Consider the following 70,788-nt stretch of genomic DNA (forward strand, 5'->3'; position numbering starts at 1 on the left):
CATTCAACAAAATACAACACCCTTCAGGCTCAAAACACTAGAAAAAATAGGGATAGTAGGAACATACCTCAACATTGTAAAGGCTATTTATGTTAAGCCCATGGCCAACAACATTCTTAATGTAGAAAAACTGAAACCATTTCCTTTAAAAGTGGGAACAAGACAGGGATGTCCTCTTTCATCACTTCTATTCAACATTGACTTGAAACTCTAGCCAGAGCAATTAGGCAGACTAAAGAAATAATAGGGATATGAATAGGAAGAGGAACTAAAGTTGTCACTATTTGCTGATGACATGTTTCCATATTTAGAGGATACAAAAAACTGCTCCAGAAAACTTCTAGACCACATGAATGAATTCAGCAAAATAACAGTCTATAAAATCAACACACATAAATCTAAAGCATTTTTATACACAAGCAATGAAACATCTGAAGGGGAAGTGAGGAAACCAACTCCGTTTGAAATAGCCTCAAAGAAAATAAAGTAATTGGGAATCAATCTAACCAAAGAGGTAAAAGATCTCTACAATGAAAACTACAAAACATTGAAGAAAGAAATTGAGAAAGACCTTAGAAGATAGAAAGATCTCCCATGTTCTTGGATAGGCAGAATTAATATTGTCAAATTGGCCATACTACCAAAAGTGCTATAGAGATTCAATGCATTTCCAATTAAAACCCCAATGATGTTCCTTACAGAAATAGAGCAAGCAATCATGAAATTCATCTGGAAGAATAAGAAACCCAGAATAGCTAAAGCAATCCTTAGCAGGAAGAATGAAACAGGAGGAATCGCAATACCAGAACTACAACTATACTACAAAGCAATAGTAACAAAAATGGCATGGTATTGGCACCAAAATAGACAGGTAGATCAATGGTACAGAATAGAGGACAAAGACACAGAATATACAAAGAACTCAAATAAATAGAAATCCAAATAAATATAATTTTCTCATACTAGACAAAGGTGCCAAAAATATGCAATGGAAAAAAGTTAGCCTCTTCAACAAAGGTGCTGGGAAAACTGGAAATACAGGAGCAACAGAATGAAACTAAACCCCTATCTCTCACCCTGCACAAAAATCAACTCACAATGGATCAAGGACCTTGAAATCAGACCAGAGAAATCTTCAACTTGTTGGCTTAGGATCAGATGTCCTTAACAGGACTCCCATAGCACAAGAAATAAAAGCAAGAATCAACAACTGGGATAGATTCACACTAAATAGCTTTCTATCAGCAAAGGAAACTATCAGCAATTTGAAGAGAGAGCCTACAGAGTGGGAGAAAATATTTGCCACTTATATTTCAGTTAGAGTACTAATTTCCAGAATATACAAAGAACTCAAAAAACTCTACATGAAGAATACAAATTACCCAATCAACAAATGGGATAAGGTTATGAACAGATGCTTCACAGAAGATCTACAAGAAATCAATAAATATATTAAAAAATGTTCAACATCTTTAGTAATAAGAGAAATGCAAATCAAAACTACACTAAGATTCCATCTCACCCCAATTAGAATGCCAATTATCAAGAATATAAGCAACAATAGGTGTTGGTGAGGATGTGGGGAAAAAGGTACACTCGTACATTGCTGGTGGGGCTGCAAATTAGCCACTCTGGAAAGCAGTGTGGAGATTCCTTAGAAAACTTGGAATGGAAGCACCATTTGACCCAGCTATCCCACTCCTCAACCTATACCCAAAGGACTTAAAATCAGCATACTACAGTGATGCAGCCACATCAATGTTCATAGCTTCTCATTTCACAATAGCCAGATTGTGGAACCAACATAGATGTCCTTCAATTGATGAATGGATAAAGAAACTGTGGTATATATATAATGGAATATTACTAAGCCATAAATAATAATAAAATTATGGCATTTACAGGCAAGTGGATGAAACTGTCAAATATCGTGCTAAGTAAGATAAGCCCATCTCCAAAAACCAAAGGATGAATGATCTCACTGATAAGTGGATGATGACACATAATGGAGAGTGGGAGGGTTCAAGAATGGGAGGAGGGAGGGAGGGAGGGGTGAGGGTGAAGGAAAAAATAGCAGAATGTATCAAACATCATTACCCTATGTAAATGTATGACTATGCAAATGGTATGCTGTTACTCCATGTACAAACAGAAACAACATGTATTCCATTTGTTTACAATTAAAAAAAATTCACCTAAAAATGTGAGTTTATTCTTTTATATAAAAAATAGTAAAAGTAGGGAGTCCAGTTAATGGGTGGCTCTAAAAAATTCTATCCTACCCTCTTCTGCTCCATTCCACTTGGTCCACATGCTCACTGCTGTTTGATTTAGAAGGGCCGCAACATCTAGAAGCATCTAACCTATAAACAACTGAATACAACCCAACAGGAAAAGGGAGGTGGGATACACAGGCTCTATAATCCTCACAGGTGGGAGAGAAATCAGGAAACTGAAGGACACATGGGTTAAAATTTTCTTAGTTGAGGCATTGTCACGCATGTTCCGCAAAGAACGAGATAGCAAACAGCAAGGGTTTGCAGGCTCCATGGTCTCTTTCACAACTGCTCATCTCTGCCCATACAACTGGAAAGCAAAGATGAGTGTTTCCAACAAAGGTAGGGACAATGGTGGAATTATTTTGTTGGTGTTAGTTCAAGCAACTCTTAGCAAAATGTTATTTTGTATGTTTTATTACCCTCATGCCATCTGAGGGTGTAAAATTTATTTCTTTAATCCATTTGTGAACAAGTGCTCAAATTCTTTTTCTAAAATTTTTTTTAGTTGTTGAAGGACCTTTATTTTATTCACTTATATGTGGTGCTGAGAATGGAACCCAGTGCCTCACATATGCTAGGCAAGTGCTCTGCCACTGAGACAAAACCCCCACTCCCCAAGTGTCCAAATTCTTAATAACATTATGTAGAAACAAACTGATGAAGTAGTACTGGAATGAATGCTGTGAGATGAGTTGTAAGTTATGCAAGTTTTAAAGGTATTAGCTGACCAGGCATGGTGGCACATAACTGTAACCTCAGTGGCTCGGGAAGCTGAGGCAGGAGGATCAAAAATTTATAGAAAATTTTGGGTATGTTTCTTAGTATGGGACTGGGAGCGAGAAGCATGTCTTCTTGCTTTTTTTTTTTTTCCTTGTCTTACATATTAATTTTGTGTATTTGTCCTAGGTAGGGATTTTTCCTAGGTAGCTGCAGTATTGCCACAAATTACTGGAGTTAATCCATCTTTCATGTTTTATGCCCTGGTGCCTCCTTTGCATCACTATCCATATGCTTTGAGGTCATTAAAAAACAGGCTTATCTGAACACAAATATGTGATACTGCAATAATCTGATACCATGGAGGTAGCATATACTGAAGACATCAGACAAAGGCATGATTTATGTCCTCAGAGGGATGGAAGGTTTCATCCTGAGAGGCTGAGTAGTGTGCCCAAGGCCACATGTTGTGATGTGTCAGAGCCAGGATTTGAATACAGTCTGTCTAATCTCCAAGTTCACATTCTTAGCTAACATTTTGCAATGCCACTTTCCAATGTTCACTTATTATATATTCCAAAATAGGTTAAGAAAAATAGTAAGATAATAAATTTGTGCTAAATCAGGGACATTTTCCATGAACAATTCAGAAATAGGATTTTAAAAATTTAATCACTAGTTGCTTTTAAAAAATTCTGTGACTGTCATAAATTTTTATTTCTTCACAAGACCAAAGAAATGATTAAATTGTATCCAGGGCATTTACAATTTATTCAAATTCATAGTGTGTAACAGGTGAAGTCCAAGTATTAAATAACCAGGCAGTCTACACACAATCAAGGATCAGAGATAAACCAAAGTCAGGTTGCCAATGCCTCCTTTCTCTTCAAGTTTAATTAACATGAATACTGTTTCACATTCATTTATACAGATAAAATTCTTAAATTTAACTGAAATTTAACTCAGTAAGTTTAATCCATATACAGCAGCTTAAAACCAAATTATGATTTCTCTTTATTTGTCGATTTTAAAATTAAGAAAATTTTAATAAATATATTGAAAATGATTTGGTTGTTCAAAGGGCTTGGCATGATAGATTTTCAGACAGAATACTACATTCTACAAAGTACAGGTAAATTATAATTTAAGTCACTAAATTAAGCAATAATGTTTTCTCAACGATTTTGTAGAATAAAAGATAGGTCTTAAAAAGACCACCTTCAAAAAGGTGATTTTCTAAATACCAAAATAATTCAGCACAGGCCATTCTCAAAATTGGCTCATGCATTAAGCTATATAAAAATATACACCTTGTATATATCACCAGAGGACATAGTTTATCTCTCATATATAATAATTTACCTCTTTTAATAATGAATGTGCAAATCTAGTCTGAAGACTAAAAGATACAAGCTCTCAAAAGCTAAGAAAGTTCTAAGGATGCCTCCTAATTTATAACCTTCCAAGGTAAAACAGTGCAATATCATCAGCAAGTACTAAAACCAAGCATTAAAACATGAAGAAAAATTATCCTGGGTGAAGCATGAACTATGCTATGATTGTCTGGCCCTAAACTTTCTAATCTGTTCACAGAATGATTTTTCCCAGGGGGCTTCCCAATTTATAACTTTGATGAGGGTGAAGCTGAACTTTTTCCCAACAAGGCTGTGGAGCTGAGTCTTTTATGTCCGGGTTTCACCCAAAGGTGATGTATGCTATAAAAACAGGCTCGCCAGTCCCCTGCTCTCTGCTTCTCATTTTTTGTTCCTTATGACTCCTGTTTTTGCCTCTGCTTTGTGGATCTCTTTTTTATTCCTTTTTTACTAAATTCACTTCCTGTTGACTCAAGGCTCATTATTATGACCGGAATCAACTGAAAATTATGCTCTCTGATTGCTGGATGACACCAGGCTCCCCTGATGCCTCCTCACCAACTGCACTCTTGTGGCATTTTATTTCTGTCCTTTTCTAAATGTGGCAGATTCTTGAAGCTTGTATCTTTTCTCTCTAGAATTCCAACTGGAGGAACTTGTCCAATACCATGGTTTCAAGTAATCCCTTCACACTGAAGAATCCCACTTCTTCATATCCAGTCCCAGCTTTCCCATGAGTTCCAGACCTGTGTGTATGCAAATGTCCAGTCAACCTTTCTGTCTAGGGTTTTCACAGATGTCTCAAAGCCATTTTAATCCAGCTTTCATAAAGTTAGAAACATGCATACCAAAGAGCTCGATTTAGGCCCTGACTCCACTTTACACTCAACCCATCCTTAAGACCTGTCCACTCTCCTTTTGACATAGATTTTTTATGTGTCCACTCTGCTTCATTTCTTCTATCCTATCTTAACCAAGGCTGCCAGTAACAATGGACAGGACATATGCAGAATCTTCCCAAGTATTCTGTTCCAATTTGACCCTTTCTTTCCATTATTTAAAGAGAAGCCAGATTTTGTTAACCGCCACATAATAGCACTGTCCTGATTTAAAACCTTCCACTTAACCTGGAAAAACACAAACCTGTTTCCCATAACAAACTCCCAGGTGACCACACCCTGGCTTATCTCACCTGGGCCACCTTCCTAATAGCACTGCAGCCACTCTGGCTATTTTTCAGGCCTTGGAACTCACCAGGCTCCTGCTTACCTTAGCTCCAAACACTGTGACCAGTGTCTAGTCCCATCTCTTTGAGTCACTGGGTCGTCTTTCAAATTTTGGTGCAAATATTCTATCCTTGGGCAGGGCTTCTCTGATTATTTGAGTATGTTTATGTGTGTGTGTTGCTCATGTTTCTCATTGTGCCTTTATTAGACTGTGAATTTAGTGAGAACAGAAACCAGTGGAAAGTGACAAAAAGAAAGCATCTGACAAATACCATTGAAGAAAGGAGTGCCTTTATTTTTTTTACTCCAAAGAAGTCAGACTAGAAAAGTTACCAAAGAAATGACTCAGTGAAGTACATAATTATGGTCAGCAAAAGCAAGAGGAAAGAAAAAGAGAGCTGACTTAAGGCCAGAATGTCATCAAAAGGCCATGCACTATATATTTTATTAATTTATTTTTATTGTAAACAAATGGGATACACGTTGTTTCTGTTTGTACATGGAGTAACAGCATACCATTTGCATAATCATACATTTATATAGGGTAAAGATATTTGATTCATTCTGTTATTTTTTCCTTCACCCTCAACCCTCCCACCCCTCTTTTCACTCTATACAGTCCCTCCTTCCTCCATTCTTGCCCCTCACACGCCCCATTATGTATCATCATCTGCTTATCAGTGAGATCATTCATCCTTTGGTTTCTTGAGATTGGCTTATCTCACTTAGCATGATATTCTCCAATTTCATCCACTTGCCTACAAATGCCATAATTTTATTATTCTTTATAACTGAGTAATATTCCATTGTGTGTGTGTGTGTGTGTGTGTGTGTGTGTGTGTGTGTGTGTGTATCACAGTTCTCTATCCATTCATCAATTGAAGGACATCTAGGTTGGTTCCACAGTCTGGCTATTGTGAATTGAGCAGCTATTAACATTGATGTGGCTGTATCTCTGTAGTATGCTGATTTTAAGTTCTTTAGGTATAAGCTGAGGAGTGGGATAGCTGGGTCAAATGATGGGTCCATTCCAAGTTTTATAAGGAATCTCCACACTGCTTTCCAGAGTGGCTGCACTAATTTGGAACCTCACCAGCAATGTATGAGTGTACCTTTCTCCCCACATCCTCTCCAACACCTATTGTTGCTTGTATTCTTGATAATCGCCATTCTAATTGGGGTGAGATGGAATCTTAGTGTAGTTTTGATTTGCATTTCTCTTATTACTAAAGATGGTGAACATTTTTTCATATGTTTGTTGATTGCTTGTAGATCTTCTTCTGTGAAGTGTCTGTTCATATCCTTATCCCATTTGTTGATTGGGTTATTTGTATTCTTCATGTAGAGTTTTTTGAGATCTTTACATATTCTGGAAATTAATGCTCTATCTTAAGTATGGGTGGCAAAGATATTCTCCCACTCTGTAGGCTCTCTCTTCGCATTGCTAATAGTTTCCTTTGCTGAGAGAAAGCTATTTAGTTTGAATCTATCCCAGTTATTGATTCTTGCTTTTATTTCTTGTGCTATGGGAGTCCTGTTAAGGAAGTCTGATCCTAAGCCAACAAGTTGAAGTTTTGGGCCTAGATTTTCTTCTATAAGATGCAGGGTCTCTGGTCTGATTTCAAGGTCCTTGATCCATTGTGAGTTGATTTTTGTGCAGGGAGAGAAATAGGAGTTTAGTTTCATTCTGTTGCCTATGGATTTCCAGTTTTCCCAGCACTATTTGTTGAAGAGGCTATCTTTTCTCCAGTGTGTATTTTTGGCTCCTTTTTCTAGTATGAGAAAATTGTATTTATTTGGGTTTGTGTTCATATCTTCTATTCTGTACCCTTGATCTACCTGTCTATTTTGGTCAGGCACTGTATATTACTTCTGCAGTAAAAGTTCAGAATGGACACATCATTGAGACAAAGCTTCATGGTTTCTGGAGCTAGAGAAGAGTTTTAAATGGGAATGACTACAAATGCATACAGGGATTTCTTTCAGAGTAAAGCAATATTTCTGATAGACACTGGTGTAGGTACACAACACTGTGGATGTGCTAATGCCCTGGAAATGGAACTGGACACCTCACAAATATATGTCGTGGTGGGTAGATTATACCTCAATAAAGCTTTTACTTTTTAAAAAAGGGTACATGAGACGAACTGCTGTGAGGCAGCTATAACCCACTCACTAGACCACAAGCTCTAAACTGTAATGCTTTTTTATTGATTTTTTTTTAATCTATAGATCCTAATATACAGGTGATACTTACCGACTGAATGATGACTGGATACTGAGGACCATCATTTGAAACAAATGCTCTAATCATTAGACCTAGCTAGGTTTTGCTCAGCTCTGCTTACAGCAAAGAGTGAGCCCTCATGAGAAATGATTTCACATTGAACAGATATAAAATTTTGTAATTCACAAGACTCCCATATCTGTCCCAGTTATTTGAAAATTATACACACATATGAATGTTTTATGAAGTGGGCAGGCCAGCTCACTCTCCCTGAACATCACAAAAGGAGAAAATAAACTTGTTAGAATTTAGCAGTATGCCCTAGAACATGGCTGCATATGGCATCACAATATTAGAGGTCAGACACAAAGTGCCTTCTGCCACATTGTCACCTTTGTGGTCAAGCAGAGATGAACCATGTCATAAACATTCACAAAAATGACCAGAAAGTTCTCACTCAATGGCCAAGGTTCATCCTGTGGTCCACCTCTAACATATGCTTTGACTTTAAATGACCTAGTCACTTTCTTTCCCTATCCAGTTGTCCTCAGAATATGTATGATAAGATTTTGTCTGCTTTCCTTCATAGTATGCCACGAAGAATAAAAACAGTCCTGCAGACAGGTAAGAAAAGTGTTGTCTCCACATCATTTGCATGGGCTGCATTTTTCCCACACCTGCTTCTGGTTTCCATCCTCCTAAGGAACTTCCAGCTTCCTCCACTCCTCTCCAGAGCTCCATCCAACAAAAGGGCAAGATGTGTTCATGTCAGAGTCACAAGACTGCTGTGCACTCACTTCACATGTAGAAAAATGGAATCCCCAAAACATTAAATTAGGATTTTCTAAAATCAAAAAATGACTGAGTAGGACCACTGAATCTCAAGGACATTCTTTCCACTCTAATTCAGTATACCTTCCATACTCATCCAGCTCCTACATACTTCCCCTCACTCTGAGACAGTGATGTGCTTCAATCACTTTTAAGGACTCTATCTCAGTGGGCACTCACCCTGTGCATAAGTTGTCAACTACAGCATACGTTCCATTCAATTTCAAGTGAGCTACCATTAATTCCTTGACACACTTGATCTCCCCATGCCCAACTTATTTCTTCTTTCCAGTCTATAAGCATCTAACACAACCAAACATGAAGAATTCCAATGCCCTAGCATGGAACACACATCACCTTGAGCTCCAAGTATAGATCTTCTTGTCTCAGGTTGTTTTCCAGGGATGAGAGAACACCCTCTCCCCATCTCCTTTATGTATGAGAATGTGACTTTGGTGGTCAAAATTTCTGCCTGAAGACCTGGGATAAGACTAGATAGAACCAGATCACCATGATGAACAGTCTTCTAAGTGCCAGTACAGACTACATTTGTAATTCTTATCTCTTCTTTAGATGGACGGGTGACAGGCATCTTGAAGCATTATCAGAAGTTGTGCTTAAGGGCCATCCTAGGTCTGGATCCAACTAAATAGCCTTGCAAAGTCTTCCCAAATTCCCATTACAACAATGTCCCTGGCTAGCGTCAAAATACATTTGACTTTTAGGGAATTTGGAGCTTTAAGAGCTAAGTTTCATAGATGACATGAGCATAATTGGCACTTCTTAAATGAATGAGTGAACAAATGATGAAATGACCTGCATCTGACACTGATAATCCAACAAAGAAATTGATAAACGTCACTCATATTTGACTGGGTAATTAACTGTACATGAGTTACACAGTTGTGATGCCTCCCTAATTAGGCCAGTCAATATTACAATGGCTTGAGTTTCCCAAGGAGAGGGTGGATGGGGAACAGTTCCTAACAGTCTGCAGAGTTAGGCAGAACTAAGCAAAGATTGAATATCCATTTCCAAAAAAAAAAAAAAAAAAACTAAAGTTCCAAATGAGATGAGGAGTAGGTGACTTTGAATACTACCTACTGCCATGTTCATGTATCTAATTAGAGTGTAATCAGCAGAAGTGGGCACAGAAATAACAGTGACACCTCATGATGTTTACAGGTGAAATCATGTTTTCCCTTCTACAATTTTATTCAAAAAATAAATACTTTCTGTCATAACTCCAAAAGCTCAGCAGTGTACTACCTCCATTTTATAATCCTATTATCTCAGCTTTGTTGAGGATACTTATCTGACATGCCCAAGGTCACAAAGCCACTATTTCAGGGCTGAGACTGAAGCCTTTGGTCCAGTGTACCTTATCCAACACCACCTTTCCAGAAGCCATGTGCTATATTATTTATTTATTAATTCAAGAAATACTTATCTACTCATTTGATAAATATTCACTGCTTAGCATGAACAATCACTGTGGTTAAGTTTTTGTGCCTTTTTCTTTGCCTCCAGTGATAACAGTAAAATTAAATCAGGAATGAAATGGTATAGACAGATAAGGCAGCTTAAAGGAGTATTATTCCATACTAAATAATATATCTACTTAAAAATGCCTCTTGTTTATAATTGTTGCCATTTCAAAACATTATATGGACACAAATTTAAGAGTTTAAAAAGAGAAATTTGTGATTCATCTAACACATTCTAAGAATTGGCAACTTCAGAATTTATTGCTCATTAGAACTGTATTTTAATTATCCTAGTTTTAATTAAAGCATTTAGTAAAGTTGATGAAATGCAATTATGAGCAACTGATTTAAGATGTGCAATAGGCTAATATTTGTTTTAAAATGTATCATTGTCACTAAAGTTTCTTATATAAAATGAAGTGGCATTTTTTATTTCAAGTGAAAAATTGGTACACAGAATATTAAACTCATCATTGAAGTTAAACACAAAATTGCCAAATCAAATGGAACCAAGACATTCTAAGAACCCACCCTTCTAGGGCTGTTCAGATTGCACAGAAAGAGTTCCTGAACTGACGCACACCTTCAATAGCAGCACACCTTCTTCTACCAGCACACACCAAGATACTAAAGACCTCAATCACTCCAACTGTATCAGTGAATGAGGCAGACCTCAAACTTCCCATCCACCTCCTGCCAGGTATTGGCTATGACCCGGTCTAATACTGCCTGTGAGGTAGCCTTTCTCATACTTCCTTAATATGTCTAAGAAAATATAATGAACTTAAAATAATTCTGATCACTGAGGCTTTCACTATGCATAGTGGGATTCTGTGTAAAGCATAGGACAGGCAACTAAGTCAGCAGGATGAACACTATTTTTTGTACCAACTATGAACACATTAGAAGAAATGCCAGAGAAGGGGTTAAGAAAGTTCAGTTCTCACAATTATTAACCAGTTTTCTTATATACTACTCATTCTTGAACCAGGTACAATGTAAAATTTAGAAAAATAACAAAGGTAGGGCTTAGAACCATGAGAAAAATTTACCAGCAGGTTCATTTGTTCTTTTGGATCTGGAACTTGGTTTTGTTTTTGGTGCAGTACTAAGAAAGTTCTGGAAGATGCTGTCATTTTTACTTTAAAATGAGAATCTGGTGTTTCTGTATTTTATCGTTTTCAATACGTTTTGGGAAAAAAAAAAAAAAAGAAGAAGAATGGTCGCCAACCAAAAGTGCCAAGTCCAGTAGGGGCTTTGAGGGCCCAAACTGTCAAGTGGATGCCAGAAAGTTTGGCCAATCAGCACAGACTAAGACCCTATGTGTTCACTTCATGCAAGCCTCACAAGACTACAACTTGTTCTGAGAAAGTAAAGCTCCTATCCATCCCACAAGTTGAGCAAAGCTGTGGAGTATAACAGGAGGAACAGGGAGTAGCACTGGACATTTTTTCTACAAAAGTGAGAAACTTTAGGGTAACAAACTTTTCCAACAATTGGAAATGCCCAACATGCTTCAGGGAGATTTACTGGCCATTTGTAAATCTGTATATATAATATGAAAAAGGTACTCTCAACTTGCTCCCAACCTTTTAAAAATTTTGCTATCTGTGGACATTCGACATTTTATAGAGGTTGCGGGCACATGTTACAGTTATAGCATAATGTCTTATGAATACCAATTTGTTTTAAAAAGTCAGAAATGTCTTCTGGAAATGAATTTGAAATGGAGTTGTTAGGCCGCCTCTAGGAGTGACATAGGTTACATTTATTCATTGGGATATAGGAAATGGATTAGAATTTGACCATGAGAAGAAAGTGTTATGTGCCAGATTGGTTATATGTAAAATATATTTTTAATGTTTTAAACATTGTTGGTGTGTGTATTTTACTCCTCATTACTGTAGATATATTTGACAATGCTAAGGGTTTTTTGAAAATATCATCTTTTTATAAATTCAAAATTGCTTGATTCATGTTAAAAGTAGAAGTGGTAAACTGTAACACATTTTATAAATTTCTTTTTAAAAAATTCCTATTAAATGTTTTGTGGAGTGCAATAGTCAAAATATCTGTTGAGTAATAAACATTGTGCGCTGCTTCTTTGGAGCACCATGCCAGAGTGCTTACACGGAGACAAAAGTAACAATTCTTCCTATGCCTAAGGTTTTTGTTTTACTTTGCTCTGTACGTAGTGTATATAAAGGACATGTGAGTCCTACTCTACATCTAGTTTTTCTGGATGTTAAAGAGGTTGTCAATGTATGAAAAAAGTAGAATTATTAAACAAATTTTGTTTGGTGTTGAAATTCCTAGGAAAATTTGTCTTCTGAAAATTGGAGCATTGTCACACTGGATGGATGAAGGACCAGAATGCTCATATTTTAAAAACATTCTCAAATTAGAACTATTGTTACATGTGTGCAATTTCTGTCAGTCTTTCATGTACATAGTGGACAAATTGAGTCCTTAATTGAAACATTTATTCTGTCTAGATATTTAGAAGTCCTTGGTGAATGTTAAATGTAGAGGTGGTAAAATATCACTTCATGAGATTGAATGTTCCATCTGATATGTGGAGGCTAACATACAATAAGGTGGGAGAGGGAATAATAAATTTCCATTGGAATAGACAAAGGGGAATTAAGGGAAGAATGTAAAGATAAGTATAAGAAAATCAATAGAATAAATCACATATAACTTTCCTATCTATATGTGAATACACAAGCAGTGTAATTCCACATTTTATATAACAAAAGAATAGGAAGTTAAACTCTCTCTCTCTATATATATATAAATAATATATATAATATATATCATATATATATGTGACAAAATACATACTTCAGTCATGTATATCTAAACAAAACATTTAAAAAAAATAAAAAATCTAAAAGAAGTACAACTACATGCAATCTACAGGGAACTCTGAATCTAAGGAATCAAGTAGAATAAAAGTAAAGGAATAGAAGTGTTACATAAAAAAGTGGCCAAAAGACAACCAGGGTGGCAAATTATAATATGGAAAACAGTTTAAAGAAAGAAGCTATATGAGATAAAATATATTTTAGATTTAAAAATCTTTAAAAAGAGTCAAGTATAATATTATATAAAGAGAAAAAGGATCTTTCCCTAGAATACTGCAGAAAGAATAGATATAGTTTCAACTCACAACATGCTTCCGAGCTATAAAAAAGTAAGATTGAGAGAAGTAAATACAGGAATAGAGATCAACACTTTAATGCTAGGAGACAGCAATCCAAACTTGCTGTAAAGGAAAGGTCAACAAAATGGTAGTCAAAAAACAGAAGGCTTTGAAAAATAATTTAAACAAATTTTGACTTATATGCTAAATGTTCTCAATAGCAAATTAAATATAAAACTAGATCAACCAACATGAAAGGAAAAAGTGAAAGATCAATAGGCATGAAAATATTAAAATTATTTTGTAATTATCATAGAATAAATTTAGAAATCAAAAGTGGAAATCATGTTCAAAAATACACACATGTGACAATTCCATTACCACCATCACCATCACCACCATTACCACCATCACCACCATCACCATCATCATCACCATCATCAACATCATCACCATCGCCATCACTATTATCACCATCGTCGCCATTACCACCACTGGGCTAAATAAATGTCACTTGGTTCTGTAGCTGCGGAGATGGGTCAGCAGTCAGACACTTCTGGGAGGAGTTTCAGAGGACCACCTTCCTCTTGGAGAGAGCCCAGAATATTATGTACCAGCTGCAGCATCACCTCTGTCCCTAGTTGTATCCGAGCCTGACCTCACCAGGCAATTACAGCTGTTTTCATTGTGGGAGTCAGCTTCCAGCCTCCAGCCCAAACCCATGTTCAACAGAGGGTGGATTCCCATGAACTCTGCTCTTCATGACCACCTGGTTCCGATTAGAGATGAACCAATAAAGCATGGAGCACTACAGTCACCCCCTGTCCCCTCATGTAGCACTTTTTCATTTGTTTTGAATTACTGGTCAACCTGTAACACCCAGCCGTTCAACAAGGTGGACTCTGTAACTCACGGACTTGTTTATCTTGGTAAATGCAGGCTTTTAGAGATTCAAATAGGGCCCACATAGGCTTGATAAGGGTGTGTATGTGTGTGAGAGTTTGTCTTAGTATGTGCTGTGAGAAAATGAGTGTGTGAATATGTGTAAATGTATGGGTGTGATGGCAAGGTTTGAGAACATGTGTGAGCATGTGTGAGCTTGCAGAGTGTGGAAACGTGTGTGCGTGAACATATGTGAGCTTGCAGGGTGTGAGGATGTATGTGCCGACATGTGTGAGATTGCAGCATGTGGGGACATGTGTGGACGGGTGAGCGGTGTGTGCGAGCGGGTGTGTGCCAGTGGGTGTGTGCAGGTGAGTGGTGCCCTGGGCAGGGGCTGGCTCTCTTGCACAGGCTGCTCAAGTGTCCACACAATGCTCCTGTGGGCGTGATGGCCTGTGCATGAAGGAATAGCACCCAGGGTGCCTCCTGAGCAGCTGCTCTCCTGCTCTCCAGTGTCCCTTGATGGTGGCTGTCACTCAGCAGCCCCCAGGGCCCTGTGCTGGATAGAATTGTTGATCATCAAAGCGGGAGAATTTAAGGTGAAGTCACATGGTGGTCTGGGAGAAGTCCAGCAGAATTCCAGATGGCACCAAGTGGCCTGGGGCAAGTCCACTAGGATAGGACGCTCTGGGAAGCCCTGAAAGACAGTCCATCAGAGCAGACAGGTGGTCAGCAGGCCTTGCTCCCAGCCTGGCTGAGCTGTGTGGCTTGGGTTCAGCTGGTGGTCTGGAGCTCAACACCGCACAGCAGGGCTAGGGGGCCGAGGGAGAGTCCTGGGGCCTCTGGGGAGATGGGTTTTGCCTGGTATCCTGGACACTTTTCAGAAGAAAAGCAAAGGTGGTCTGAGCATGGGCTTGCAGCTGAGTGCCAGGATCTCAGCAGCAGAGGAAAGTGATGCCCTGGAGCCTCGTGCATGCCAGGCAGGTTCATGGTCAGAAACGCAGCCCCCATGACAGCAGCGCCTGTCTTGGAGTTTGCCTCCCGGGGGGGAGACAGCTAGCAAGTGGCTAAGCAAAGCTGACCAGTGGGAGGTCGCAGCACTTGATGACACAGAGCCCTGTGTGAGATGACCAGGGAGGCTCTCTTGAGGGCCATGATGTGGGGAAACTGAGAAGCAGGGCAGCAACCCTCCCCACCTGACCCAGGGAGCAGAGAGGAAGAGGGTCCCGAGGAGCAGCCTCAGGTGCAGGGCCGGGCAGGCATGGCTGGTCCCGCTGCGGCAGGAGGTGTCTGCAGGCTGGAGCCCCAATCTGAGGCCACGGTGGTGCCTCAGCCTGTGCTGTGCCCTGAAAACCCAGAAGCCCAGGCTTCGCCCTAGAGAGCAGGAGCTGTGGCCGCTGGGCCAGGGCTGTCCAGAGGGCACCCAGAGCAGCAGTACAGCACTGGGCCAGCAGCCGTGTGTCTGGGCACAGGTGAGTCCCAAGGGGGCTGGATCTGCATGGCGCCCATGGAGACAGGCATGGGGCTGAGGCCTGGGAAGGCGCTCAAGTGTGAAGTTCAAACAGGGGGTGGGGTCCCTGGGGAAGGCTGGGGAGGGCATTTATGGAGGCCTGCAGGGGAGGGAGGGGTGACCCTAGGAAGAGGGTCCCAGCTGTGTGAAGGGCCCAGAGGCACAGATAGCACTGGACCTTGGGACCCTGAGACGAAGCAGGCGTGGCTGGGGGAGAGACCCCATGAAGCCTGACACAGGCAGTGTGGACCATGGGGAACGGCTGAGTTTTCCTAGGGTAGGATGGTCACCAAAGCCAATGCAAGCACAGGGAAAGAGTTTATTTATTTTCTCCAGGAAGTTGGATAGGAGTAGGGAAGTGGCCAGGAAGAGGAAGAAGCCATTTGCTCAGGTGGGCCTCTGCTGGGCACCTGGTGGCTCCTGCCAGGGGTTTCTGGGGATAGTGGGGAAGTTAGCCTGTGGGATGCACCTGAGGGTGAGGAAGTGTGGTTCCAGGCACAGCCAGCCAAGAATGAGGAGCACCAAAGGACTGGAAGCACTTGGTCTGGAATCCATGTCCCCACCATGTTCCCAGGCCCGAGCTGTGTGCTGGTGGCCACTGGGAGGAGTGGGGCTGGGAGGTCAGAGGACACTGAGCTTTGCTGGACAGAAGACCTTGAAGATTTGGTAACTTGCGCCTTTCTCTTCCTCTCTTAACTTTGCACATTTTTGCTGGCATACAGGAAGGAAGAAGAAGCGGGAACAAATATTCCCTACTTGTCACTTTTCAAGGAAGACAATGAGCAGAGGAAACATCTAGTCGCTTCCTTTTCCAGAGGGCCATCTCAGCAGCGTGAGCCCCTAGATCTTTTCTGATGGCACTGAGGCCAATTTTCAGTAGGTGAATGGAGATAAGCTGGGCCTTCCCATTAAGCCAACCAACTAAAAAGGAATTTAAGGTGGGTTGAAAAAAATCCTTCGAAAAACAAGCACTTATTATTATTATTTAGAAATAACTGCACTGGCTCTAAAAAACCCCTTCCTGTCTGCATCTCAGGACTGCAGCCTCTTTATCACGTCTAGAGTCCCCTTCAGTGGGGGCTGTGAACTGCTCCTGTCTACAGTGGGAAACTAAGTCTGCCCCTGCCTACAGTCACTGCGGGTTTCCAGTTTCCATTTGCTGGTTGCTAGTCTGGCTACTGGTTGCATCAGGTTCTCAGGTCCTCGCACGTGATGATGGTGTTGACAGTGATGTCATCCTAGTGATGGTGAAGGTGACAATGCTCAGGCTAATGATAGTGGTGATGATGTTGATGACAGGGGGTGTTGATGGTGGTTATGGTTGTGTTGATGGTGACGCTGGTGGTGATGGTCATAACGGTCATGGTGGTGATGTGGATGGTGATGGTTATGGTGATGGTTTTGATGGTGATGATGGCTAATGAATGAAATTCACCATGTGCCATGAGAGCCTTGGTTCATGTCCTTTGCATGTATTAATTAATTTAACTCTCATAATTATCCTATAAGAATCATCATTATCTCCATGTTATAGATGAGGAAACTGAGGCCCAAAGAGTGAAACTCCTCTGTTCAATCTCAAGATCATCCATTTGGTTATCGTTCTGGAGCTGTAGCTCAGAAGAGTTGGAGATAAAAGGTTTCGTTTCCTCGGCGGCAGCAACCATAACTATAAAAACTTTTTTGTCACTCATTTGAATCTAAAGGTCAGAAAGGTCTCTGTGCTTGTCTGTCCTTTCTTTCTTCCTTCACTATGTATTTATTTTTAAACATTCAGACCTCCATTTCACTTATGGTCTGTGAAAAATATTTGTCCCCTTTGAGGCTCTTGCTCACCCTGGAAACCTGGTGGCCATCCAGAGCCCGTGCGCTGGGCTGTCCATGTGAACCAGGATCCACAACCTCAAAGCGGCCGTTGGGTGTCGCCCACTCGAAACCCTTAAGCCCGCACTGCTTCTTGGTTGCTTTTTCCTTCTTTGTGGCAGAGACACAAAGTGAAAAGCAGAGCAGCCAGGTGGAGAGTGTCCTGGACTTTCTGCAGGTGCTCAGCGATATCTGATGGATGCAGTGACTCGGCTCCCAGCTCAGAAGCACCCTGCGCCGTGGAGTTGGGTGGAGTGGGCAGGTGCCGTCCTGGGCCCCAGCCGGGACCCACAGGCCTAGGCTTTCCCCAGGCCTCAGGTCCTTCAAGGAGGGCACTGTGACAGGTGCCAAGGGTCAGGGGGAGGGAACTGAAGTCCATGGAGTAGGGGAGCTTGGGGGGAGCAGAAAGGTCACAGGCAGCTGCGGGGTCACTCAGGACATACTAGGACAGGTTCAGCAAGGCATGCAGGTTTGTGTCCACTCTCCTGCATATATGAGAGGGGTCATGCCTCCCTCATAGCTCAGCTGTGGCCAGGCGAGGGCTTTCAGACACCAGGCTGAGGCAGTGTGTCCTCCACTTTGGGTGGCCGGCAGGTAGGAATGGGACAGGCTCTCCACTCTACCCTTCCTGGTGAGCGTGGAGCTCCAGTCCCTGGTGAGTGTGTGCAACAGGGACCCAAGGACTCTGAATGTGCAGTGTGACTCGGAAGTGGACCCTAGTGCAGAGTCACGAGGTGTCAGGAGTGAACGGCAGCATGGCCTCCCAGTCCCAGCTGTCCACAGGGGCAGGGTCACAGGGCTGCTGGCGCCCAACCATGGTTGGGGAAGAGAACAGTCAGCAGGCTTCCCTGGGGTCTGGAAGGTCACCTGTGTCCTGCAGATAGGCCAGGTGGCAAGCAGAGGAAGGGCACTGTGCGGGGACGGCTTTGTGTGTGCTGAGGGAGGGCGACCTGCTGGGAGACAGGTGCCCGTGAGGGAGGCAGCACTGCCACGCAGGTGTGGCTGGGCCTAGAATGCCGAGCTGAGAGGACTGGACTCTATGAAGCAGCCAGGGAGGGTCACCTAGCCCGGCAGGGGCTGTGTGGTCACCTGGCATGTTAGAGCATTACAACGTTAAGGTTTGGAAGTGAGGTGTCCCCTGGACACTGCCAACACAGGAATGTTCAGAGTAGAATGTTGGCTTATGGAGCTGGACCTGATCAGCCCATTCTGGTGTGACTGGACTGGTTGGGTGGTCACTGTAGGCAGGTGGGGTGAGGCTGGGGAGGTGGGAGCCTGGGAGCGGGAGGCTGGGGAAGTCGGGGGAGCCTGGGAAAGTGGAGGTAGGCTGGGGAAGTTGGGGGAGTCTGAGGAGGTGGGGCAAGCCTGGGGAGGTGGGGGGAGGCTGGGGAGGTGGGAGGCTAGGGAGGTGGGGGGAGGCTGAGGAGGTGAATAGTGGCTGAGGTAGTGGGAGGCTGGGGAGGTGAGGTGAGGCTGGGGAGGTGGGGAGTGGCTGAGGAGGTGGGAGGCTGGGAAAGTGGGAGGCTAGGGAGGTGCGAGAGGTTGGGGAAGTGGGAAGCTGGGGAGGTGGGGTGAGGCTAGGGAGGTGGAGGGAGGCTGAGGAGGTGGGAGGCTGCGGAGGTGGGGTGAGGCTGGGAGGTGGGGAGAGGCTGGGTGGTGGGGTGGGGTCTAGAAAGGTGCATGTGACCTAAGGCCCCCTCCTCTTCTCTCTGCTTCCTGGCAGCTGAGAGCTGAGCAATTGTCCTCTGCTGGGCCGATCCCCCTGATGTGCCGCCTCATCTTAGGTCCAGAGCACTGGAGTCAGCCTTCTATGGATGGAGGCCTCGTTTTGGTTCCAGAGGGGCCTGGAGCCCTGACAGTGGGGACGTTTCCTTTCTCCTCCATCCACACTGTCCAGCTGTGGGCTGAGGACCGGATACATGCCAGGCTCTGCTCTGGGCAGGTTGGCAGCCGTGCGCAGGCTGGGGCTCACGTGTGCACAGCTACATGGAGAACTGGCTGGGGCAGTAAAGGGGGTGTCGGTCTTGCTCTCTGCAGACATGAGGCACGTCCAGCAACCTGGGAAATGCTCTGGGTACCCTGTGTTCCACAGAGGAGCCTGGCCCTTTGTCCAAGAGTGTGTCCCTGAGGAGGTGGGACACGACTCCCGCACTCACATCCCAGGCAGCATGGCCCTCAGACACCAGCGAGTGGAGGAAGGTACCCCCTGCCCAGGGGCGGGGCCACTCCAGGTGTGCACAGGTGAACCGTGTAGGGTTTCAGTTGTTTTGTATTTTAAGAGAAACATCATAGAACCCACACAGATGCTTCAGTGCTTAGGGGATGGATGAGAAAAAGACGGAGAGAGATGTCAGCTCAAGGCCAACTCCAAGAACATCCCTTGAAGGAAGGGCGATCAGAGATGGCGGGGTGCCTGGTGACACACAAGTGGTAAGAGGGCCAAGGAGGGACACTGCGGCCAGCCCAGCAAAGCAGACAGCGTCCTAGCTCGCGTGGTCCTCTATCCTCACCCACGAGTTTGTCGGGGTTGGCTCTTGTCATCAGCGGCCCCTGGTGTCCTGCTGTGCAGACTGCAGCCCTCCTCAGAGCAGGCCATGCAGGGCCCCTCAGGACGCGCACCTGCTCAGACGCAAGAACCGCAGACAGGAGGGAAACCTACAGATTCGGGTGGCTGCCCTGCCAAGCTTGGCTCTCAGGTGGACGTTCTCCACACTGGGGACCCAGGGACCAGTACAGAGGTCCCAATGGAGGCAGGGAAGTAAGCAGGTGGGTGAGGTATTTGCATTTCTGTCAGCAAGAAAGTCACCTGCTGACCATTTAGCCAACTCCTCTGCTGTCCAGTTAACCAAGACACCTGCTGTCCAGTTAGCCAACATACCTGCTGTCCAGTTAGCCAACACGGCCCACAGCAGAGGCTTCCCCTGCAATGCTACACTCATGGGGTTCCAAGAGCTGATCCAAGGAAAGCCTTCTTTTTTGAATGACATCCATTGCCCAAATGACCACACAGCCAGCAGGAGGATGGTTTCGAAGCTGGTAGCAAGTCCTCAACTCGAGACTTCTGGCCACTCCATAGTGATCCCTACAGCTGGCCGAGGGCTGACCTCCTTCACATGTTCCTCCCAGGCCATTTGCCCTCCAGGTCCAGTGACGGGCTGGCCACGCCTGCCAGTGGCTGGCAATAGAATCGTACCTGGAGCCAGGAGGTGCCCCTGCCCTGTGTGTGAGGTGGTCAGGGTGCCAGGGGGTGAGGCTCCTTCCCCACCCCACCCTGGAGGTCTCCCGAGGCCTCGCCCTGGACACTGACCAGCCACTGCCACACTCACAACCTTGGTTCTGTGCTTTGTGGGCCACAGTTGTCAAAATGTGGGTGATTTCACCCACCATCTTGAACACCTGGCAGCTCTGGAAATGCAGAAAAAACGGACCCGGGCAGCTCACGGCGATGCTGGCTGCCCCTGAGCCCAGGCTTCTTGCTGCAGGCGGGCACTCATACACGGGTTTTCTTCTGGTGGTGTTGAAACGTGTGTGCAGAACTCATGTGAGAGGCAGGCAGGGGGAGACGGGGACCTTCTTCAGAGGCCAGGGGGCCACCATCTCACTCAAGGGACTTAGACCTGGAGGTGGACCCCAGGCCCAACCCTTCCCCTGCCCGGCCACCCAGAAGCGGCGTGCAACTGGGGCTCAGGAGCACCTGTGTTCACAGAATCATCTTCCTTGCACACCATGATCCTCTGGTGGACAGCGACATCCCTGGATGGATGGTGGAGGCGGTGGGAGGCAGGGGCCCTTTAACTGCTCTCCCACGGCGATTGTGCCTGTGTGGTTGTGTGGAGGCTCCCGGGCCGACATTGCAGCTGGCTCCCACGGAAGGGCCCGGCTTCTGTGCCCCAGCCCTGCCTGGCCCTGGTGGGCCGTCTCCCCGGGCAGCACTGGCTGAACTCCACAGTGTGCCCACGCTTCCCCAGCACCCCATGCAGTCAGGGGCTCCTTCCTCACAGGGCCAGGGGTCCGGTCGAGCAGCAGGGACCAGCTCCTCTGCATGGATGGCAGCAGGCCCACCAAGCTGCCCCTGCCCTCGCCTTGTCTTTGTCCCAGGAAACCAGAGCCCTGACCTCCAGGAAGAGCACAGCCACGGCTTCCCCTGTTCATGGGCGCCAGTTGGTCCTAGCAGACAAGAGGCCACTCACTATCCCCTGACACAGGACAAATAAACAGCTCAGGAAGGGCAGGCCTTGTGGAGGGGTGACGCTGTGCCTGGACAGCCGTGGGGCTGACCCTCCTTAGCAAGCCCGAAGCTCACCACGCTCGCTTGCACAGGTCCACACTCCAAGAGGCCCTCACGCCTGTCCACTCCTCACAGGCCCTCCCCATGCACACTCCTGGACGCCCTGCAGACAGGGCACAGGCACTCGGGACTGGGTACCCACGTTAGTGCTGGATGGAGGCGTTGGTACTAAATGCTGTGAACCAGATGCTTTCAACGCTTAATTTCTTGCTACATGAATCTCCCTTCCACTGTTAAAGGCAGCAAGAGGCCCTGGCCCACCACGTGTACCTGTGCGTCCTCATGGGCCAGGGAGGACGATGTGCGGAAGAGGCTCCCGGGGGCCACAGCGTGAGGACCACACTGGGGCTGCCAGCCCCAACTGCCCAGGTGGGCAGGCACATCGTCGTCTGGGTCCTCCCGTGTCCTGTGTGTTGTGCGATCAGCCAGTGAGATAGCAAGCCCAGCCAGGGACCACTGGAGCCCCTTGACCTTGCTGCCTTTGTTGTCTACGATCGTCCTCCCACCCGCCCTGCCCTGTCCTTCTTCAGGGCTCACTGAGCAGGTGCCAACTTACTTTGGGCACCCTGGCCAGCTAGCCCAGTTGGTTGGACTGAGATAGAGGATGCCGGGCCAGCATGCAGCATGAGCACAGTGGGCAGCTGTGTGGTCCCCCAGCAGGTGGGGAGGGAGAGGACGGCCAGGGCCACGATCCAACTGTGTGGTCCTCTGAGCTCTGCAGGCGGCTCATGCAGCAGAGGTGCAGTGGTGACCAGATCACCCCCCACCCTCAGGAACCCAGAGCCTCCGAGGGAAGCAGAGGCTGCGGATCTGGGAGGACAGGGGCTGCGTTAGGTCACCAATTGCCACCAGCTTGACCCTCACTCTAGGGGTGTGTCAATTTGGGCCTTGGGGAGCTGGGAATGTGAGGGATGTGCTGGGGAAGGGGAGGGGAGGGGGGCGGAGCAGGGAGGGAGTGTCCGGCAAGAGAGGCAGGAAGGGCAGGGGTCCAAGGCGCATTGGCAGCGCCTGGCCAGTGGGGAGCCCTGGAATGAAGGGCCCCCCAAGCCATGCGTGGTTGCCAGCTGCCCAGGAGTGTGGTTTCCAGCAGAGGCCAGGCCCTGAAGGTGCCTAGCAGGAAGCCCAGCTCCTGGTTCTCCCTGGTCAGTAGGTAACTGACTGGTGGTGGCTCTGGGCAGGGGAGGCAGCCCAGCATGTGGGAACATTTGGTGGGCTAAAGCCCTCCCTCATGTCTGGGAAGCAGAGAGGAACAAGAGGAGACTGGGGTCTCATATGCCCCCTGTAACCTGAAGACCCACCAGGCCTGCCTCTTAAAGGTCCCACTCCCTCCCATCTCCTCCAAGCTGGGACCACACCTCTAACACGGTGGCCTTTGGGGACACTTGTTCAAACCTCAGCACGGGGGACATGCTTGCAGTCAGTCTGGCTGGGAATTCCGCTGCCCTGAAACAGCCTCCTCCCATGGCCAAGTCCGGGCCTGGCCTCCCTCTGCAGTAGGGATGGCCGGAGACTCTGGTAACTCATTCTGGTAAGGAATAAGCCAATGTGTCGGGCTCAGGGGGACAGAGGACACGTTCGCAGGTCAGGCTGCTGTCCACTGCACCTTCACAGGGAGCAGGGCTCCTCCTTTCTTTTTGACCCGAGGGCCCACACGGAGAGACGGCTTCCAGCAGGTGTGAGAAGAGAACCCGCTTCCTCCTATGTCCTGGCAGCAGCTCTGCCCTGGCCCTCACCAGGGCCCTCACCCTGCCCTGTGCCTGGCCTGTGGCACTCAGTGGGGTCTGTGCCTCCTGCACTCTGCACCTGGCAAGGGGGAGACTGTCTACTGGACATGGCAGATTTGAGCTCCATTCTGAATTGAGTTGTAGGGACAGTGACGATGGCTTCCCTGTTGATTTTTCATGAAGTTTCTAGGCGTCTGGGCATGAGGGAGCATCTGTAGAGAAGGCCCCGTGGGGTTTGTGACCACGAAGTAGCTGCCTATGTGGGATCTCTTACCTGGCAGATCTGTTCCCACTAGCTCCCCAGGGGTCACCTCGTCTTGAGCATCTGGAGCAGGAGAGCCTGAGCAGGGCCTGGCTGTGTCCACCAGTTCCCGTCCATGGCTGTCTTGAAGCACAGGTGGGGGGTGGTGGAGTACTACAGCCTCCCGCATCGTCATGGGGCTGGACTTGGCCTTGGATCTCCCAACACATGCTGCTCACTGTCCAGGCTCCTCCCTCCGCAGACCTGGAGAAGGCAGGGTGGGCCTGCCAGGCGTCCACTGCCTCTGCCCCCCACCCCAGGTCCATCTCTCTCCTGCCTGCCCACCACCATCAGGAAGCAAAAGCAGCCACACTCAGGCCAGACCCAGGGCAGCATCGCTTGTGCCTTACGGTGGAGTGGCAGACCAGCTCCGAGCCACAGATTCGCCTGCCTCCCCCCCAGGGATGAGAGCCATGGGCAGCCCAGGGGTTCCTGCTCACCACGGACTGCCCTCTCTGTGCTCTGGCCAGTGTCGGGCCACCTCTAGAGCAGGATTGCCTCAGGGAAGGACGGAGGCTCAGGACCATCTGTGCCCCAGGCCAGCCCTGCCTCAATGCAACATGCCCCTGCTCACCAGCGCTCCTCGGACGCCAGTGCCCAGAATGACTGCTGCACCTTCCTGCCTCCAGGAAAGCAGAATTTCTAACTAAGTACAGAGAAGTGGACTCAGACACTGCTGCAAGATTTCTGTTCATCGGCAACTTTAGGGAAATGAGAGCCTGGGATGAATCCAAGAAGCTTCTCCATCCTGCATTTGAGGCTGTGCTTCATTCCCAACCTTGTGACCTCTCTGGCTTCTGTGCTGGAGTCTCCATCCACTGGCCGGGGCAGGATGCATGGGGACACCAGCTCCCAGGAGAGTCGGTTGCAACCCGGCCCCCAGGCCAAGAGGATGCAGAAGATTCTAGTGCTGACTTCTAGAGAAGCCCTTGGCTCTGGCACAGGGTGGGAAGTAGCCAGCTGGAGCCACCCAGCCAGGGAACAGACAAGACCAGATTCCACACTGGGGCAGTGACCAGCTGAGCAGGCCGTGGAGGCAGGCAGTGGATCCTGAGTGGAACCTCCCGGGCACAGAGGACAGCTCTCAGCAGCCTGTGTCATCCAGTGTCCTGCACCATGTAGTTTCAGGACGGTGCTGGGCTGCCCTCCGCGCCGTGTTAAGTTCTCCCTTTTATTAGGCTCCATGAACTGATGATATCATGACATGGCCCATCAGCCCTTAATGAAACCATGGCTGCAGCGTTAAGCTCCCCTAAACCATGAAAGCTGGAGCTTGGCAGCGGGGGGTCATCCTGAGGGGTGATGCAGGATGAGCCAGGACCCTGATGGATCCTGAGCAGTCACTGTGACTCTTGGAGGAGGACCAAGACTTGGCGGTGCTGGGCTGCAGAGGGCTTCTGGGTGCGAGGAGCAGTGAGCCAGCTGGAGCCCAGCCCTCAGCGCCCCTGGATGTGACTACCTGAGGTTCACTGCAAATGCAATTAGCTCAGATGAGGTCACGCCAGAGTGGAGGGGTCCTAATTGGATATGACTGGCCCTTAGAGGTGAATCATGGAAAGACCCAGTGGTGCAGAGACACCACATGATGACTTGCACAGCATGCAGCCTACGGCCCCCACAGCCACAGAGCAACAAGGACCATTGGCAGCCAGTACCAGTGGGTCTTGGTCAGGCACAGCCCGCCTGAGCCCCCAGAGCCAGCCCTGGTGATTCCGAAGTCTCCAGCTTTGGGCCTCCAGGACAGTGAGCAGCTTGGGTCATCTTGAACACCCACTCTTTGGAGCTTTGCCACAGCAGCTACAGGAGCTCACCCCCAGAGTTGAGTTGGACCTCCTAGAGGGGAGTCTGGGCCGGCCTCGCGCAGGCAGCCTGTGTCCCTCCACTGAACCCCATCCTGGCTTCCCTGCACCAGCTGCCATCTGGAGATCAAAGACATTTTTCTGTTTCGATTTGCTCTGCAGGGACCCAGTGCAGAACTGGCCATGCTGAGAAAGCCCAGCACCAGGGAGATGGCTGAGCAGCGGTGCAGCAGAGGCCTCCAGGGAGACCTGGACTCTCCCAGGCTCCTCGGATGGAGCTTGCCTGGGGTTCAGGACAGCCGTCAAGACAGCCCACAGGGAAATGCAGTGGAGAAGCCACTCTCTTAGCCTGTTAGAGGATGTCACCTGCCTGCTCAGAGCGACCCATGCAGCGAAGATGCATGTGGCTTTACCAGCAAACACCCTGAGCGCCTCAATGTGAGCCTGTGCCACCTCCCCCAGAGTTGAGCCAATGGATCGGCTTCAGCAGCACCCTGAGTTTTCAAAGTAGTTATTGTATTCCCTGGCTAAAAAAGTATTATAACACTATAAAACTAAACAAAAAAAAAAAAAAAAAAAAAAAAACAAACAAACACGTGTACTAAAGAAAAAGTTTAATTTCCATCATCTCACCAACCAGGGCCCCAAGATATCAGGGTCCTCCCGGTTCCTTGTTTGTGTCACGTACAGGCAGCTCTGAAGCTCTAACTACCTCTTGTGATGCTCATGTGCTCGTTGGAAGTGAGATAGCAGCAAGTCTATCATCCATGCCACTAGTGACTCTTCACGTAGTTGCTGGTGTACGTCTTTCGATCTTACGAATCAGGCTTGGCCTCAGTCCACTTGTGATCAGCGACAAAACCTAGAGCAGAGACATGGAGGAAAACACACCTCCGCCAGGGCGGTGGAAGCTGGGCTGGCCTAGGGGGGCCGGCGAAGCCAATCGTCCACGGGCTGATGCCCTTGTGTTCTAAGGCACAGAGTGGGTTTTCCCACGAAAGTAGTAGGTATGTTTTAAATGATTCTCAGGCAACACATTTTTACAGTCTCTAAGGAAAATCTGCAAATGTCACTTAAGTTGTACCCATTTTAATCCAAACTGCATTTATTTATTATTAAAGTGGTTGATCCTTGTATGGTTCAGGCATCAAAAGACAAAAAGGGCCACAAGCAAGAGCTTTCCTTATATCTGGGCTCCCCAGTATCTCCTGCGTGTGCCAGAGTCCCTCCTTAGGCTTAGCCTCCTCCCCAGGGTGCACGGCAAGAATTCGGTCGCCAATTTACAGCCTGGCTTCACATGCCTCCTGCCATCACCAGAGGCTGTCAGGAAGGATCTCTGTCTCAGGCATCTTTGCCCTGGCTTCCAAAATTATACCCGAATTTGGGTATGAGCTGGTGGTTGCTGCCTTCAATCTCTCTTTGAGTTGAGGTGACAGCTGATGAGTGACATTTCCTGCTAACTTCAAGGTACATCTCATACCACCCTCCATCAGCCCACAGCCCTCTGCTGAGCACGTGGAGGTGGCTCAGCCTGTAGACCCTTCAGCTGCTCTTGCAGCTGGGATCACACAGTCTGTGAGACCTTGTGGGGAGAGAAAGCCCAGGGGCTCCAGGCCCCGGGTGTGGGGTGCCCCCAGCCCTGCTCACAGCACCTGAGCGCTCCCTTCCCGAACTCCAGGAGTGCCAGGTGAGGCTCCTACCTCTGCAGCTGCTCTGCTCTGCAGGTTACCACCTGGCCAGACTGCAGGGCCCACAGCTGTTCTGCTGGGCTGTCTGCCGGGCCCCCAGGCAGGCTTCTCTGGAGCGTCGGTGCACATTGTTGTCTCAGCCAGGTGCTTCCTTTTCTACAGTCATCACTGCTCTCTTGCCCTACAACACTGCCCAGAAGGAAGCCCTGTCCCTGTCAGCTGTCACTCCACGCTGCCCCTCCAGCCTTGATGACCACTCACCAGTGTCTCTGTGAATCCACCTGGGCTAGACATCCCACAGAAATGGATCATGCAGGACGTGGCCTTCGGTGTCTTGGAGAGGGTGATCCTGGGTTGCCGTCTTCCAAGAGCAGGACACAAAAGGCCTGAGGGGTGAGGGAGGACACGATGGGCCTGGGCACCCGAGGGAGGTGTCAGGAGCAAGGGGCTCACGCTCCAGCCCCCGCCTGGCTCTGTGCAGGCCTCAGGAACCACAGCCTCCTGAGCATCGCTGGCTGTCTGCAGGGCAGGAAGGAGCTCAGGCCCTCGTGGAAGCCCTGGAGCTACCACCCCAAGCCCTCTAGGGCTCCCCGTCCCAAGCTGGACTGCCTGGCTGGAGCAGCAGCAGGACTTCCCCTCCCAGTTCCCTGGCTGGTTGGTGCTTGTCTGGTGCTCAGGGCCTTCAAGGGTCAGGCTCCTCCCCCACTGGATTCCTGGGTCTAACCTGTGCGAAATCCCCTCCAGGTCATGCAGTGACATTCAGAGAAGCTCTCAGGAGCCCCCAACATGAGCCGTCTCCCGAGCCCACGGCTCACCCCCATCCTTTGTCCAAGAGGGAGGACTATCATCCCGCTATGGCAGGGTCCCTGGCAGGTGCCAGAGCTTGCTGTGGACAAGAGCCCCTTGGACACAGATGGACCACAGGGCAGAGAGGGCCAGGGCCTTGGTTTGTTGGTCTTTTGGTTTCCCTCTGTTTTGCTGTGTTGCCTCTGATGCTTTCAATGCTTGGAGAGCAATGAGTGGACACTGTGTCCCCAGCCACAGAAACAGATCAGGTGCTCAAGGGGCCATGTGCTGCGTGAGGTGCTCTGAGTGCTGTGTCTGATGTCGCGAGCCAGGCCCTGGGGACCGGGAGTCCAAGGGCAGGTGCTTCCTCTCCTTGACACCTCTCCCTACTGCTCCTCACCTGGTGGCCCTGCTTCCTGGGAGCAGACAAGGGCAGTGAGTAGGAATCAGGTCCCCTGTCTGGCATCAGGCCACCCTGCATCTGCCTCTAGCCTGGGCCTCTTTCTCTGGAAGGGGCCACTCCTCAGATGCTGATCCAGCTCTGACGTCAGGGCAGTCCCTAGGGGCTGACTCACACTAGGATGCCCTCGTTGTGGTGTCAGAGGTCAGAGGGCTCAACATGGGATTTAAACCCATCCTTGGCTCTTGGGTCTGAGGCATCTGCAATGTCAGTTAAAAGGCCAGCAGGGCAGGGTCCAGTCACAGACCACATGGGAAGCCTCCCTCCCAACTGCACAGTTCTGACTTTGTCCCTGAAGTGATGTGGTGACTGTGGTTTCTGAGGGTTTCAATGTACCTGCACCATTTTAAATAAAAGGAGCTGGCTTGAGGGAAGGAAAAGAGTTGTTTTACTACCAAAAACCCCAAAGTTTAGTCCCAGGAAATCAGTGACCCCTGTAGTGGGGCATTTGGGATGCAGGGTCACACCGGATGGAAAATGAGGTCAGCATCTGTTACCAAGAAAGCCTGGGGGAGGGACACCAATTGGGAGCAACTAGAGGTGGATCAGATAGGTAGGAGGCTGGATCCCCCGGGCGTATGTTCATGTCCTCTCTGGTGGCAAACCTGTTACCCTGCGGCTGGCTATCAGCAGCCCCCATCATGACCTGGCCCACAGTCTGGAGGTGTTCCAGCCACATATGACTCCACTGACTCTCAGCTGTGAGTGGGTTGAGGAGCACACGCTTCTTCCAGCTGTCTGGAGCATTGCAAACCCAAGGCCTGCGGGGACTAGGGGAGCCCACGGTGGCCTGCCCTAAGGAGAGGCTTCACCCAAGGCCCAGAGGTGATCCTGGCTCACGGGGCCAGATCTTCTGGGTTTATCAAGAGCAGCGGGCCATCTGGGTTTATGGAGCCATGACATCGTAAACAGTGTGGGCCGCCACAAGCCCGTGGCAGTTGAGGACTCCCAGAAGCAAGATTCCCATAGCTTCTCTCTACTCACGGACCACACCCACTCTCCTCCTGTGAAGGGATGGCCTTGGTGCTGGGCAAATGCAGACCTGGGGTCCCTCACTGGCTGTGAGCTGGGCCCCTGGACTGATGGTCACGCACCTCACACGGCCCGTGCTCCTGCCCAGGTCTCTCCCTGCACCCCATCAAGGCAAGCAGCATGTCAGGTCAGGAGACTGGTTTGCTGGCAAGTCGTGAGTGTCTGTTCAAGAGGAGTCGCCCTGTGTGACCACGGCGTGACCCTCAGTTGGCAGATTCCTGCAGACCTGGGCTCCCCAGTGGTTCCCTCTCAGCAGGAGTGTCCTGGGTTGACTTGCCAGGAGGTACCACCCCTTCCTGCTCCGGGTGCAGGGTCTGCCCAACCCTAAGGGGTGATGACTGTGACCCCAAACCAGTTCTCACCTGGGGTGCTGGTGCAGGCTCACCTGGGGCGGGGGCTGCCTGGGGCGGGCCTTGAAGCCGGGCCTCTGCTGTTCGCGATGCTCAGGCTTGTGAGACCTGGTCCTTCCAGAAGAGACTTCCATGAAACCCCTGACCGGACAGGCCTCTCCCCTCTAATTCTCTCTGCCTGGCTACCGCTCATTTCACGCTTATACCTGGGAAAAACAGAAGCAAGTTAGAGATGGTCCCTGTGGTCACGACCCCATTCAAGCATTTCCTTGTACTGGGTTTGTCATTGCTGCCTGTCTGAAGATGACCAGGTTGATCAGCACGCAGCTCTCCTCAGGAGAAAACAGCCAGTTGCCCATTTTTATAACCTGATAGTTTTCTTCTAGAAAGCTTGTAACCTGAAACCTCAGAAGCTGGGAGATGCAGCCCCGGAAGGGTCCACTTGCCCTAGAAAAAGTCGCTGAGCTCCCCGGGTGGTTGCCCTCTGCAGAGCTGGATTGGGCTCCAGAGCCAGGCTGAGCGAGTGCTTGGTGAGCAGGTATGCCTGGTGCCTGTCCCCATAGCGCAGGCCCAGCCCGTCCAGATGGGAATCCCAACCGGTGTTGCCAGAGCCTTCGCAGCTGGGCTCAGACCCAGGGCTTCCCTGGGTTTGAGGACAGCGCCATGATCACCAAGCAGTGACCAATGCTCCTCCCTGAGTCCCTGGACCAGGGTCACTTTCTAGAGAGTACAGATCCCCCTGCTCAGAAAGCACCCTGGCTTGTGTTTTGCTGTTGGTTCCTCGGTTTCCCAGGTGGTTAAGAGTGGCTGGTGTTTTAAGCCCCGGCTCAGCGAGGCGCTGACTGTTAACGCTCTTAACGGAAGCTGGCGACACCGTGCTCTTCACGGAGGGTGGACCAGCTCCCACCTGTGACATCATCATCTCACTCTCTCACCACCCCAGAGTGAACTCTTCCAACAGCATCTCCCACGGAGGGTCATCTGGACCTGGAACAAGTGCAGGCTGCAGAGTCCGGCTCTCCAGTCATGCAGTCCTTTCAATGGCTCCTGGTGTGACATGGGCGCTGGAAGTGAGATTCCCGGGAACCTGGCCCTCCTTGCTGTGTGCTTTTCACATCACGAATGATTGCTCTGAGGTCGGCAGAGACCTCCCTGGTGGGCCTACCTGCCCCCATGTCCAAAGCAGCCCCCTGCCCGCTGGGCCAGCATGGGACTACCCAGCCCTGCAGGGAGAGTGGGCAGGCTGTGCGGCCACACAGGCCGAACTGCTCAGGGCTTGGCCATGGTGGCCACATCCTAAAAGCACCCAGGCGCACAGTGGCCATCACTGCCTGGTCGTGGTCAGCCCTACCCAACTCTGTAAAACCATGCTGTGCACACAGCCCGTGGACCAGGGATCAGCCTGAGAGTTGCCACAAAAGTCTGGCCAGGGTTCCCAGCTTCCTCAGCCTTGGCTGTTTCTTGGAACCTGGCACCTGGCTGTTGCCCCGCATGGGGCATCTGATGGTCTGAAAGCGAGTACCTTGGACAGCATCTCCAACGCCAGCTCTTCCCTAGTCCATGAAAGTGGCCGTTCTAGAAGTGCACACTCTCACTCCGTGAACACAGACACTGTGCTTTATGCTACCTAATCGTTTTTTCTTTTGACATCCTCTTGCCTTGAAGTCCCCATTCCTACCTATTAGTTGCCTTTACAGACAGTGGGAAATGGTGACAGAGGGAGCCACTTTTACCATTTAGTTGGGGGATTCTATAAGGAACAGGGAATTCTTTCTTTTTCTCCTTTTTACTGTAGGATTTATAGTTGCATATTTGTATATGAACTCAATAGAAGAGTATAAGTTGGTCACTTTCATTCCCCAGTATCTCCTTTCCCTCCACTCCGGCCTTGCCCTGGTGCCTCTCCTCTCCTCTACTGACTCCCTTTCATTTTCATGGGACCCACCCCCACTGCCTTTTGTTCCCCTGTTTTTCTCTTTAGTTTCCATATATAAGAGAAAACTTACGACCCTTGACTTTGCTCTCTTGAGGGCCACGATGTGGGGAACCTGAGGAGAAGGGGAGCAGCCCTCCTGCCTGACCCAGGGAACAGAGAGGAAGAGGATCCCGAGGAGCAGCCTCAAGTGCAGTGCCGGGCAGGCATGGCTGGTCCCGCCGTGGCAAGGAGGCATCTGCAGGCTGGAGCCACAAGCTGAGACCGCGGTGGTCCTCAGCCCATGCTATGCCCTGAAAACCCAGAAGCCCAGGCTTCGCCCTGGAGAGCAAGAGCCATGGCCGCAGGGTCAGGGCTGTCCAGAGGGCACCCAGAGCTGCAGTGCAGCGCTGGGCCAGCAGCCGTGTGTCTGGACACAGGTGAGCCCCAAGGGGGCTGGATCTGCATGGCACCCATGGAGACAGACTTGGGGCTGAGGCCTGGGAAGGCACTCAGGTGTGAAGGTCAAAGACAGGGTAGGATCCCTGGGGAATGCTGAGGAGGGCATTTCTGGAGGCCTGCAGGGGAGGGAGGGGTGACCCTAGGAAGTGGGTCCCAGCTGTGTGAAGGGCCCAGAGGCACAGATAGCACTGGACCTTGGGACCATGAGAGGAAGCAAGTGTGGCTGGGGGAGAGACCCCATGAAGTTTGACACATGCAGCGTGGACCACGGGAAATGGCTGAGTTTTCCTAGGGTAGGATCGTCCCCAAAGGCAAGGCAAGCACAGGGAAAGAGTTTATTTATTATCTCCAGGAAGTTGGATAGGAGTAGGGAAGTGGCCAGGAAGAGGAAGAAGCCATTTGCTCAGGTGGGCCACTGCTGGGCACCTGGTGACTCCTGCCAGGGGTTTCTGGGGACAGTGGGGAACTTAGCCTGAGGGATGCACCTGAGGGTGAGGAAGCTGGGGTCCCAGGCACAGCCAGCCAAGAATGAGGAGCACCAAAGGACTGGAAGCACTTGGTCTGAAATCCGTGTCCCCACCATGTGCCCAGGCCTGAGCTGTGATCTGGTGGCCACTGGGAGGAACGGGGCTGGGAGGTCAGAGGACACTGAGCTTTGCTGGACAGAAGACCTTGAAGATTTGGGAACTCACCTTTCTCTACCTCTTGTAACTTTGCACATTTTTGCTGGCATACAGGAAGGAAGAAGAAACGGGAACAAATATTCCCTACTTGTCACTTTTTGAGGAAGACAATGAGCAGAGGAAATGTCTAGTCACTTCCTTTTCCAGAAGGCCATCTCAGCGGCATGAACCCCAAGATCTTGTCTGATGGCACTGAGGCCAATTTTCAGTGGGTGAATGCAGATAAGGTCAGCCTTCCCATTAAGCCAACCACCCAAACAGGGCATTTAAGGTGGGTTGAAAAAAATCCTTGGAAAAACAAGCAGGCACTTATTATTATTAATTAGAAATAACTGCACTGGCTCTAAAAAACCCCATCCTGTCTGCAGCCCAGGACCCAGCCTCTTTATCACGTCTAGAGTCCCCTTCAGTGGGGGCTGTGAACTGCCCCTGCCTACAGTCAGCTGCGGGTTTCCAGTTTCCATTTGCTGGTTGCTAGTCTGGCTACTGGTTGCATCAGGTTCTCAGGTCCTCGCACGTGGTGATGGTGGTGACAGTGATGTCATCCTAGTGATGGTGAAGATGACAATGCTCAGGCTAATGATAGTGGTGATGATGTTGATGACAGGGGGTATTGATGGTGGCTATGGTTGTGTTCATGGTGATGCTGGTGGTGATGGTCATAATGGTCGTGGTGGTGATGTGGATGGTGATGGTTATGGTGATGGTTTTGATGGTGATGATGGCTAATGAATGAACTTCGCCATGTGCCATGTGAGCCCTGGTTCATGTCCTTTGCATGTATTAATTAATTTAACTCTCATAATTATCCTGTGAGAATCACATTATCTCCATCTTATAGATGAGGAAACTGAAGCCCAAAGAGTGAAACTCCTCTGTTCAATCTTGAGAGCAACCATTTGGAAATACTCATTCTGGGAGCTGTGGCTCAGAAGATTTGGAGATAAAAGGTTTCGTTTCCTCGGCGGCAGCAACCATAACTATAAAAACTTGTTTTTCACTCATTTGAATCTAAAGGTCAGCAAGGTCTCTGTGCTTGTCTGTCCTTTCTTTCTTCCTTCACTATGTATTTATTTTTAAACATTCAGACCTCCATTTCACTTATGATCTGTGAAAAATATTTGTCCCCTTAGGTGCTTGCTCACCCTGGAAACCTGGCGGCCATCCAGAACCCGTGTGCTGGGCTTTCCATATGAACCAGGATCCACACCCTCAAAGCAGCCGCATTGCGTGTCGCCCACTCAAAACCCTTAAGCCCGCACTGCTTCTTGGGTGCTTTTTCCTTGTTTGTGGCATAGACACAAAGTGAAAAGCAGAGCAGCCAGGTGGAGAGTGTCCTGGACTTTCTGCAGGTGCTCAGCGATATCTGATGGATGCAGTGACTCGGCTCCCAGCGCAGAAGCACCACGCACAGTGGAGTTGGGTGGAGCGGACAGGTGCTGTCCCGGGCCCCAGCAGGGCCACACAGAACCAGGCTTTCCCCAGGCTTCAGGTCCTTCAAGGAGGGCACTGTGCCAGGTGCCAAGGGTCAGGGGGAGGGAACTGGAGTCCATGGAGTAGGGGAGCTTGTGGGGAGCAGAAAGGTCACAGGCAACTACGGGAACACTCAGGACATACTAGGATGGGTTCAGCAAGGCCATGCAGGTTTGTGTCCACTCTCCTGCGCATATGAAAGTGGTCATGCCTCCCTCATAGCTCAGCTGTGGCCAGGCGAGGGCTTGAGGACAGCAGGCCACAGCAGTGTGGCCTCCACCTGGGGTGGTCTGCAGGTAGGTGCAGGACAGGCTCTCTGCTCTACCCTTCCTGGTGAGCTTGGAGCTCCAGTCCCTGGTGAGTGTGTGCAACAGGGACCCAAGGACTCTGAACGTGCAGTGTGGCTCAGAAGTGGACCCTGGTGCAGAGCCACGAGGTGTCAGAAGTGAACGGCAACATGGCCTCCCAGTCCTAGCTGTCTACAGGTGCAGGGTCACAGGGCTGCCAGGCGCCCACCCAGGGTTGGGGGAAGAGAACAGTCAGCAGGCTTCCCTGGGGTCTGGGAGGTCACCTGTGTCCTGAAGATAGGCCAGGTGGCAAGCAGAGGAAGGGCGCTGTACGGGGACGGCTTTGTGTGTGCTGAGGGAGGGCGGCCTGCTGGGAGACAGGCACCCGTGAGGGAGACAGCACTGCCACGCAGGTGTGGCTGGGCCTGGAATGTGGAGCTGAGAGGACTGGACTCCATGAAGCAGCTAGGGAGGGTCACCGAGCCCGGCAGGGGCTGTGTGGTCACTTGGCATGTTAGAGCATTACAACATTAAGGTTTGGAAGTGAGGTGTCCCCCGGACACTGCCAACACAGGAATGTTCAGAGTAGAATGTTGGCTTATGGAGCTGGACCTGATCAACCCATTCTGGTGTGACTGGACTGGCTAGGTGGTCACTGTTTGCAAGTGGGGCGAGGCTGGGGAGGTGGGAGGATGGGGAGGTGGGAGGTTGGGGAGGTGGGGAGTGACTGGGAATTGGAGGGAGTTTGGGGAAATTGGGGGAGGCTGAGGAGGTGGGGCAAGCCTATGGAGGTGGAGGGAGGCTGGGGAGGTGGGAGGCTGGGGATGTGGGTTGATGCTGGGGACATAAAGGGAAGCTGGGGAGGTAGAGGGAGGTTGGGGAATTTGGGGGAGGCTGAGGAGGAGGTGCAAGGCTGGGGAGGTGGGGTGAGGCTGGGGAGGTGGGAGCCTGGGGAGGTGGAGGGATGTTGGGGAGGTGGGAGGCTGGGGAGGTGAGGTGAGGCTTGGGATTTGGGGAGTGGGTGGGGGTGGGAGACTAAGGAGGTGGGGAGGTGGGAGGCTAGGGAGGTGGAGGGAGGCTGAGGAGGTGGGAGGCTGAGGAGGTGGGTGAGGCTGGGAGGTGGGGGGAGGCTGGAAGGTGGGGGCGGCTGGGAGGTGGGGCGGGGTTTAGATAGGTGCATCTGCCCTGCGGCCCCCTCCCCTTCTCTTTGCTTCCTGGCAGCCGAGAGCTGAGCAGTTGTCCTCTGCTGGGCTGCTCCCCCTGATGTGCCACCTCATCTTAGGTCCCGAGCACTGGAGTCGGCCTTCTATGTATGGAGGCCTCTGATACCCTGAGCCCCAATAAACTCACCCTGCTCTCTGTTGTGCTTGTCAGGTCATCTGCTCACAACGATGCAAAAGTCCCTAAAACGCTTGGTTCCAGAGTGGCCGGGAGCCCTGACGGCCAGGACGTTTCATTTCTCCTCCATCCACACTGTCCAGCTGTGTGGACTGAGGACTGGATACATGCCAGGCTCTGCTCCGGGCAGGGAGGCAGCCGTGCGCAGGCTGGGGCTCACGTGTGCACAGCCACATGGAGAACATGGCTGGGGCAGGAACCAAGGTGTCGGTCTTGTTCTCTGCAGACATGAGGCACATCCAGCAACCTGGGAGACGCTCCGGGTACCCTGTGTTCCACAGAGGAGCCTGGCCCTGTGTCCAAGGGTGTGTCCCTGAGGAGGTAGGACACGATGCCCGCACTCACATCCCAGGCAGCACGGCCCTCAGACACCAGTCAGTGGAGGAAGGTGCCCCCTGCCCAGGGGTGGGGCACTCCAGGTGTGCACAGGTGAACCGTGTAGGGTTTCAGTTGTTTTGTATTTTAAGAGAAACATCATAGAACCCACACAGATGCTTCAGTGCTTAGGGGACGGATGAGAAAAAGACGGAGAGAGATGTCAGCTCAAAGCTAACTCCAAGAACATCCCCCGAAAGGAAGGGCGATCAGAGATGGCGGGTGCCTGGGGACACATGAGTGGTTAGAGGGCCGAGGAGGGACACTGCGGCCAGCCCAGCAGAGCAGACAGCGTCCCAGCTTGTGTGGTCCTCTGTCCTCACCCACGAGGTTGTCAAGCAAAGGCCCTAAGGACGGGGTGGACTCCTGCCGTCAGCGGCCCGTGGTGTCCCGCTGTGCAGACTGCAGCCCTCCTCAGAGCAGGCCTTGCAGGGCCCCTCAGGACGGCACCTCCTGGGATGCAAGAACTGCAGACAGGAAGGAAACCTACAGACGCGGGTGGCCGCCCTGCCGAGCTTGGCTCTCAGGTGAACCGACAACCGTGGCTGGTGGACGTTCTCCACGCTGGGGGCCTGGGGACCAGTACGGAGGTCCCAACTGGGCGGGAGATCTGTGATGTCCCTGGAGAGCCAGCTGCACCCTCGGGACCAACCCCGTCCCCAGCCACCCCAGGAGCCCAGTGCACTGTGTGCCTGAGGCCATCCACTTGTTCTGGCCTCAGCTGGGCACCGAGCCACAGATGGTACTGAAGTCATTGACTCCCGGTGTTTATTTTTGGCCTTTTCCACAGCTGCAGGGCCAGCTGTCAAGCTGGACACCCTCTGCTTTTTTTAACTTAACCTAGTTCGTGGCTCCAGTGGTGAGGGGGCAGAGGGGACACTTGTATCTGCGTTGACACAGGAGTGCCACCTATGTCTCTTTGAGTCAAGATAAAAATGGTTTTCAAACAAGCGGAAAGAGCCGTGCAAAACAGGCAGGTCCCCGAGGCAGAGGTGTGGGAGGTGGGCCCCCTGAGCCCAGCCCTGTGTGGAGCACGTCGTCACAGCTGGCAGCACCTGGACGCCTCTCTCTGTCTGTTTCCGCTGACATGCGAGGTGGGATGGCCGATCTCCAGGGCGTGGGGGCTGGACATCCACTTGCTGAAGGCTCGTGCTGGCCCTGTCACCGGCCCTGTCACCAGCCTGTCATGGTGGACAGTTCTGCTTGGTTCACTGCATCAGCCAAAGTGGTATTTATGCCTTCATCCCACATTATCTTCCAGCTCTTCGGTGCCAGGAACTGTGCTCATTTCTGGGGACATAACAGAGCATGAGGGACCCACCCTTGTCCACCCAGTGCTTCCAAGGCCACATGAGCCACAGGAGATCTCAGAGTAAGGGTGGTCTTGCTGCTCACCCACGTCCTGGTTCTCTCCTAGGACCCTGGCAAGGCAACATTCCCAGGCCAGGCCCTTAGGCCTCACTGTCCCTGGGGCCTTCTCCTGCCCCTCTTCCATGTACACCTGCTGCCTGGGGACACTGTCAGCCCCCAGCACGCACTGTTGGTGTTTGCACGCCCATGAGCGAACTGGAGTTTCCCTGGAACACACACGTCCTAGTCCCTGGATTGAGTAGGTGTCCTTGGCAGACGGAGTGGTAGCCTGTGTCCAGCACATCTTCCGACTGGTAAGGGCGGACCTGAGAGTCCATGTGTCCTGCAAGTTTCCAGGCGATGCTGCTGGTCCCAGAACAACATTCCCGTCCCCATAAACAGAGTGATCAGATCCCCTGGTGCTGGGAAGAAGGCAGGGAAGTGAGCAGGTGGGTGAGGTATTTGCATTTCTGTCAGCAAGGAAGTCGCCTGCTGACCAGTTAGCCAACTCACCTGCTGTCCAGTTAGTGAATACGGCCCACAGCACAGGCTTCCCCTGCAATGCTACATTCATGGGGTCCAAGAGCTGACCCATGAAAAGCCCTCTTTTTTGAATGACAGCCATTGCCCAAATGACCGCATGGCCAGCAGGAGGGTGGTTTTGAAGCTGGTAGCGATTCCTCAACTCGAGACTTCTGGCCACTCCATAGTGATCCTGTCCTGCTGGCCGAGGGGTGACCTCCTTCACACATTCCTCTCAGGCCGTTTGCCCTCCAGGTCCAGTGACGGGCTGACCACGCCTGCCAGTGGCTGGCAGTAGAATCGTACCTGGAGCCAGGAGGTGCCCCTGCCCTGTGTATGAGGTGGCCAGGGTGTCGGTGGGCGAGGCTCCTTCCCCACCAGTCCCCGGAGGCCTCCCAAGTTCTCGCCCTGGACACTGAACAGCCACTGCCACGCTCACTCCCTTGGTTCTGTGCTTTGTGGGCCACAGTTGTCTAAATGTGGGTGATTTCATCCACCATCTTGAATGCCTGGCTGCTCTTGAAATGCAGAAAGATGGCCCCGGGCCCCTCCTGGTGACGCTGGCTGCCCCTGAGCCCAGGCCTCCTGCTGCAGGCGGGCGCCCAGACACGGGTTTTCTTCTGGTGGTGTTGAAACGTGTGTGCAGAATGCATGTGAGAGGCGTGCAGGGGAAGATGGGAGCCTCCTTCAGAGGCCAGGGGTCCACCGTCTCCCTCAAGGGACTTAGACCTGGAGGTAGACCCCAGGCCCAACCCTTCCCCTGCCCGGCCACCCAGAAGCAGCGTGCAACTGGGGCTCAGGAGCACCTGTGTTCACAGACTCATCTTCCTTGCACACCAGGATGCTCTGGTGGACAGCGACATTCCCTGGATGGACAGTGGAGGCGGTGGGAGGCAGGGACCCTTCAACTGCTCTCCCACGGCGGTCGTGCCTGTGTGGTTGTGCGGAGGCTCCCGGGCTGACATTGCAGCTGGCTCCCACGGAAGGGCGTGGCTTCTGTGTCCCAGCCCTGCCTGGCCCTGGTGAGCCGTCTCCCCGGACAGCATTGGCTGAACCCCACAGTGTGCCCACGCCTCCCCAGCACCCCACGCAGAGTCAGGGGCTCCTTCCTCACAGGGCCAGGGGTCCGGTCGAGCGGCAGGAACCAGCTCCTCTGCATGGATGGCAGCAGGCCCACCAAGCTGCCCCTGCCCTCGCCCTGTCTTTGTCCCAGAAAACCAGAGCCCTGGCATCCAGAAGGAGAAAAGCTATGGCTTCCCCTGTTCACGGGCACCAGCCGGTCCTAGCAGACATGAGGCCACTCACTGTCCCCTGACAAGGACAAATAAACATTCAGGGAGGGCAGGCCTAGGGAGGGGCAATGCTGTGCCTGGACAGCCGTGGGGCTGACCCTCCTTAGCAAGCCCGAAGCTCCCCACGCTCGCTCGCACAGGCCCCCACCCCGAGAGGCCCTCACGCCTGTCCACTCCTCACAGGACCTCCCTATGCACCCTCCTGGACGCTCTGCAGACAGGGCACAGGCACTCGGGACTGGGTACCCACGTCAGTGCTGGATGGAGGCATTGGTAATAAATGCTGTGAACCAGATGCTTTCAAAGCTTAATTTCTTGCTACACGAATCTCCCTTCAACTGTTTCAAAGGCAGCAAGAGGCCCTGGCCCACCAGGGGTACCTGTGCATCCTCACGGGCCAGGGAGGACGTGCCGAGGAGTCTCCCGGGGGCTGCAGCATGAAGACCGCACTGGGGAAGCCGGCCCCGACTGCCCAGGTGGGCAGGCACATCGTCATCTGGGTCCTCCCATGTCCTGTGTGTGCTGCGATCAGCCAGTGAGACAGCAAGCCCGGCCAGGGACTACTGGAGGCCCTTGTCCTTTCTGTCTTTGTTGTCTATGAACGTCCTTCCACCTGCCCTGCCCCGTCCCTCTTCAGGGCTCCACTGAGCAGCTGCCACCTTGCTTTGGGCACCCTGGCCAGCTAGCCCAGTCGGCTGGATTGAGATAGAGGACACTGGGCCAGCATGCAGTGTGAGCACAGCGGGAAGCAGTGCGGTCCCCCAGCCGGTGGAAGAGGGAGAGGACGGCCAGGGCCACGCTCCAGCTGTGGGGTCCTCTGAGCTCTGCAGGCCACTCATGCAGCAGAGGTACAGTGGTGACCGGGTCACGCCACCTCCAACCTCAGAACCCAGAGCCTGGGAGGGAAGCAGAGGCTGCAGACCTGGGAGGGCAGGGGCTGGGTTAGGGGCAGGGTCAGACCCAGGGATGGCACTGGAGCAGCTGAGGACCACCTGGCCGTCTCCGCCCAATTGCCAGACCAGGGCCACCCATTCCTCTGCAAAGGCAGGTAGAACTGCCTGTGGCTGGCCATGCTGTGCCACCACGAGGGCCTCCTTGGAGCCTCCCAGGCCAGGGAGACCAGTGCTGGACTCAGGAGGGAGGTTTGGGGCAGAGGGTCACGGTCAGCATGGCTGGGAAAGCTTCGCCACCAAGCCTGTGTGCAAGGAGCGGGCAGGGGGAGGCCCGCCCCCACCCCCTTCCATTTCTTGTATTTACAGCCAACATCCAAGGAGCAGGACTGGAACGGGTCCTGCTGAGAGGGCCTCATAGCAGAGGCACTGGCCCTGGTCTCAGGGAACTTACAGAAACAGGCGTGCAGCGCGCTGCCTCCTCCCTCCAGGGCCAGCTCTGCTCAGCCAGCCAGGACACGCAGCCTTGGGCCTCTCCAGGCTGAGGCTTACCCTACCCGCCTCAGATGGCTCCGGGCAAGCACAGAAAGGCTGCTCCTGAGCCCTGGTCACCCAGCAGGCGCTTGTAAGCCATCCCTGAAACAGTGACCACCGTGGGCGTAGGAGTCTCTCCAGCTGCCGGCAGGACGCCACGCTGATGTGGACCCCTCTGCCCTAAGCAAGGGGCTTTCTCCGAAGCCTTCACTTTTCCCAACTTGTGCTGACCGCGGCACATTCTTTCCCCACTGGTTGAGGCCCTGGAGGAGCAGGAGGGAAGCCCGAGACCTAGCCTGGCTTGCTGCCGCCCACCGCCCGCTATCTTCCCTCTGGGCCCTCTGGAGACTGCCTCTTGCCAGGCACGGGGCTGCTCACACCCCAGGCATGAGGCCCACCTGACCCAGGTGGTGAGCACAGTGGGAATAGCCGATGACGGCCAGGCCCTGTGCCCTGGAAGCCTGGAACCTCCCAGGTCCCCTTCCTGGTGTGGAGACAGGGATGGCCACCTGCGAAGATGACTAGTCCTGGGTAGGACTGCTCTCCCAGGCCTCATCACCCGGGGAACTTTGACCCCAGGGAATGGTGGGTAAGTGGGGAAGGTGCACAAGCTGCTGTGACGGAGGCAGCGACATCCCTGTCAGCTGGTGTGCTTTGACTGAGGTACTCTGGTGTGATGTGACCAATGACTGTGTGGCCCTTGGCAATTCACTTACCCTCTCTGGGCCTCTGTATTCTAATCATAAAATGAGAGATTTAGACAGTCTCAGGAGTTCCCAGACCCCTTAACCCATAGCCCTGGTCACCAAGTGCCACCAGCTTGACCCTCACTCTAGGGGTGTGTAAATTTGCACCTAGGGGAGCTGGGAATGTGAGGGATGTGCTGGGGAAGGGGAGGGGAGGGAGGGTGGAGCAGGGAGGGAGTGTCCGGCAAGAGAGGCAGGAAGGGCAGGGGGGCCAAGGCGGGCTGGCAGCGCCTGGCCAGTGGGGAGCCTGGGAGTGAACGGACCCCCAAGCCGTGCGTGGTTGCCAGCTGCCCAGATGTGTGGTTTCCAGCAGAGGCCAGGTCCTGAAGGTGCCTAGCAGGAAGCCCAGCTCCTGGTTCTCCCTGGTCAGTAGGTAACTGACTGGTGGTGGCTCTGGGCAGGCGAGGCAGCCCAGCATGTGGGAACATTTGGTGGGCTAAAGCCCTCCCTCATGTCTGGGAAGCAGAGAGAAAGAAGAGGAGACTGGGGTCTCACATGCCCCTGTAACCTGAAGACCCACCAGGCCTAACTCTTAAAGGTCCCACCCCCTCCCATCTCCTCTGAGCTGGAACCATGCCTCTAACATGGTGGCCTTTGGGGACACTTGTCCAAACCTCAGTACAGGGGACATGCTCGCAGTCAGTCTGGCTGGGAATTCTGATGCCCTGAAACAGCCTTCTCCTCCGGCCAGGTTCATGCCCGCCCTCCCTCTGCAGTAGGGACGGCCGGAGATTCTGGTAACTCATTCAGGTAACGAATAAGCCACCCTGTTGCACTCAGGGTGACAGAGGACACGTTCGCAGGCCAGGCTGCTGTCCACTGCACCTTCACAGGGAGCAGGTCTCCTCCTTTCTTTGAGACCCAAGGGCCCACACGGAGAGACGGCTTTGAGCAGGCGTGAGCAGAGAACCCGCTTCCTCCTGTGTCCTGGCAGCAGCTCTGCCCTGGCCCTCACCCTGGCCCTCACCCTGGCCCTCACCCTGCCCTGCGCCTGGCCTGGCCCTTGCTCAGTGGGGTCTGTGCCCTCCTGCACTCCGCACCTGGCAAGGGGGAGACCGGCTATTACCCAAGCCCAGGGCTTCAGAGAATGAGTCCTTGTCCCCAGTGTTCCTGTCACCTCCAGGTCAGCCTCAGGGCTCCTCCCAAGTGCCAGAGAGCTCCTGAGGAGGGGCCGCCATGCTGGGCCTCTGTCTCTGCCTCTCTCGGGCCCTCCCTCCCTGTCTGTGCTGCCTGTCTCGCTCCGTCTTGTCTCTCTCTCTCCCCTTCCCTCTCTTGCTGTGTGGGTCTCTCAAGAACTCACATGTATTCTCACACTCATTCTCTCACACTCATAGATGCTGGGACAACAAAGGCCACTGTCTCTAACTTGCCCTGGGATTTCCCCTAATTCCCTAGAACTTTCCCGTTTATTTCCTGTCCTTGGGAAAGTGAATTTCTAAATCCTTTGGGGTTTCTCATTAAGATCCCCAAATATGAGAGGGAGTGGTCTCCAAGCCCACCCCATCTCCACATATGGGATAAAAATGTGCCCTTCCCCCTGTGCTGCCATAAGTCATGGCCACAGAGCCACCCAGGGCCCTGCGAGGGCTCTTCCTCTTGGGCTTGCCTTGCCCAGCTCCCAGCAGATGCCAAATTGGCCGATGTGACCACACAGACTTCCCAGTGAAACCCAAGATGCAGGGGGTCAACCTTCCACACAACACCCAGGTTTCTTCCAGGCTGCCTGCCCGTCCAGTTGCCCTGCTTGGCCTGATGGACAGGGCCCCTGGGACCCATGGGGCTAGGCCTCTGCCACGCTCTGGCCTTTTCTGGGGCTTCGTGGCCCCAGCAGATCCTCTGTACGGCCCAGCGGGGACCCATCTTTCAGCCTCCCTGTCAAGAGTTCCTGCCTCCTCCGTGAAGCACCAGCGCGGGGTCGGGAGGGCACAGCCTGTCCCTGTGTGGCCTGTGTGAAGCCTCCATTCTGTCAGGCACACACACGGCCCCTGGACTGTCCCTTGTCCTTCATCCTTGTCCCAACACCACCCAAGGCGCTGCCTGAGCCCAGGGAAGAGAACTGGGCCGTGTCCCCCACGCCCGGCCCCAGGGCCACAACTGTCATCACAGATCACTGTGAGAAAGGAGCCCTGTGATCTGCGCAGTCGGAGGGCACACAGCTGTGACCTGTGTCTCCCCACAGCTGTCCACTGTCCTGGCCAGGTGCCCTCCACGAGGCTCCACAGCTCTCAAATGGGAAGTGACCCCTGAGCACCCAGTGATGACCACAGTCCTAAGGGGGCAGCACTTCATGTAGCTCCACGGGGGGGAACAGAGACTAGAGGGGCTAACAAAGCCCTTGGGCTCACAGCCCCTTTGCTCTCAGGGGTCTGTGCACACCCCTTCCATCCTGTGTCTCTCGGCTCACTGGTCACCTTCCCATCTTCACACACACCCATCTACTGGCCACAGGGCCTTTGCACTCACTGCTGGGTGTGCTGCCCAGCTCATTCCCTTCAAGCAGGTCCTCAGCGAGGCTTCCCTGACTCATGGAGCTATGCACAGCTGCTGCTGCTGGGCAGTGTCTCCTCCCCTCACTGAGCTTTCAGGAGAACACTGGTGTCTCCGCCAGGACGGAGCGGCTCTGCTCACTGCTCCCAGTCTCTCCTCTCCAGGGTACAGGTCTACAGAAGTTGGGACACTCCAGGTCCTTCTCCATCCTGTATCCCCAGGCCTAGGACAGAGCCCAGCACAAGGTGGAACTCAGAGAGGAGTCGTTGCAGGAGTGAGGGACAGCAGAAGGCCTGTCACATGGCTGTCTCGTGCACACGACTTCCGCCTCCCTTCCACTCACAGGGCTTGCCTTCACTTCCCTGCCCACCCCAGGACCTACATGCCCCATGCCAGGTGACAGTGGGCCCAAGTCCTCCCCAGAGGTGCTGAGCACAGGCACCCCATGGAGCTGGCCCATGAAATGAGATCCCCTCCTGGGGAATGTGGAGTTGTAAGCAGGAGAGAAGCAATCCAGCTTTCGGTGGCTAGGTGTGCACCCTGCCTTGGAAACGTCCCCCCAGATGGAGCAAATGCACAGAAGAGTGATGACCAGGAGGACAGGGATTTGAGAGAAATGAGGCAGAGGAACAAGGGAGGTCAGAGGGGAAGGAGAAAGAGCAAAAGAGAAGGAGAGAGGGAGGGAGAGAGAGAGAAGGAAGGAGGGAGAGAGAGAGAGAAGGAGGGAGCGAGAGGAGGAAGGGAATGAGGGAGAGAGAGAGAAGGAGAGGAAAAGAGTCAGAAGGGAAGGTGGGCCAGAGCAAGAAGGGCCTGGACCTCCCCTGGACCTGGCTCAGTTCTTCCAGGAGCCCAGCTCCATCCTGGGGTTCTGACAACGGCTCTGTTTGGCTTCAGCCAAGGCCTCTGTCCCTGAGAGCCTGCCTCCTCCCCAGAGCTGTGTCCACGCACCCACAAGCCTAGGCACACTGGCCTGTGGGGGAAGGAGCCAGGACGTCCGGGAGTGCCACACTCTGCCGTCCACTGCTCAGAGAGCCCGCCTGCCTGCCTGTGCCCTTGCAGATGTCTGCATGGAGCTGCAGTGTCCCCCGAGGGGCCCTTCTGCCAGGCACTGGGCTCGTGCTTGGACCTGGTGCAGAGCAGACAGGCAGCCCTCCGCCCTCACCGCAATCACATTCTGGAAGGAGAGTGACTTCATAGACCTGCTGGTGTGATGCAAAGCACAGGGCGCGGTGGGGTGAAATCTGGGCAGGTGACAGAAAAGGCGAGGCTTGAACAGAAATGCCAAGGAAACGAGGAGCGGGTGCAGTGCAGGCTGTGGGGACAGCAAGTGCAAAGGCCCCGGGCAGGGCCTGACTGCCTGAGAAGCTGAGGGCCAGCCCAGGTGGCTGCAGGGCAGAGAGCAAGGGGAAAATTCTAGAATGGAAAGAAGGGGAGGGGGCTGCAAGGAACAGTCCTCAGAGGCCTGGGATGGCCATGAGTGCAATTTATTTGGGCCTCACAGAATCTTGGGAGGCAAACGATGAGGAACAGAGACACGCAGAGGTTGAGTCAATTACTTAAGGTCACAGAGACACTGCATGGGAGGTCTGGAGCTGGACCGTGGGCCACAGGACCCCGCAGCTCCCCCAGTCCCCCCACGGTGCCTAAACAAAACCAGCTTCCTAAGCTATAAGTCATTGCTGAGAAGCAGTGGCTGCCCTGCACGCAGGCTGCATGGGGACACAGTCAGGTCCCACAGACCCCTGACGGTTCCCCTCTTCTGACCCTCACCATCTGGTGAGGTACAACTCACTGTGGTTCTGAGCGGCAGGTTCCTGAGGTGGCACTGAGCACAGAGTCCACCTGCTTGCTGCCCTGGAGGGCCACATCGTGTGTGACCTTCTGTGCCAAGTGTCCCCAGCAGGCAATCCACAGAGCAAGGGCCCAGCTGGACGGTGCAGGGGCTGGGGTGCTTCCCTTTGGAGGGCCACCTGGGCGGGGGCGGGGTGGCGCACCTCCCTGAAGTGCTGACGCTCCTGAACCCATCACCTGAGAAGGGCCGAGGGGTGGGTCTGGGCCGGGGGCGCCTCACCACAACGCGTGGGTGGCTGTGCCGTCTTCTAACCTGAGCAGGCTGGGGTGCTCATCCCAGGGTTCAGGAAGGTATCCTATGGAGTCTTCTGGAGGCCTGGGGCTTTCTCCACCTATCATGGTCAGATGCCGGAACTGATGGGAGAATCCGCTGATGGCTGCCCCACCTGTGGAACAGAACCCAACGGTCCCCGCAAGTCTCTGGTCACCCCAGACCCATCCAGTACCCCATTAAATCAACACCCAGCCCTGCCTGGAAGCTCAAAGTACATGAACTAATGACAATAAGCAGTTATTTGGTTACTTTTTACAGACACATTTGGACTGCACTCCAGGCAATTTTACGGGCAAATGATATTTTGAGCATTCCTAAATTCCCACACTGCACGAGAAAAATCTGCAGGGCGAACAGGTGGAGTCTTAAGCCCCAGCTCTTGGACATAAAACTGAAGCTGTCCCAAGATCCAGACTGGTGCAGATCCCCGACAAACAGTCCTGGACGGGTAGCCGGTGCCCGCAGGCTCTGTCCACAGACTCCACCAATAACGAGAGCTGATCTCGCCAGGGCCCACAGGGCAAGGAAGTTTGAGGCCAATGTGCTTTGAGGCGGTGGGGAGACCTTGGGCTCTCAGGAAGTCCCTCCCCGTCTGTGTGCTGACCACACAAAGCTCTTCCCCACTGCGATTTAGGTGGGCTTCCCTCCATGGCCTTTGCTTCTGGAATCACCCAACCCAGGACCGTGGCTCTCAGTTCCTGCTGTAGATCTTCAGGGATTTTCATTGCTCTGGGGTGAAGATCCAACTCCCCACCGGGACTTTGCAGGAGGTCCCTTGTCTGATCCCTGCTGATGACTGAGCCTCAGTCAGTGTACCAAGTGCCCAGCTCCCTGGGCCACAGAACCCTGGCCTCCTTCAATTCCTCCTCCTGCCCCAGGGTATTGGCATGTGCCAGGGAAAGTTCTTCTCGCACTTGTCCTTCCCCATCGGCTTTGCCTCTTCCTCCAGCTCCAGTCTACCTGTCACCTCCACTGGGCAGTGCACCTGAGCACCAGAGGCGATGTACTCATCATCTTTTGGGGACACTGGGGCATTTTTCCCACTGGGGGTCCCCAACCCCTCACCAGGACCTGGCTTCTGGCTGGTTCCTGATGAAAAACTCAAGCATGAACGAATGCTCCCACCTCTGCTCCTGGCTGCCTGAGACTCCAGTCAGGACTGTGGGCAGGTTGGGCTGTAGCCCGGCAGGCTGGGTGCGCAGTGTGAACCTCGGTCTCCCCACGTGCTCCGCCCACCTGCTCAGACTCCACCCCCATCAGCACCATGTTGGCATGGCAGGAGAGGAAGGCCAAGCCTTGCTGGAGCCCTCGCAGCTTGGTTGGAATAAGGCCAGGAGACAGAAGGATGGAAGTGACGTGCTTGGGGATCACGTGGATCGCGGCATCCCTGGGCACACTGCCCAGGAGTGGCTGGCCCCACCGCAGGCCTGAAGGTGGTTCTGCACATTTTGTGTTTGATTCGGTCCTTGAGTCACGTTCTGTGGCACGTTGTTCTGCTAGAGCTTATTCGTGCAGGGCTGGCGATTGAGCCCAGGCCTGGTGTGTGTTAGGCCAGCGCTCACCCCCCAGTTCACCCCCACCCCTGCTAGAGTAAGCAAGCCCACTGCCTAGCAACCCTGGCACAGATGAGGGGCCAGCACTGTCAGGGCTTCTGGGATCCACTTGGATCAGACTCACGGGGGAAAAGGTTAAAATGCAAATGTTTAGCAGGAGAACCAGAATCTCTGAGTTGGGGCCAGAGGCTCCAAAGTCCCAGGTCTTGGGCCAGGGCCACCCAGCTCCACACCAATTACCTCTCTTGGTGTCTCACTGCCAAGGATGCTGGTCTGGATGATTCTTGCAGCCCTGGATGCCTCGTGTGTGTGGTGGAAGACCAGCTCGGTCACACCTTACTTGTTACAAGCACAGCTTGGAACTCCTCATGTAACATGTATTAGAACACAGAAGCCTCCTGATTCTCTAAGGAGACACCTCCTTGCAGATCCAGAAGGCACTTGGGGTCGGCAGGGTCCCGGGCTCTGTGGGCTTCCGGAGCCTAACTACCCTTGCTCTCAATGCCGGGGGACGTGGCCTGGCACCTCCATGCGCCCGTGTGTCCCAGACCTTTCCAGAGTAGACGGACACTTTCCAAGAGGCTGACAATCCAATGGCAGCCACCCGAGCTCCCAGGCAGAGGAGACGCAAGACTGCATGGTTTGCTGGTTGTTTCTGGAGGTAACCAGGAGGACATCATCAGGTGTCTCTCGGCCCCAGGCCTCTACCCTCTCCCACCGTCCCATGTGCAGGACAAAGGAAGTGAGATATGAAGTAGCAGGAAGCCTGCTAGCCTGGCCCTCCACCCACTGTGCCCCACACTCCTTGGGGGCTTTGAAAAGCCATGTCCTTTTCCTGGGGGTCCTCCAGGCCTGTGATCTGTCCCTCGGGGCAGGACTGCACCAGCGACCCCAGACCCTGGCCTGACTGAGAACCCAGCTTACTCCACTGCAGCTCCGCCCCGGCTCCTCCCCACCCCTTGGCACGGGTGCCCTCTTAGTCCTGCCACCTGCTGGCCCTTCTTCCTTCAGCAATCTGGGCTCCACTAGGACTGGACTGGGAGGGAAGAATCAATGGGGCCCGATTTCGGTTGCCAGCGCCCTGGGTTCTGACCCCCTCTAGCGCTGCGCAGCTGCCTGACGCAGGGCACTCTTGGTGCTCTCGCTGGGGCTGCGAAGATGGCGGGTGACCCATGGTGAGCATGGTGGCCAAGCATGAGTGAGGCATCAGAGAAGCAGGGCCTGTTTCTAAAGTACTGCCGGTACTGAAGCCTGGGCCCCCAGAGGGGATCTAGCGCCAAGCACCCTCAGATGGGCCTTTGAAAACCTCCCACTTTTGGCCTCTTCAAAGATTGTCATGTGTGGTGTGGCTCCTATTTCTGGCCACCTTCAGGGACGGCATAGCTCTGTCTCTAGAGGTCGGTTTGGATCTCAGAGTTCCCTGCAGGGTGAGTCCAGGTGACTCACTGATGAACTAGCATGGATTTTGTTCAGTGAGGAAATGAGAAATTTTTTACAGGAGTTTTCAGGCCCAGGGTGCATCTGAAGGTCTCCAATATCAAAGATCAATCAAACATTGCCACCGCTTTGAGGGATTGGGATTGGCACTTATTGGTCTGTTAATTTAACGAGTGTCTACCATCCTTTGAGAAGGAGGGTGGGGGTCGACAGGCTGGTACTAGAGGCAAACAGAAAACTGTGTCAGACAGCTTTGCTTCACTGTTGCCAAAACCCGACCAGAACAACTCAGAGGAGGAAAGTTTATTTGAGGCTCAGAGCTTAAGAGGATGGGGACAATAATAATTCTGGGAGGGTTTATCCAATCTACACCATCTTCACCATCACCACCATCACCATCATTACCACCATCACCATCTCCATCACCATCTCCACCATCACCATCATTACCATCACCACTGTCATCACCATCATCAGCATCACCATCACCATCACCACCATCATCACCACCATCATCACCACCATCACAATTACCACCATCACCATCACCATCACCATCATCACCCCATCACCATCATCACCACCATGACCACCATCATCACCATCACCACCATCACCACCATCACCACCATCACCACCATCACCATCACCATCACCATCATCACCATCACCATCACATCACAATGAGCCCTCTGTCTCTTTCCAGCTGTACTGTGTGGAAACGATTACCCATGCAGCCACACAGCAGCCTCCACGTGGTGGAAACAAGTGAACTGCAGCTCAGTGTCTTTCAGAGCCCAGGATGGATGACATCAGTGTTGGCACAATGCACTAGGCCAACTGGCACCATGCAGTCCATGCACGTCGCTGCTGTGTTGCTCATGATCACCCCACGCGGGAAGGACTATCTATCATGCCACTTGCTGTGAGGAGACTGAGGCATGGTGAGCTTGGGTGATTTGCTGTGGATGAGCTTCAGCATCTGGAGCACAGGGGCAGCCACGCCATCCAGCTCAAGTCAGCACCCTTGGATATGCAGCAGCCAAAAAAAAAACACATGGTCCCGCCCCCTGGAGAAGACAGATGTGTTGAGCATAGGAACAATTACGGGCACAGGTCACTCAGGGCAACTGTGCTTGTAATCAAGTATTGGAAATTACCAAAATGCCCAGGCCTGGGAGATCTACTTGAATGAATTATGGAACATCCCTACAATGCAGCGCTAGTCTGCTGCCCAAGAATGAGAACAACTGATGTGCCATGATGACCGGGGTCCAATGGTCATGTCAAGGAAGGAAGATGCAAGTGCAAAACTGAATGTGCGTCATGCCAGTCTTAGATATCTACCTATTGTCTATCTCTGTATCCTTCCATCCATCCATCCATCCATCTATCCATCCATCCATCCATCCATCCAGCAATATATCCATCTATCTATCTTTCTGTCCATTCATCCATCCATCATCCATCTTTCCATTTATCTAATCTGTCCATCCTTCCATCCATTCATCCATCCATACATATATACATAACACATACATTTAATCTATCTATCCACCATTCTGTTCATTCAGTCATCCATCATCCATCTTTCCATTTATCTAATCTGTCCATCCATCCATCCATCCATCCACCCATCCACCTAAAATTCTCCCTGCAAAAAGAAATACAAGAAAGATAAGTAAGAAATAATTGAGAGGCTTGGCGTCTACAGTGATGGGAATGGGTGGAAGGGGTTGGAGCAGACAAACGTCTGAGCACACCCTTTTCACACGTGTGGTTGTCAGAACTGTGTTAATGCTAATATTTTATCAGTTTAAAATTTTGAATCCACATGGGGAAACGTGTGTGGGACAGACTGAGCATTTGGTCTCAGGAGCATGCTGTCATAGGTAACGGTGGCCTTTGGCAGGACGGATTCTCACATCTTAGCACATGTGTCTTTGGTTTGAAACATCCAGGACAAAAGCCCTATCATAGAGCATGTGACATGGCATCTGGCTGCTGAGGTGTGGGTGCAGTGACAGAGGTGATGGGTAAGGAAATGCACAGGCCCTCCGGGTTGAGGCAAACGTCCCTCGGGGAGCTGGCAGCTGAGCTCCTCCTGCAGGGAACCTGTGAGAACCCTGGATAGGGGTTGTGGAACTTGGACGCAGGCCAGGCAGAGACCTTGGGATTCTGCTGCTGTCCTCTGTTCAGCGGGACTCTGTGGGCTCCTGTGTGTGCCAGGTCCTCCCTGTGGGGCTGAAGACCAGCTGGAGACAGAGACAAGCAAGTCGGCAGATAAGAGCGTGGAGTCAGATGGAGCTTCCCTTCCCACCTTGAGCAGCCTGGGCAGGCTGTGGATTCCTGAGAATATGCTGTCTCTGGAGGCTTCGCCAATTCCTCTCTCCAGTTGGACTGGGAACACTATCTGACAGCGCTGGGGCTGGTCCAGGCTGTCTGCATCTTTTCTGACAGAAACTGGGGAGACTGGGCATCCGTGGACACAGGAAAGCATATTTTGGGACTCTGCAGCAGCGAGCACTCGGGGCTCTGTGTTCCAGGGGATGAACTGTGTTGCTTGGGTTTCTGGCTCGTTTTGGGGGCTGGTTCTGACTTCCTGGCCCTGGTCCTGCACGGTGAGATTCCCCTCCCCATGGAATGCAGAGGGAAGAGCATCCCTCACAGCCAATGAGGGCCTGCATCCTAGTCCTCATTCCTTCTCTTCCAAACTGTGTGACCATGGGCAGGTCACTGTCCTCTCAACCCCAGATGGTAAAATGGAAATGCTAACATCCACCTGCATCCAGGCTTGGACTGGTTGTCTTTTGAGAAGCCTCAACTACTTGCCTCTCTGATAAACAGCAGCACTGGGAACTGACCTGGTTCTGTCCATTGGGAACCAGCAGCCTTTCTTCTGACCCCCCAGAAATTCAGGCCAGCAGCTCAGGTGCAGAGCCCTGGATGCACGCCACCTTTGCTGGGCCAGTGGCTCTGTCTCTCTGCTTCTCAATCTGTGTAAACAGGCCAATAACAGACGCACCTCTCAGGGCTGGCGAAGGACCACACCTTTGGGACCCCGAAGGTGCAGTGAATGTTGGCTGTCATGGTGGCTCCCAGTTACATGGGGCCACTGAAGTCTTGGCTCCAAGGAGCCCAGGGTCTAGGGCAGGGGAGACTCCAGCTCACCCACCAGCTCACCACAGACACCTCCAACCACTCACTCACTCTGCACTGTCTGGAACCTTGAGGTAGGTGCTGCTTGCTGGTGGCAATTGGCACGAGAGAGGCAGCAGCTGTGCCACCTTGTGGCAGCTGCAGGATGGGCTGTTTTCCCTGGCAAAGGCCCTCTGAAGTCACGGTTGCAATGGGAAGTCCCTGGTCAAGCTTCCTGACCTTGATTCAGGAGGAGACTTTTTTATGCCAGGAGAGGGTGGGGCAGCCTGGACAGTGATCTTGTGTCCCGTGTCTGGAGGAGCCCTCTTCAGGGGAGGTGCGTGTGATATCCAGTGTGATAGCCAGCTTGAGTAGCCCTCCTATGGCTCCTTTAAACCTGCTTCTCATTGCAGACACTCAAGAAAGAACTGAGTATGAGCGTGTAGGGTGGGAAGACGCTGTGAGAGGGGAGAGCCGCGCTCCGTCCCCGGCTCTGCTGTCAGGGACCTGCCCGGGGGCTCTTCAGGCCTGTCTGAGTTGAGAGGCGGTTCTGAGGGCACTGGTTCTTGCACCTCCTGCTCTGGGCCAGATCCTCCGAGCCTGGAACCAAGGAGCTGCTCATTTCTGAGGACAAGGGATGATTGTCACTGCCGTCATCTCTATTGCTGTATGACCAGTGGCACAAGACATCAGAAACACCAGCGTGCTTTGCTTCACCTTCTGGACACTCCATGCTCATGTTCCTGTGCTCTTTCTTCCAGCCCTGGCCAACTGCTCTTGTTTTGAGGCCTGTCTGCATCACAGCGGGCAGGAAATGGGCCTTGGCCCAGGTGTCCCCTCCCTGGCTCTTTTAGAAGGGACAACCACACTGTTCAACCAGGACTTGCAGGTTCAGGTGAGCTGCCGCAGGATGGAGAAAGAGCATGTGAGTGCTTTGCTCCGTGTCCCCTGGGGACACCTGGCACCAGCTTGCCTCTGACATGATGGCAGAGCCAGCAGCCTCCGTGCAGCTCTCTGACCTTAACCTGCTCACAGCAGCCCTTCTCTAGGGGTGCCACGTGTGCCGACAGAACTCTGTGCACTCTGTGCGCTCGGATCCTTCCTCCTCCCTGGGAGAGGGTTCATAGAGCCTCAGCCAGCTCTCAGCAAAGCTGGGTTTTTCTCATTTGCTCTCCTAGAACCTGATACTCTCTGCCCCAGGGCCTTCGCACATCCAGTGCTTGCCACACCTGATACATTGTGCCCATGAGCTCTGTGCATTTGCTTCCTCAGATCTCGGGATCTGCTTGAGTGTTAGCAATCTGGAGGGGTCTCTCAGGGTCACCACTTGCTCCAGATGTCACTTGAAGCTTTTCCTGGAACCATCACTATCTCACTACTTCTTCCTGGTATTTCTGTACAGCTGGAGAGTTGGCACGACCATGGTAGGGCCTGGGTGCCCCCCCCCCCCCCGACACCTTCCCGCCAGCAGGAGACACTTCAGCAGGCAGCTGGCTGCATCTTTCTGGGCAGTGAGTGACCCTACAGATCCCGTGGCTCAGGGCCTCAGAGTTCAGCCAGCCGCTGGTGGCCACACAGCCACCTGGAGGCCCTGGGTCCCTCTCACGTCCATCTACACACAGGCAGCTGTGGATCTTCTGTCTCACCCTGCAGCTGTTTGGAGTCCCCAAAGCCTGCTAATCCCTGGCTGCCTGTCATTCCAGCAAGTTCATGGACCTTGCCTGGAGCTCCGAGCTGGGCAGTCCAGCCCTACCTGCTGCACACTTAGCGGGAGAGGCTGATGTGCAGGCAGAAGCCTGGGACACCCTTGGGAGCCCTGAGAGGTGGCAGCAGGGTTTCCAGCTCTCAGGTGGATGGAGATGAGGAAAGCCCTTCCGGATCCCCAGGTGGAGCTGACCCCCCTGCCTCTCCAGAAGGTGCTGCAATGTTACAGCCAATTCATTGGAATTCTACCCAGGACACCATGCTTGGAACAGGGGACAGGCTCACACGGTTCTGGTCACAGTGATGTTGACCTGCTGATGTTGGAAACCCTACTGGGGTGTCCTCAGCTGGGCTGTTACCTCCTCTCTCCATGAAACTCTCCCCAAGTTGGGTCGCAGGCCTGGCCCCAGCAGCAGGGCATGCATGCCAGCTGTCCTGTGTGCACATGACCCACCCACTGACCCGCCTCTCCCAACCTCACCTTCCCTTCCTGGGAAGTGGGCTCCCTCAGGCCCGCCACGCAACCTTCCCAAGCCAAACCTTTTGAAGGGGCCACGCCAACAGCGGGAGGATGTCATCCTACGTGGAGACAGTCCCAGCCCAGCTGGGCTGTTGGACCTGTGCCCAGAGAACTGAGAGCACCCCAAACCTCAGCTCTTGTTCCCTCTGGTCTCGACCCCAGGTTCTCTCTGGATACTTGCTCCCCACTCGGAAGCCGCGGGCTTTGCTTGTTCCTCAAGTTTTTCTGTGGCAAAGAAGGAGCAGCACAATGGGGCTGGGAACCAAGGTCAGCCCTGGAATCGGGGAGAGGCCAAATTCCATGCCATTGTCCCTGGCGGCTGGGAGAGCTCTGTGAGAGGATAAGGACTTGCTTGTTCTCGAGGCCATCAGGGCCGTGTGCCCAGCTCACAGGGAGCTGCTTCAGCATCACGGGTCGTGGAGAGGTGGGGCTGGCCCTGCCTGGAACTGTCCCTAGGAAGCTGGAAAACAGCAGCCTGATGCCCACTCAAGGAGCCCAGCAGCAAGGACATGGTCCCTGGGTCCCAAGGCAGACGGACCTCGAGGTGGAGGGCAGCGTGCTGACATCTCCCTGCCCTGGGCTCAGGTCCCACTGCTTCTGTCTCCACAAGGACACAGATGGCTTCTCTATTGCTGCAGTTCACCCTGCCAGGACCACGCTTCCCCTTTCCTCTTAAAGCAACAGCCACCCACAGGACTGACCCAGGAAAGGAGTGTTTTCTCTCCCCCAAATGAAACTGAACGAGGCTGGGCTGATCCCCTACAGGATGGCAGCCACTTCCTTCAACTGATGCCGCAGGGCTGATGGGTTCTTGCAGCAGCACCACCTCCAGCCCAGTTTGAGGCGATGTTGGCGAGGTCAAGAAACTGTCCCTGGGGACCCTCTGAGAGCTAAGAGCACTCCATTCTGATTTCTTGGGGTGGCCGGGACTACCATGGGGAGCATCTTCCTCTATTGGTGTGTCTTCCTACAGTGATGGTTTCAGACTCCCGGGTGAGGGGTCGCTGGGGACCTGGGCACTCTGGGTTCAACCACATGGGAGACTCTGCTGGGGTGGGTTCTGTGCTGACTCCAGCCCCTTGTGGTCAGTGAGCTTCTGCGACGATGGTGCTCTTCTGTCATCATTCTGCTGCTTCTCACGCATCCTGGAACTTTCCCTGGAGAAACCATCACTCGCCAGAGCAGCCCTGTCCAGTCATGCCGCAGGATGTGCTGGGTCTACAGGGATGGCCTCAGTTCACAGGGAGGACACTGTGGAGGACGGCGCTCCTGGGTGGTGCAGGTCGGGTCTTCCTGTGGGCATCGTGGGCACTGCCCGCAGGCTCTGCTCCAACAGACTTCCACAGTCCCGGGCAGGCCCTCTTCAAAACAGGCTCAGGACGTTTAGAAGTGGAGAAGGGGCCTTCCCTTCCTGCGCCTCCCCGCCCCTGGAATCCCACCTCCAGCCACTGCAAAATGTGAGTGGGTGTTCAATGCTTGCCCAGTGGCCTCCAGTCCTGGGGTCACCTGCCCAGGGCTGACCTGAGGAGGCTTGGGGCCAGGGCTTGCGTTCCCTCCGCACACAGTGGAGTGTTTCTGGGTCGCACTGAGAACAGGCTCTTCCACTCCCTCCACACCTCCCCTGTGACTCCACTTTTCTGTAGTATCAGAAGAGACGACGGGTGTCCCTTCCCTATCCAATTGCACATCTCTGTGTGGGCAGGACTTTGGTTTTAAACCTAAATAGCGTGATCGCCCGAGATACAACGCAGACACAAGTCAGAGAAGGCCACCACCCTCTTCAGCTGGACCCGACGGGACTTGGGGATCGGAGAAACCTTGCCCACCTTCTCACTCCTTTCCAAAACACAGTTGCAAAATATTATCAATTTTTCAAAAGGGTGTGATCGGTGCTAACATGTGGCCACTGTACCCTCACTCTCTTTCACAACTTAATGGAATATTTAGAATTTTTAATATCAAATTCCATAAATATCATACCTATCAGTAGATGGAAGCTGCCTAAGCAGAAGATCTGTGTAATGCTGGACAAGTTCTGAGAGTGAGAAGCAGTCCTGAGACTCAAGGGCTGGAGGGCCTTGGTTCTAGGGGACACTCATGGTGGGCATTGGAGCAGGGCAGGTGCCCTTTGCTGTGCCCAGTGATTCCTGTCAGCTGTCCCTGTGACTGGGCAATGCTGTCCTCTCTCGTCTTGTACAGAAGCGACTAGGGCCTCTTGTGAGGGTCAGTGAGAAGGAGCCTGCTACACACAGACCCCAGGCCTCTCCTACACTGTTGGGGATGACAAGCCTTCACCTCCCTGGGCTCCACCAGGGCTGTTTAGAAACCTCAGGGAGAGGGACATGCGGCCTGCACACAGAGACTGCCCTCCCCAGTCCCAGTACCAGAGAAGCAGGTGTCTGCACAGGGTTCCTGCCAGCAGCCCCTGTTCCTGGTCTGCGGGGCTGTTTTACAAACTGGCTTTTCCTGGCAGGGGAGGTGGGCAGATGTTGGCAGTGGGTATTCTTCTGGGTCACAGGATTCAATCTGCACTGGTGGATTCCAAAGTTACCCGTGGTCTGAAAGTGGTTTGTCTGTTCTCACTGGGGACCCAGATCAAGGCATCGAGCCACCCAGCACAGGGACCCCACTCCCCACTGCAGACCGGTGCACAGGGCCACCACGCATGTCTGTCCTCCTGGGCGCTCAAGCCTCACAGGGAGAATCCCGTGAGCATTACAAACATGCAGGTGCCAAAGTGCCCCCTCTACTTCCTGGTTTCCTCGGTGGAGGAATGAGGGAATGAACGAGGAAACTCAAAATGTGTCTGTGATTCTCAGGTGGAGCTCAGTGGGACGTGAGCTCTGGGGAGGGTGGACCGGGCACAGTCTGTGCGCCAGCCACCACCTACCTCTGCTAGAGCTGTGGGGCTGGGGCTCAGCAGGTGGATGGCAGCCTCAGCCTGCAGCTGGGGTGTGGCTGGCAGGGGAAAGGCAGCAGGGTGGGCACCTGGGCACTCGGGCTGCTCATCCCATGGTGGGGTCACGGGTCACCGTTCACAGCGGCTGTGACTCTTTTTGTTGGAAAGAGAGTCTGGTGGAGAGAGGAGAGATGTATGGGGACACACCTGTCACCGTGTGTCCCTGGGGAGTGTAACACACGTGTTCTCCACGACACAGTCAGGGGCCCAGTGAAAGGGAACTGGGCCTGGGCCTTGTCACCCCCAGGAAAAAACCATGGGTCCCAGCATGGAGGACAGGGAGACCACGGCCAGGTGGAGGGTGGAGGGAGAGTGGGCAGTGCCTGGGTGAAAGGTGCTGGCGTGCTCAGCAGGAAGTGACACCAGGTGACTTAGGCCACACACAGACGCTCGCATCTTCACCAGATACAGAGTGTTTCCACCCGGTATCTGGAAACAGTGATTTGAAGCAAAATAGGAAAAGGAACAGAATGACCCAGCATAGGAGGTGAGCACACCTTCGGCGCTGGACAGGGGGCGGGAGGACGGGAGCCCCAGGCCTGGGTACTTCCCCTAGGGTGACTGGATTTGGGTCAGAGGATAGTGTGGCCTGCAGTGCCTGCTGAGGAGTCGAGCCAGGAGCAGGGCAGAGAGGATGGAGGCCAGGCCTGGGTTATCCTTCCTGGAGAGAAAGGAGGAGTTTCTCATTTCCTACAGTCATGCCTGGAAGACTCTCTTGTGCAGCCTGGCCTGGAAGATTCCAGATAGGGGCCTCGAGTAGTGTTAAGAAAGCCCAGGCTCCTCTGCCAATGGTCTGGGGCAGCCCGTGGCTGCCTTTCTAGCAAGCTCCCAGAGGTCACAGGCTATGGGCGGTTCACTGGGCTGAACTTACCTGGGGAGCCTATTTAAGAAGACTCCTCGAATGGACAGAGCGTCTATGGCTTCTCCCCGAGCCTTAGGATCAAGATCGCGATGTCTGTTCCTAAATCTCAGGCCCTACGAAGTTGGGAGCACCAAGCAGGGGGTGGGGTGCCAGGAGAGGCCACAGTGCTTACCCCACTTGTGTGTGGCAAAACCCCACAGTGCACACCAACCCACTGTACCACAGACGAGGGCCAACCGGGCTAGGTGGCCCCTCTGCATGACTGTGCTGCCCTGGCTACTGTGGGCTGCGTGGGGCCATAACCCACCCTGCTCAGCATCTCCAGCCAGCCAGGTTCCATGCAGGCTCTGTTTATTATTGTAGAGAAGGCTTTTCAAGGGGCTGAAATACTTGTTAAAATTAAGGTAAAGCATGTAAACCACATCCAGGCTCCTTCAACTGCCGCTTCAAAGCCCACTTGTTTCTCCAGCCCCCACCCTCCTGCAGGTCTCAATTAGCTCTGGTGGGAAATAAGACCAGGTGCCCCCTGATAGTGACAGGGCAGGCAAGGAGTGTGCCCAAGCTCAGGGGTGCACAGCTTTCCTTGGCTGGAGCACCTGCCATGCCCTGTGGCAAAGGCTACTTGGGAAGGTTGAGGAAATCCAGTCCCGTGATCCTGACAAATGATTAGAAGAGAAAAGAGCCTGCAAACCCCACGGGTGTCTGGGCCACTTAGAGTCAACTCTACCACATCCTGAGCTCAAGCAAACTTCCCACCCCCGCCTGACAGCCCTTGGCATCTCCGAGTCTGCCTTGCGTCAAAGGGGAAGGATGAAGCTTCCTGACAACTTTAAACACCTGCAGCCAGAGCCCTGGAGGAGGACCAGGAGAGGCTGCGTCCCGGCAGAGCCATGCTGTCAGCTCTCTGAAGAAATGGCTCTGGGCAGCTTTTTATTTCTGGCAGACGCCCCCACCCCTCCTAATCGGGGACAGGCGGCCTCTTCAGGGGTGCTGGCCTCAAAGCTCTGAGTTGGTGCTCACTGCAGCTGCAGAGTGAGACCAAGGTGGGGCCCGGTGCGCCAGAATGGGGCTGAAGACTGGGCTTCTGTGAGCCCTGTGCTCCCCTCCTGGTCCAAACAGGCCTGCAGAGAGGCCCTTCCCGGCTTCTTTCGAGGTCCCTGGTGGAGAAGAGGAATGGCTCACTCTTTTAAGATGTTAACGTGCCTAGACTTGGCTCCAAAGCGGGTCTGGACTGAGTTTGGGAACTGCCTGGATGGCTTTCAGCACCAGCTTGTGGCAGGGAGGGCGAGTCACACCAAGCAGGTACATTTGTGGGTCACTTGTGGTTTCTGGTGCAGGGAGAAGCCAGACATTGGAGTCTGGGTTCAAAGCCCAGCTCTGCCATTTGGGAGCGTGGTGATGATGGAGAGACCCTCCCCGACTTTCTCTCCCATCCATCTTTTTTTTTATTTTTAATTTATTCATATTGTAAACAAATGGGACACCTGTTGTTTCTGTTTGTACATGGAGTAACAGCATACCATTTGCGTAATCATACATTTACATAGGGTAATGCTGTTTGATTCATTCTGTTATTTTTTCCTCTCCCCCCACCCCTCCCACCCATCTTTTCCCTCTATACAGTCCCTTCCTCCATTCTTGCCCCCCTCCCACCCCCCATTATGTGTCATCATCCACTTATCAGCAAGATTATTCTCCCTTTGGCTTTTGAGATTGGCTTACCTCAGTTAGCATGGTATTCTCCAATCTCATCCATTTGCCTGCAAATGCCATAATTTTATTTTTCTTTATATCCTAGTAATATTCCATTGTATATATATATGCCACAGTTTCTTTATCTATTCATCAATTGAAGGACATCTAGGTTGGTTCCACAGTCTGCCTATTGTGATTTGAGCAGCTATGAACATTGATGTGGCTCTATCTCTGTAGTATGCTGATTTTAAGTCCTTTGGGTATAGGCCAAGGAGCGGGATAGCTGGGTCAAATGGTGGGTCCATCCAAGTTTTCTAAGGAATCTCCACACTGCTTTCCAGAGTGGCTGCACTAATTTGTAGCCCCACCAGCAATGTATGAGTGTACCTTTTCCCCCACATCCTCTCCAACACCTATTGTTGCTTGTATTCTTGATAATCGCCATTCTAATTGGGGTGAGATGGAATCTTAGTGTACTTTTGATTTGCATTTCTCTTATTACTAAAGATGGTGAACATTTTTCATATGTTTGTTGATTCTTGTAGATCTTCTTCTGTGAAGTGTCTGTTCATATCCTTAGCCCATTTGTTGATTGGGTTCTTTGTATTCTTCATGTAGAGTTTTTGAGTTCTTTATATATTCTTGTCCCGTCCATCTTTGAGAACAGCCCCCTTTCATAGAGATTTGGAAGGCCGAGAGGCAACAGGAAGGGACCCTGCCCACTCTAGGGGGACAGCCGAGGTGACAGCATGGTGAGGCACTGGAACACTGAGCCCTGGGGCCGTGCAGGGGACTGAAGCCTGCTGGGCTGCTCGCTTGCTCTCCAGGAGCCTCGGCCGCATGCCGGCCATGGTCCCATCTCAGTCTGCCTCTGAAGAGAGGAGAACATGAGGCCCGCCAGGGCATTCAGTCCCGGGAGCCGTCTGTGGTCATGACTCAGTTCTTTAAGGCCCTGACCCAGGGTTAGCAGTGAGGCCGCCAAGCAAAGCCGGACTGCAGGAGGCACTTCCCTGGCCTGGGAGCTGTGGGAGCATCCTCGTCAGGGAGGCTGCCAGGGCAGAAACGGGGTGCACGGTGGGAGGCCCCACTGCTCCTTGAGCCTCAAGACTGGCGGGGGCTTTTGTGAGACCGTGTGGCTCTTCTGACAGCCACGGACCGAACCCTGAGGCACAGGGGGTGGTCTTGAGTTCAGCTTCTGAAATCAATAGAAGCCTCCACCTTGCCCAGAGCCCAAGATGAGAGCACGTCTGCCGAGCAAGGCCGCGTGTCCCTCCTGCCCCGTCCTCCCGGGGTGGTGGCACTGCCATCAGGCTCCCGCGCTGCTGCAGTCCACCTGGCGTTGCCTTGGAGAGTCTCTGTGTGTCTGCCTGTGTGCACAAGTGTGCACACACAAATGTGCTAAGCACACAGCTCCCGTTTCTATTCAATGCAAGCTCCCATGATGCCTGGGGTGCATCACCGGCTCCTGCTTTTCCCAGGAGCAGCTCAGATCCAGGCTCTCTGGCAGCTTCTGTGCAGTTGGCCTGGTTTGCAGGCGTTACACAGCGAGGCTGTGAGGAGGCACAGCACCTCCCTTTAGACTGGCTGCTCTGCTGGGGGGCAGGGGGCGGCACAGGCGCTGGCTGCATGGGCTCATGTGACGCTCTGTGACTTGGGATGAGCCAGGCCTCCGGGGCTGGAGCTGGCCTACCAAGGTCTGGGATGGAGGAGGGACCCAGGAATGCAGTTCCAAACCCATATGTTCCCCTTCTGAGCACCGGGTCTCACAGGAGGGCTGCTAGGGCCAGGCTGCAGCAAATCCAGGGCAATTTAGGCGGTGACTGGTCTCCAGTCATCAGGCAATGAATGCAAGACAGCCCCTCCCCAGGCCCGCATTTACTCAGCTGCTGCCCGAGCTCAGGCCCCCGGCTCCTCATCCATCCTGACAGCTGAGGGACCTCAGGGAGCCACTCCTGGGCCTCCAGGGCAGGGCCAGAGAGGTGCCAGGCATGTTCTTCAGGACGGAGCAACCTTGGCCCCGTGGAGGTGAGAGAAAGCGCCCTTCCAGAGCCTGACTGGAGAGGGCTTGGGTTCCGCCTGGGACACTGGGCTTGTGGGCAGTCCTCCTTACCCTGCTCGTTTTCCTCAAGCACATGGATCCACTGGCCCTCACCTGCCCTCCTCCCTGTGTCCGGGGTCGCCAGGGATTTCACACTCTTTTTGTCTTTGGACTGTGGGGCAGGGTGGGGGCTCCTCTGGAGCTCCTTGTGTCTCAGGGGTCTCGAGTGATCCAAAGTACTGAGGGAGGGGTCCTGGGCTCCTTCCACCCTGCCACGGTGGAGAGGCAGGTGGGGCATGGTCTCCAGTGTGGGTGGGGGCCATGGACCACGGTGTCGTGGGCACGTGCCACAGCCATTGTGGGTGCTCGGTAATGTCCTGCCACGTCCCCAGGTGATAGAGCAACATAGGGGATCTGAGAGCCTAACCAGGCCCCTGACCACCTGCCAGAGATCCTGAAGTGTGCTGCCAGATTTAATGAAGTAAAAACATAGGAAAACAAATTAAAGTTGAATGTCAGGCAAACAACCTGTGTTTCCTGTTCTGCTGTAACAAATCACCAAACGGGGGACTGAAAACACTGTCTGGCACTGTCTGGAGGCCAGAAGTCCCAAATGAGGGTGTCTGTGGGGCTTTGCTCCCTCCAAAGATTCTGGGCTCCTTCCACCTCTCCCAGCATCTGGTGGCTCAGGTGTCCTTGCCGGGTAGTGGAGTCACGTGCATCTCTGCCTGGTCTTCACATGGCCTCCTCCTTGTCTCCGTGTCGCGTGCATGTGCCAATCACTGGATTTAGAGACCCCCTACTCCATCGCTCCTCATCTTAACTCCTGACACCTGCGAACACCCTAGTCACACACTTCCAGGTGGGCATGAAATTTTTGGCAAATATTAATCATCTCATGAAAATATTTTTTTAAGTTTTATGGAACATATCTTATACTAAGATGAATCTTTTTTCATCTGAAATTGAAATATTGCAAGATATACACTAAAAATAATTCATTTTAAATTGAACTTCAAATATCGTGTAGAAGCTACTTAGGCTAAAAAAAAGGTGTTCTCTGACAGGGCTCCTCCCCAGGCCCAGGGCAGCTAGAGCGGCCACCCCACCCGTGGCTGCACTGCCTCAGGCCCTGTGATCCCGCGAGGGAGCACAGACCGCCCGCTGGAAGCAGGGTGCTGGCTGCCTTCTGTCCGGCCCTCGGTCCTGTGGGGCATGGAGCTCAGACTGTGGGAACTGAATGATGCTGTGGGGAAGGAGGCACCTCAGGGGGCCTCTCCTGTCCACAAGCGGGGTCCACAGACTGTCACAGGAGCAGCATGGGCAGCACCAAGACCCATGGGTGCCCCCGAGGGGCACTCATCACGTGGCACCGTCCACTTGGGGCAGCAGGGAGACACAAACACACAGGGCTGCTGCGGTCCTTGAGGATCCACCTGGGTGGGTGGACCTAGGTTGCCACATTGCAGGCTGGGGTGGGGACAGGACATGGCAGGTGCACCCAGCTGTGCAGAGTGAACCCCCAGGCAGGCGCCACGTCCAGTTCTCACACCCAGCCAGCGGTTTTGTGGTGTCCCTGTCACTCGAGTGTACTCTGAGATCTATAGCACGCTCAAGTTCAGGTGGAGCTGGGCGCTGGCCCTCCACCTGGCCTCATTACAGCAGCGACGGTGCCAGGCTTGGGTCAGGCTCTCTAGAGCAACAGACCGACAGAGCATCCACGGCTGTGGGATGGTGGGCTGGCGCACGCCACAGAGGCTGGACAGTCCCGTGGTGGCCTCCTGCAGGCTGCGGAGCTGGAGTGATGAAGGGAAGCAGTGACGCAGACTCGGCTGAGGCTGAGGGCCTGGAAGCTCCTGCAGAGTTGCTGGTGTGAGTCCTTGCTGGGCGACCCTAGAATCTGGAGCATGACATCCATAAGCAATGGCAGCAGCAATAGATGCACCTGCTGAGAGAGAGACCGCAGCTTGCACAGAGCAGGACGGCTTCCTCTTCGGCCACTGGTTTTCCATCTGGGCCTATCCCATTGGGCAGTGCTGCCATATTCAGGGCGCCTGACCCACATGTCCATCATCTCTGGAAAAACCCTCCAGATCTATGCTTTGCCAGTTTTCTAGGCATCTCTGGATGCAGCAAGTTGACAGTTAAGAATAACATCACCTGCATTAAGTTGCGCCTGAATCACTGCATGCCACCGTGGCAGGAGGTGCTGACCCTAGTGTTGGACTGGGCACCATGAAGAAACAGGGCCCAAGTGAAGACCGACAGGGAGGAGAAACACAGCTACTGGGTCTGTCCCATGCAGCCGAGCCTAGGGAGGGACAGCCACCCATCACAAAGGCAGGGGACAGCAGGGACAGCGGGAGCTGGGGACAGCTGCTCACAGGGCACTGGCTGGCTGGTTGCCGTCTCTCCTCTTGGATCACTTGTCCTCAGAGTGGGCAGATAGCAGGAGGAGGGCTGCTTCAGGGCTGAGCACTGTCCTGCCCTGTGCCATGTGCCCCCAGCCCGAGAGCTACATCCCCACATGGAGGCGCCTGGGAAGGCTGGCCTCCACTCACTATCCGTCCAGCTAGGATTCGGTGCTTAGCATGTCCATCAGCTCTGTTTCCCGTGACAAGGGCCCCACCTGGGAGGCTTCTCACATTTCTGGAGGCTGATTCTAAGATGCAGGTGAGATAGCTGGTTCCTCCTGAGGCCTCGCTCCTTGGCCTGCAGAGACTGCCTTCTCCCTGGTCTCCTGGGGTCAACATGCAGTACGTGCCCAGGTCCTGACTGCTCAGATTGGACCTCATTTAGCCTCAGCCACCCCTTCAAAGGCCCACCTCCAAATACAGCCACATTCTGAGGTCCTGGTTAGGGCTCCACCGCTTGAATTCAGGGACGTGGTTCAGATCACATGAACGCCCAGCAGAACACCAGCCTCCTGCTGCTGCTGGCCGCCGGGAGGAGACGGTGAACAGAGCCAGCAGACAGGTGCTGGTGAGTGACAGGCCTAGGGCAGGGGCCTCAGGCAGCTGGTTGCCACTGTGGAAGCTGCGGCCCCCGGGGCCTGACCTCAAGGACACGTCTGGACTGAGTCCAGAGAAAGGTGAAGTGGGCTGTGGGCACCCGGGAGAGTAGCTGGCAGTGGTGGCAGTGAGTGGAGGGTTGTCAGCAGCACTGCACCTGCCTGCTGGCACAGGAGGCCAGAATGGCTGCACCAGGGGACAAGAGGCAATGGGGGGGGGCATCCGCTAGGGTGCAGGGCTGCAGGAGGATTCGACTTCAGCCATCGCCACGAGAAGCCCTCCCCGGGGCACTGGTCCTAGGAAGGGGTGGAAGACAGGAGCGCCTGCGGCCCCTGTGGCTTCGGAAGCTTGGTGTCTGCCCTGGAGCCTCTGGATCTCGGCCAGGTCTGCAAGTGCAGCACAGAAGGACGTGGGGAAGCAGTGACGCCCCAGCTGGTGGGCAGCAGATCCAGAACGTGGCTCGCTGACCAATCCAGTTCTTCAGTCTTTGACTGTCATGAACTTTACAGGGTCGCAGTGAAAGCAGAACACGCCCCAAGGCAAAGCTGCACCGGGACCTGAGCTGTCAGGTGTCCTCCCTAGAGTTTGCTGGAAAGACCAGCTGACACTGGAGAGGACCTGGTGGCTGCAGTGGAGTGGCACTGCTGGAGCACTGAGCGGTGCAGGAAGTTAAAGAGGCAGAAGTTCATTCCTGCAATTCATAGTAGAACTCAGGTGACTTTGGTTCTGCCCCCAGGCCTGTGGGGGTTGAGAGCCTGGAGGGAGCCTGGGGGAGCCGCTCCCTCCTTGTGGCTGAGGCTCACGTGCAGAGGGTGCAAATACCAGAATTGACCCCGCTGCCCTTTTTGTCGTGATTTAGGATTGAGGCAGCCAGTGCAGGAACACGAGGGGGCTCCACTGTTCCCAGCTTACTGGAAGCAGCAGAATGGCCAAGGGAAGTGGTCTGTGTGACTTCCTGTGGTTCCCCTGTTCCTGGGGGCAGGGAATCTATTTTTAGAAGTGGCCACTGCAGAGATCCGGTGATGGAGGGAGCCGGAGAAGAGGCGTGAAAAGGCCTGGGAGGCAGGCCCTGCTGACCTCCTGGAGGCCAGCAGCCTGCTGGCAGTGGAGGACCAGGCCACCCAGGAAAGGAAGGGGTCAGGAGGTCGGCTGAGCGTTAGCAAGCTCGGTCGCTGAGGAAGGGAGCTGCAGGCGCTCTGAAGTTCAGGGCTTGGGCCTGCCTCGGGTTGTCCACGCTGAAACCCAGAGCAGGCCTCGCAGGGAAGGGGCGCCAGGTGGGGCCCAGCCTCGGGGTGTTGCCTAACGCCCAGGACCCACGTTAGGGGTAGGGGGCAAGGACCTTTGGGGGTCTCAGCAACTGAGAGTGGTAGGGGGTTTCAGGTCCTCCCAGTCCCCAGCTGGATTGGCGAGTCAGACGCTTGTAGATCTAAGGTTGGATTGGGGTGGGGTCTCTGGGATGTTGGCTTGCTATGCAAGGATTGGGGGGATTCAAGTGCTTAGAGATCGAAGTCCGGTCTTGGGTAGGGGGAGTCAGACAATTGGAAAGCCTAGGTGGTTATTTGGGGAGGGGTCTTTGCGCTTTGGTGGAACGCAAAGCTGCGCCTTTTCATCTTTGGGCCTTGTCAAGAGAGACTTCTGTGAAAGGGTGGGCCGGCTGGGCCCGACCAAGAGAAAGAAAGACAATCAATCAAGAATATAAGTGGGCGGGGGGACCCTGAAAGTGGGGTCACAAAGGGTGAGACGTGGCCACCAGGCGTTTAACCGACGCTTTCTTGTGTTGCAGAATAATTCCATCCAAAACCGGCAGCTGTTAGCCGAGCAAGTGAGTAGTCACACCACCTCCAGCCCTCTGCATTCATGTAGCATTGCTGCGGAGCTGGATGAGCCAGATCAAGTCAGATTCATGCTCACAAGTATGCCCAAGGAAATTAAAAACTGATGCATGAAAAGATAGGAAAACAGTTCCAAATCCTAAGTGTCAAAAGCAAGTTTATGATACAGCTTGCTGATGACCGTATGGCACTGGTGTCAGGCATTAGCTTAGACCCAGAAGCAGCAATTGGCATGACAAAGCAGTCACCTCCGAAATGGGTGGATGGAGTAGATGAAATACAATACGACGTTGGCCGGATTAAACAGAAGATGAAGGAATTAGCCAGCCTCCATGATAAGCATTTAAACAGACCTACCCTGGATGACAGCAGTGAGGAGGAACACGCCATCGAAATAACCACCCAAGAGATCACACAGCTCTTCCACAGGTGCCAGGGTGCTGTGCAGGCCCTGCCTAGCCGGGCCCACTGGGCCTGCTCGGAGCAGGAGGAGCGGCTGCTATGCAACGTGGTGGCCTCCCTGGCCCAGGCCCTGCAGGAGCTGTACACCAGCTTCCGGCACGCTCAGTCGGGCTACCTCAAATGCATGAAGAATCGAGAGGAAAGAGCCCAGCATTTTTTTGATACATCAGTACCACTAATGGATGATGGAGAAGATAATACTCTGTATGACCGGGACTTCACAGACGACCAGCTGGTGCTGGTGGAGCAGAACACGCTGATGGTGGAAGAGTGGGAGCGAGACATACGTCAGATTGTGCAGTCCATCTCTGACCTCAATGAGATCTTTAGGGACTTAGGAGCCATGATTGTAGAACAGGGTACAGTCCTTGATAGGATTGACTATAATGTTGAACAGTCCTGTATCAAAACTGAAGACGGCTTGAAACAGCTTCATAAGGCAGAGCAGTACCAAAAGAAGAACCGGAAGATGTTAGTGATCCTGATACTCTTCGTCATCACCATCATCCTCATTGTAGTCCTCGTGGGTGTGAAGTCTCGCTAGCAGCGTTGGGATCTCATGCCACTGCGTCGATTTCCTGGGTGTGGGGGCTCAGCCTGCGCCCTCCAGCTACACAGAGCTGCATCCATGGACTGCACAGGCACCGGCCCTGGGCCAGCCTCTGCCGCTGCCCCTCGCTGCACTGGCGCCCAGCATGCATGTGGCAGTGGGCCTTCATTTCCATCTTCGTCAGGATGCGAGGACCTTTGCTTTCATGACAGGGTGGACGCTGGTTCTGTGCTCAGTTACGATTCATATTTTTAGAAAGTGAGGTGAGTTGGATGTTTCTGGCGCTGCTGCGGCTGCTCGGTGTGTACGTGTATGTGCTATTTTTTTAGCAGTCACGTCTGAGCAGTGTGTTAAAATAATTTTTGAAAAAAATTTTTTAAACCATCTGGTTTTTAAGAAATTTGGTACCAAAAATTTATGAGTGGAGGCAAAAATGCCTCTTCATCTTTCTCTGTTTTCCAGTTGAAACAAGCAGAGAAGTCCTTTAAAAATTTATGATCCTCTCCATTAACTTAATTCAGCTTTTCCATCACTGCTAATGATCAGAGTAACAAAGTGTGAAAAATAAGAATCCATCATTGATGTTAATTAACACATTTAGATGGGCCAGTTAAAACAGCTTCATAAGTTTAAATTAATTGTAAATAGAATATTCCTCATTTAAAATTTTTGCACATTTCTACTGTAAACCAAAAGGGGTTACTAAGCAGAAGCACCTCGGTTGAAAAGTTGGTGATTCAAGCTAACCTCCCATTAAGAGGAAGCTTGACAGTGTCATGAGTGTCACCAGGCTGAGCCGGTGTGTCCTGGCCATCCCTAGACATCCTCCCTCCCTCACGTGCACACTAACCACATAATGACCTGTTCAAACCAGACTCCATCTAATGAACTGTGAATTTACACAGAGGCCGTTTTAAATGGGTCACCCCATTTAGGATTAGTGGATCTCAAATTATTAACCAAACATCACTCCATTTCAAAGTAAAACCTTCCACCAGTGGTTTGATTTATGGGCTTTTCCGTTGCCACTCAGCAGTGCTGGGAAAGTAGGCCTGCTCCCAAGGGTGGTGGCTGGGAAACCCTCCTCCGTGACAGTGGAGAGCACGTCACCAGAGTAGGACTTTGTTTCCCTTGTGCTGTCGCTGTGGTGCCTGGGTTCCAGGAACCGCGGGGCGCCATGGGCAGCGAGAACTCTGAAAACTGAGGCCGCTCGAGTTTTGCTTGTCCTGTTTTAATTGATCCCAGTGTAATTTTACTGGCCTTTGTGTAATTTTTTTTATTGCTTTTTCATTGTTTCTGCTTCTCTTAAAATTTTTAAGAAGAGCATGACCCTATTAAATGTATTACATTTTACTTGAACCAGTCACATAAAATGCCTCTCTGAAATTGAAAAAAAAAGAAGTGGCCACTGCCATGAGGTTCCTATTGGCCGCTGGACATGACAGGCAGGGACTTGTGGTAGCCGTGGCAGGCTGCAACCCGCTCAACGCCAGGTTGGTATTTGGAGTGCCTGTCATCAAGCACATGGTGGAGAAGGCCACTGTGTCCCTCTGCAGGGATGAGAGGGTTTCTCCAGTCCAGCTGATGCCCCAGCGGTGGCCAAGAAAGAAGTCCTCACGTTGAAAACCAACAGATGCTCCGTGGGAGGCCATGTGGCCGTCAGGCATGATGTCGACCCAAATGTTGTGCCTCTCCATGACATCTACCTGAATGCTGTGCCTCTCTGGGCAGGTCCCATGTCCGGCACCCTTCAGGATGACCTGATTTCAAAAGTTCTTCTCCTGCCCTGGCTTTTCATGTTGGGGTGGCCCATAAATGTTTTTTAATTACATTCAGTTTATAACATAAAGGAGAATTATATCTATAGAGTATTAAGTCTTCCTAAGGGCAACTGGAGCAAGCTTTCCATATATCAGTTTCCTTAATGAAGTCTGAATATTTTCTTCATGTAATCCTTCTTGGTACTTTATATTGCTATCATAAACATCTTTTGTAACGCTTGGGTTGTATTAATTACTACTGGAAACAAAGGATGATATTTTAGTGTCCAAAAATATAAAATGGCAAAGAAATAAGAAAAAATGGGCAAAGGATAAGAGCAGACAATTTTCTGGAGAAGCACAAATAAACAATTAACATATTGAAGTTTTTAGCCTAATTAATAATCAAATGCAAGCAACAGTGAGATAATCATTTTTATCTGCCAAAGAAGAAAAGTTTATTTTTAAATTATTGTCCTTAATTTTAGAACCAGCAGGTATCTCATATTCTGTTGATGAGAGTTTAATTGGTACAACTTTGAGGGAAAGGAATATAGTAAGTTTTTCTAAGAACTGATCATGCTAAGAATTAAAGTATGGTTGTACCATATGGTGAAATAATATGATCATCAAGACAAGTTTTAAAAATTTTTTCACAACTTAGAAAAGTGTGCATAAAGGAATGTAAAATTACAAGGTAAAAACAATTTTTTTAAAAGTACAGTATTAGAGAAAAGATTTTATAGAAAAGAAAAAACAGTAC

General features: G+C 52.6%; 1 protein-coding gene and 1 long non-coding RNA gene across 4 annotated transcripts; both read left to right on the forward strand.

The window, feature by feature from the left end:
* Positions 1–32,394: 32,394 nt before the first annotated feature.
* LOC306649163 lies at positions 32,395–37,515 on the forward strand. Its single transcript, XR_013760582.1, has 3 exons — positions 32,395–33,296; positions 33,867–34,461; positions 37,192–37,515. It is a non-coding gene; the product is annotated as an uncharacterized lncRNA (long non-coding RNA).
* A 28,950-nt stretch (positions 37,516–66,465) lies between these two features.
* Positions 66,466–69,618, forward strand: LOC306648327 (syntaxin-16-like). 3 transcript variants are annotated; one of them, XM_079118359.1, is made up of 3 exons: positions 66,466–66,565; positions 67,229–67,243; positions 67,411–69,618. In XM_079118359.1, exon 3 carries the CDS (start codon positions 67,414–67,416, stop codon positions 68,257–68,259), a length of 846 nt encoding a protein of 281 aa, XP_078974485.1. In that variant the 5' UTR covers positions 66,466–66,565; positions 67,229–67,243; positions 67,411–67,413; the 3' UTR covers positions 68,260–69,618. The 3 variants fall into 3 exon arrangements, with proteins under 3 accessions (XP_078974485.1, XP_078974486.1, XP_078974484.1); XM_079118360.1 differs by lacking the exon at positions 66,466–66,565 and having other exon boundaries at positions 66,832–67,243; positions 67,423–69,618; XM_079118358.1 differs by lacking the exon at positions 66,466–66,565 and having other exon boundaries at positions 66,833–67,243.
* Positions 69,619–70,788: the final 1,170 nt, after the last annotated feature.

Source organism: Sciurus vulgaris (assembly GCF_902686455.1).
Source record: "Sciurus vulgaris genome assembly, chromosome: 17".
NCBI classification, from domain to species: domain Eukaryota; kingdom Metazoa; phylum Chordata; class Mammalia; order Rodentia; family Sciuridae; genus Sciurus; species Sciurus vulgaris.

Bases quoted from the DNA above. Each gene is read 5' to 3' on its own strand.
- LOC306648327 (XM_079118359.1), top strand. From the start codon at position 67,414: ATGATACAGCTTGCTGATGACCGTATGGCACTGGTGTCAGGCATTAGC.